Below are 56709 nucleotides of genomic sequence, written 5' to 3'. Positions count from 1 at the left end.
CATGGCGGGCGGGGGGGTAGTTGGTGGGTAAAGGTGCCCCATTCAAATAAAGCGTCATGGCCTCGAGCAGGTTAGCCAGGTCAGAAAGCAGGGCGCCAGCCCAGGTTGTGCAGCTCCGAGCGCCGCCGGCTCCCCCACCCCCTCCACCCACGCTGTGGGGCCTGTAGGGGGCGGATGGGTGCCGCACCCCACCTTACCCCGCGTGGCCAACTACAGCCTTGCTGTGCAAAGCCATGGGGGGCACCAGCCAGAAATATTCATACATCTTGCAGCAGTTCAGGGGGGGGGGGGGGGCAGGGCAGAATGATGCTCCCTCCACGCGGCTCATCCCCGTGTCCAGCGCACGTGTGCAGCCAGGCAATTCCCCCAGCCGCTGGGCTCTGCCAGGCACGAACCAGCCCCCCCCTTTGCACCCCAGCGCCTGGCGGGGGATTGGGGGGGGGGAGCTCTGCTCTCCAGCGCGCAACCAGCAGCAATCCTGTCCCACGAAACCCTCCACCACTCGGCTACGCACCTAACGATTCGGGGGGGATTTAGGTACATCTTAAATGTTATTTTTCTTGCCCCCTCCCCCCCCCCCCCCCCGTTGGGGCATGCCCCTGGACGGGCAATATTTGAAGCCTCTAGCCTGGGCACACTGGAGGTGGATTTATTCAGCCAGACAATCAGAGGAAGGTGCCAGCCTGTTAGAAGCGGGCACAGCCTGCCGCTCCGAGCTGCCCCCCATTGCGGGCATGGGCCAGCACCAGCCCTGCGTCGCTTGCCTAACCTGTTTACACTCTGCCAAGTGTGGGTGGCGAAATGTGCGGGTCTGTGCTGGGGGGGGAAGCGGGGTGGGGGGTGGTTTGTTTGTTTTTTAAGAAAAAAATCTTTACTTTTGAACATATTTATTGAAACATGTACAGGTTCTCCATGGGGTTTTTTTTTTTTTTTTTTTTTTGGCTTAAGAATTTCTTTAAATAAACTGTAAAGCTGTGGCTACCGCACTGTGTGTGTGTGTGTGTGTGTGAGAGAGAGAGAGAGCGCAGCAGGGACACAGACACACCTTGCGCTCAGGAGGGGGCCCGTGTACAGAGGCCGGGGGGGCGCACCTGGATGGATGGGACCAGGTGCCACGCCAGCCGTAAGTCTGCTGAGTACCTGACTGCATACAGAGGCTCTGTGTGTGTGTGCACGCACACGTGTGTGCAATGCATGTAGTTCACCGTGCAGCTGATGTGCAGGGAGCATGTGAGAGAGCGACACACACAGCCATCTCTGTGTGTGTGTGTGTGTGCAAGGGGGAGGGGGGGGTGCAACTGCCTGGCTGGCTGTGACCATGTGCAACCCCAGCCGTGCTTGAGATGGGCACATGGATGCCTAGAGATGCACTGAGCAGGCTGGGGGGGGTGTGGGGGTGGGTGTGTGTGTCACTGAGCACCTGTGGGTGGGGCTGGCTGTTCAGGGCCTGCTGCTGAGCGGGTGCGAGCGTGCGATGCGCCGGTGAGCGAGAGCCAGCGGGCGGTGACTCGAGAGATGTGACGGCGGGACGGGGAGAGAGCCCAGCGCTTTGGGGGGCACCTAGCCAGGCAGGGAGCCTGCACCCCCTCCCAGGACGGATGGGCTCCATTGCGGTTGCAGGCAGCCGCCTTGGGGGGTGGCCACACCCCACACAGCACCAAGTTGTTCATCAGGCCTGGCCCCATAGTTGGGGTGGCAGCAGCTCGCCGCTCCCCAAGCCCTTGTGCTCATTCACTGACGGGGGCCGTGCAACACGCCATCCCCTGCTGGGCATGCACCAGGAGCCCTGCCTGGCTCCAGCACCTTCCAGCTGGGGCTTCCCAAGCACGTTACACCCGTGAATTAGCTCTAGCCAGCCTGGTGAGGAAACTGAGGCAGAGACAAGTGACTTGCATCCAAAGGCAAAATGGGGAACAGAACCCAGGAGACCTCACTTTGACAACCACCCCCGCCCACAACTAACCCCTGGCCCCCACTCGCCTCGCACAGCTGGGACCAGAACCCAGGAGTCCTGGCTGTCGGCTCTAACCCCTAGGCCACATGAATGAATGAAGCCTCCTGCCCTAGATAAGGAGTGTCTGAAACCACTGTGTTGCAGGAAGGAAAGAAGCCCATGGGTGGGCTGGAGGGGACCTGGTTTGCAGAGAGGAAGACCCTCCCCCAACAGGTTGGGAGGGGGGAGAGAGGAAAGGTGGGGGAGTGATGGTGAAGGAGACACTGCATTCAGGCTCTTCGGGATCCTTTATTAGAGGCGTGGAAGGTTTGATCCAACAAAAGGCCAAACCCAGCAGGACCGGGCCTGGAGGGAGGGGGCGGGGTCTGCCCGCCTGCAGGCGGACCCCAAGCCACGCGGGGAATCCCTGCCCCCCATGCTGGCGGGTGAGGGTGTGGGAAGGTGGCGCTCCACGGTGCCTCCTGCGGGTAACTGACCGGAGCGCTCCAGCCCAGGACCGCCTCCCCGCAAGCATTGGTGCTCACGGGGTGCTTTCTGACCCTGCATCCCCTGGCCCCCCAAAAAAGGGAGAGAAAAGGGCTGGCTCAGGCCCTGAGCAGATTTGGGGGCCCCAAGGGGAACAACTCCCAGCTCCCCTGCGGCGAACACGCCATCCCCGGAATAGAGGGGGCTCCGAGGGCTCTACAGACAGTCAGTCATTAACGCCCGCATCCCGCCTCGCTCCCAGCTGGGGACGCCCCTCACCCATCCGTACAGGCCCTGGGCGAGCCAGGAACTGAACCCAGGAGTCCTGGCTCCCAAAGCTCCTCTGCTCTAACCACTAGACTCCACTCCCATCCTGGAGCTGGGAATGGAACCCAGGAGTCCTGAGGCCAACCATTAGGTAACACAGCTGGCTCTGCTCCTCTCCGGGATTCTCCCATCTCCCGTGCAGACCCTCCCATCTGCCGCTGTTCACCCTGCCCCGGGGCTGAGTTGGGATCCCAATTCAGGCCCCTCTGTGTACAGGTTTGTTTAAATTAATACAAAGAATTTGAAAAATAAAAGCTTCCCCCCCCGCCCCCACATTGTGGTGCCCCCCGTGGGGAGGGAAGGCAGAACTAAGTGCATCGGGTTGGCACCCCCCACGGTCCATGAGGTGCCGGCGGGGTGCGGGCTGTCCGCCAGCAGACAGCAGCGACGGGGATGGGCTGGGAGCTGGGCGGACCCGGGAAGGGCCAGGACACCTTTCGCACGCGGCATCTTCACCCTGTCCACTGGGGGGCACTGCCGAGGCACCCGGGCGAATGTCCCAGCGGACCCCAGAGGGGGCAGCCGGGATCCAGTGCCCTGCCCTCCTTGTATTTGTCCAGCGCGGGGGGGGCCCACCCCTGCCCACTAATCCATCTGTGCTTGGGAGGCAGGGGCACAGAGCGCTGGGCAGGGCGGCCCCCGGGACGCCCGCAGCTACCACAGCACGGCTCTGTCCAGGCTGGCGTAGCCGGGCTCCATCCGCAGCTTCCAGTAGGTGTCGTTGCTGGCCCAGGACTCCTTGCCGCCGGGGTCCGTCTGCCGCCTGCCGAGGAGAGGGGAGGGGGAAGGACGTGGTCAGGCGCAGGGGGTCCTGGCCGTGCCGGGGCAGGACTCAGCCCCCCGGGGGGCGCCCCAGAGAGCCGGGCAGACAACGGCGGACCGGGCCTTGCGACTAACCTGGGCCCAGCGTCCAGGCCCGAACCCCACCTCGCTCCCCGCTCCCCCCCCAGCAAATATCCCAAAATATCCCAGGGGCTCCCCCCATTTCTGAGTCCCAAGGCCCCTCCCAGACCGGAGCCCCCTCTCCTGCTCCAGTTTCCTGCGACCACAGTGTGGCTTTGGCATGAGCCAGGACCCGGGGGTGGGGGGGTCCCACAACACCCCGGAGCGGCGCCCAGCCCCCTGGGGACCCGCACGCGGGCCCTGGGGTCCCCTCCTCCGAGCGGGGCAGGGAGGTGGCTCGCAGGCGCGGCCGGGCAGGGGGCCGGTACCTGAAGAAGCGGGCCTGGTGGGAGATGCTGTTCTCCTCCATCACCCTGCGCCGGTCTCTCTGCAGCTGCTCGATCCGGCGCTTCTGGGACTCTGCCGCCTGCACGTTGCCTTCCTCCAGGTACCTGTGTGTGGGCGGGGGAATCACAGCTGCAATGAGCTGTGGGGTCTCAGCTGCACCCCCTCTACCACGTCCCCCCTCCCCTAGGAGATGCGCAAGGACTCAGCCAGCCCGAGCCTGCGAGACCCCACCGGATCAGAAGATGGGGCTGCCTTAGGGAGGGGGGGGACCCCACCCCCGGCACACTCACCGCTGGTCGGGGCGCAGCCGCGTGTCCGTGGAGGGCAGGAAGCGTTTGAGCTCCGGCGTCAGCTCGTTCAGCTCCAGGGCGAACTGCGTGAAGCCGTAGTTCTTCTCGTGCTCTCGGGGCATGGGATCTGCGCGGGGGATGATACAGAGCCGGCCTCTGAGCACCCCTCCCACTCCAACCCCCCACCCTTGGAGAGCACCCCTCTCCCCGCCGAGGACAGGCCGGGGCGTGAGGCTGGGAGCCGGGACGCTTCCCTCACAGCCCAGACTGGGGTTCCTGCCTGGGCCCCCCAAACCTCATGTGCAACGAGGGTAATGGGGTGCAGGGCTATTGCCCACAAGTCCCCTTGGAGGTGCTGTCCCTGCAGGGGCCAGCACACCCCCCCCCGTCCCCCAAAGGAGGCCAAAGCTATAGGTGTGATGTCCCAATCCCCTAGAGAAGGCCGATCCCTAAGGGGTGGGGGGCGACTCTCCCTGCAGGGGGCGATTTCCCAGTCCCCTATGGAGGGCCGATCCCTATGGGATGGGAGGTTTGTCCCTGCAGGGGGCGGTTATCCAGTCCTCTATGGAGGGCCGATCCCTATGGGATGGGAGGTCTGTCCCTGCAGGGGGCGGTTATCCAGTCCCCTATGGAGGGCCGAACCCTATGGGATGGGAGGTCTGTCCCTGCAGGGGGCGGTTATCCAGTCCCCTATGGAGGGATGGCCCCTATGGGGTGGGAGGTCTGTGGGGGGCGGTTATCCAGTCCCCTATGGAGGGCCGGACCCTATGGGATGGGAGGTCTGTCCCTGCAGGGGGTGGTTTCCCAGTCCCCTTTGGAGGGCCGGACCCCATGGGATGGGAGGTCTGTCGCTGCAGGGGGCGGTTATCCAGTCCCCTATGGAGGGCCGATCCCTATGGGATGGGAGATCTGTCCCTGCAGGGGGCGGTTATCCAGTCCCCTATGGAGGGATGGCCCCTATGGGGTGGGAGGTCTGTGGGGGGCGGTTATCCAGTCCCCTATGGAGGGCCGGACCCTATGGGATGGGAGGTCTGTCCCTGCAGGGGGTGGTTTCCCAGTCCCCTATGGAGGGCCGGACCCCATGGGATGGGAGGTCTGTCGCTGCAGGGGGCGGTTATCCAGTCCCCTATGGAGGGCCGATCCCTATGGGATGGGAGATCTGTCCCTGCAGGGGGCGGTTATCCAGTCCCCTATGGAGGGATGGCCCCTATGGGGTGGGAGGTCTGTCCCTGCAGGGGGCGGTTATCCCGTCCCCTATAGAAGGCCGATCCCCCCAGGAAGAAGCCCCCGGTTCTTACTGGGTTTCCAGAGGCACTGGCCAGCCGGGGGCGCGCCGCGGTACAGCCCCTCGTGCCACTTGCCGAAGAGCCGGTGGATCACCTGCCCCCCGCGGCTCAGGACCACTCCCTGCACCTCGTTGACGCTGGAGCCCCAGTAGCGGGCCTGCCGGAGGAGGGGAGGGGTTAGGGGGGGAGAGACATGGGGGGGGAGAGAGAAGGGGGAAGAGGGGAAGAAATGCCAGGCGGGGAGAAAGGAGGAGTGAACGGGGGGGGGGAAGGAAACGGGGAGGCTGGGAGCAAAGAGAAGATGGGGCAGAAGCTAAAAGGGGGTGAGTGGGAGAGGGAAGGGGGGTCTGACCCACCCCTAAAGGTGTGGGGGCCGAGGGAGGCTGTGGGGCCCAGCCCCGCTCTATGGGGTGGGAGGTATGGGGGCCGAGGGAGGCTGTGGGGCCCAGCCCTGCTCCGTGGGGTGGGAGGTTGGAGGGAAGGAGGGGGGCCGAGGGAGGATGTGGGGCCTGGCCCCGCTCTGTGTGGTGGGAGGCTGGAGGGAAGGCAGGGGGCCGAGGGAGGCTGTGGGGGCTGAGGGAGGATGTGGGGGCCGGCCCTGCTCTGTGGAGCAGGAGGCTGGAAGGAAGGCAAGGGGTCGAGGGAGGATGTGGGGCCCGGCCCCGCTCTATGGGGTGGGAAGCTGGAGGGAAGACGGGGGGCCGAGGGAGGATGTGGGGGCCGAGGGAGGATGTGGGGGCCGGCCCTGCTCTGTGGAGCAGGAGTCTGGAAGGACGGCAAGGGGCCAAGGGAGGATGTGGGGGCGGAGGGAGGATGTGGAGCCCAGCCCCGCTCTATGGGGCAGGAGGCTGGAGGCAAGGCAGGGGGCCAAGGGGGCAGAGGGGGCTGAAGGAGGATGTGGGGGCCGAGGAAGGATGTGGGGCCCAGCCCTGTTCTGTGGAGCGGGAGGCTGGAGGGAAGGCCGGAGACCGAGGGAGGATGTGGGGCCCAGCCCCGCTCTATGGGACGGGAGGCTGGAGGCAAGGCTGGGGGCCGAGGGGGGCTGTGGGGGTTGAAGGAGGATGTGGGGCCCAGCCTCGCTCTATGGGGCAGGAGGCTGGAGGGAAGGCAGGGGGCTGAGGGAGGATGTGGGGCCCGGCCCCGCTCTATGGGGTGGGAGGCTGGAGGGAAGGTGGGGGCAGAGGGAGGACGTGGGGCCTGGCCCTGCTCTGTGGAGCAGGAGGCTGGAGGGAAGGCCGGGGGCCGAGGGGGCCGGCCCCGCTCTACGGGGCGGGGGGGCTGGGGGCCGAGGGGCCGGCCCCCCACCTTGCCGAAGGTGATCTTGCAGTGGCAGGTGCTGTCCCTGGTGTTGCGGATCAGGACCTCGCCGTAGTGCTCGATCCAGCGCTGGCCACTCAGGATGTTGTGGATACAGGACGTCACCTTGTTCCACTCGAAGTGGTCCCCGAACCTTGGCCAGCAAGAGAGACAGTTACCGGGCGCTGGGGGGCAGGGGCCCGGCACCGTGGGGGTGGGCAGGGGCTCGCCAGCCCCGGGAGTCACTCACCTGGGCAGCTTGACATTGACGGTCCCCACGGGGATGATCTCCAGGGACTTGCCCCAGAATTTATTTTTCCACTTCATGTCTGGAGGGAGCAGAGAGAGACGGGCGCGCGCTCAGGGCGGTGCTGACCCAAACCCGCGCTCCTGAGCACAGAGGAGCACTCCTCCCACCTGGCTCTGACCCACCCCCAGCCCCTGGTCCCACGTCCCTATGCGCAGAGGGCAGGGAATCCCGCTGCCGGGGCGGTTCTGACCCAGCCCTGATCCCCTGGTTCTCACCTTGCCAGAAGATGAAGTTGTCTGACTCTGCGTGGCAGGCGGAGATGGGCGGGTGGTGGCAAACCTGCAGGCAGTGGGGAGAGAAAGGAAGAGCCATGACTCACCCAGGCCAGCGTCACGCATCTGTGTCCTCTGCTGGAGAGCTGAGGCTGGGGGAAGGTGCAATCCCCCCACCGACTGCACGAGAGCTTTCTCTCCTCTGCAGCCCCCACCCCACCCCCCATCTCCGTTCTCAGCTATGGACACCTCTCCTCTGTGCCCCGGGTGTTCTTCTTGTGGGAGAGAGACAAACTAACGCCCAGCGAATCCCCACCAGCTGCGAGCAGTACGGTGCTCATGACACATGCAGCAGGCAGTTTGGATTCCGCCCAGGAGAGGGCAGGGGGGTCACATCCACTGTCAGTTTGTTACAGTGGCTGACTCCTGTCCTTGTGTCCCGCCCGCCTCAGCCTGGCCAGCCGGCTTAGTACCTGCTCGCTGATGAAGCGGAAGCCTTTGTCCGGCCGAACGCACTCATACGTCTCACCCAGGACAGGGTTAAAGGGTTTGCTGCCCGCACGGTAATAGGTGGAGGCGTAGGCAGAGACAGCAAAGGCAGCGACGCAGACCTGGGGTGGGGGGAAGAGAGTCACTGGGGCCTGGTCCATATCTGGCAGTAACGCCCATGCTCCAGGGGAGGTGGCGCTGTGGGCAGGGCTAAGAGGGTGGAGGGGCAGCTACGGGGAGAGACGTGTTCCACTCATGTAGTGGAGGTGGGACGATGCGGAAAGGGCTATGAATGGGTGGAACTCCCTGCTGCAGGGCGAATGGATTAGACATTTCTAGGAATGAGGACAAATGGCTGCGGAAGGAGCTGCCCGGGCCTTCGACCCTCATGCTTCAGGGCCCGAGCCGGAGGGGTCAGGAAGGAACGTGGCCAGCCGAGGAACCCCCCGCAGCGACGGGCTAGGCGGAAGAAGGGCCCCCCCCCCCCCCGAGAACTGGTCTGTTCCGGTGAGAGCGGGGCAGAGGGCTTGGGGGAGGGGCCGTACCAGGCGCTCGCAGGGGTCGGCGCAGCGGCTGGCGGCGTCCAGCAGGCCGCTGTACTCCAGCTCCTCGCAGAGCCGCTGCAGGGTGTTGAGCGGCTCGTTGAGCTGCACCGGCATGGACACCTTGGACAGGTCCTTGCCCACGTTGTTGCGCAGGATGTTCCAGAAGCTGATGTCACCGGCGGGGAGGCCGGGGGCCGGCAGGCGGCTCCGGCGCGGGAGCCGCGCGGGCTCCGGCACGGGCAGGGGCGGGGGAGCCGGCAGCGCCCCCCCGCCCGTCTCGGACGCGCAGGGGGCCGGCCCGCCGTCCGCCCCGCCTCGGCCTGCTGGGGGCGGGCGGGGGCAGTCAACTGGGCCCTCCCCTCAGCCATCGGCCGCCCCCCCCCCAGCCTGTCCCCTTCCCCTCCCCCCAGCCACCACCCCCGGCTTCTCCCCCTACCCGTCGGCCCCCCTAGCCCGGCCCCCTCCCTCAGCTATTGCCCCCCAGCTTCTCCCCCTCCCCCGAACCTTCCCCCAGCCGACACCCCCCAACCTTCCCCCAGGCATCTGCCCCCCCCAGCTTGTCCCCCTCCCCACAGCCATCACTCCCTAACCTGCCCCCAGCCATCAGCCCCCAAGCCTGTCCCCCTCCCCCCAGCCATCACCCCCTAACCTCCCCGCAGCCATCAGCCACTCCAGCCATCGGCCCCCAACCTCTCCCCCTCCCCCCAGCCATCACCCCCTAACCTCCCCGCAGCCATCAGCCACTCCAGCCATCGGCCCCCAACCTCTCCCCCTCCCCACAGCCATCACCCCCTAACCTCCCCCCAGCTGTCAGCCCCCAAGGCTGTCCCCTGCCCCTCCCCCCAGCCATCACCCCCTAACCATCCCCCAGCCACCAGCCCCCCCAACATCTCCCTCTCCCCAATGCCCCCCACATCATCCAGCACCTCTCCCAACCCCTGGTGATCCACCCCCACGCCCGATACCTCTCTGGAGGCGCCCGTCCCCCCCAGCCTCGTCGGAGAGGCTGTTGGTGGCCTCGCTGAGGCAGGACTCGTCGTCCGAGGCCTGGAGGGGCAGAAAGGTCAGAGGCCGGGTTGGCAACAACGGGACTGGAACTGGCGCAGGGCGCCGGGAGCTGGGGAGCCGGGGAGGGGGGGTGTGGGGAGGCCGAAGGCTGCGTGGATGGGAGGGAGGGTTAAAGCACAAACACCCCCGCTCCCCCTAGAGCCGGTGGGGCAAAATCCCCCACCCTCGGAGCCGGCTGGGGAGCAGCCCCCAGGCTCCAGAGAATTGGGGCGGGGGGGGGAGGAGAGGGCCGTGTACTGGCCCCCGGGTGCATTTGGCTGCTACCCCACTCCAAATTTGGGAGCCTGGTTCAACCTAAGCTCCTGGGAGCCAGAATCCCCCTGCCCCAAAGCACAGACAGGGCAGGAGGGGGCTGTCTAGGCTCCGGTCCCTGCGCCCCCGCACTAGACGCAGGCAGGGAGGTGGCTAGAATCTAGGAAGGGGGGTCATCTGGGAGCTGGGGGTTCAGTCGCGGAAGACCCAGGATCGGGGTGGGGGTTTCAGGGGGGTAGCGGAGAGGGGGTTTCAAGGGGGAGAAGTGGGGGGTGGGGGAGAGGCAGAGAGCGGGAGCTGGAGCGTGGTTTCTACGGATAATGGTTCTAATGCACCAAGGTCGCGTCTACACGAAACACAAATAAAAGCTCATGAGGATGATTTGGGGGGCTGGGGGGGAAGGGGCTTCTCGGCCAGCGGCTGGGCCAGGGCGGAGAGGAGGACGGAAGAGAGAGAACAGAGAGAGGCCAAATGAGTGCAACAAAACCCAAACCCAGCCAAGGAAAGGAAAGCAGCAAACAAAGCCGGCCCAGGGCTTTTGCATGGGATGGCTTCCTCTAGCCCCACCCACTTTCCTTAGTCCCTCCCCCTTCTCTTAGCCCCGCCCTCAGGGTCCTTCGGGATGTCTAAACTTTGTGACCCTGACGGCCACGCCGGCACCTTGTGTGCGCGCGTGTGTGTGTGGACGTGTGTCCTTGTGTGGCTGTTGTGAGGAGACACCTATGCACATGTGGGGACAGCTGTGTGTGCCCGCGTACAGGACCACCGCTGTCAGCCGGCCCCCACGTCAGCGTTGGTGTGTCGACCCCGCTGAGACCCCTGGAGCTACTGACAGGACCCCCCGAGGGAACCGATAAGACACCTGACGCAGCCTGGGCAGCAGGGCCTGGGATCAGGTGCAGGACAGCCCTGCAGCGGGGATCCCCCCCCAGCCCGGCCCCTCACCTCGTTCTCGGAGGAGCTGGCGGACAGGAAGACCTCGCAGGCGTCGAAGAACTCGGTGTGCGAGTCGGAGAGCGAGACGATGCTGCGGTTGGACAGCTGCTGCTCCCGCCCCTTGGCCAGGTGGGCCCCAGGCTGCGAGGGGGCAGAAGGGGACGGTCACCGTAACCCTTCGCTGACAGTGCACGGGCTATGCCAGGTGGCACCCGGGGGACCTCGGCCCCCCATGGCAGGGGCAGGTTTGACCGCCCCCCCCAGGGAACCAGGAGCAGCAGGACTGGCTAGAAGGGGCAGAGCTGGACCCAGGCCCGACTGGGAGAGACACCCCACCCGCCCCCCAGGGGACTGGACAGCCATCTGCAGGTCGATTCAGTGCTGCACGCCTCCATCGATGGCCCCCAGCAGCGACCCACAGGCACGGCCCCACCCCCCCCACCCCTTGTTCACTCCCCTCCCTCCCCGTCCCCGAGGGCGCCTGACCTCGTCTGGGTGGAGCGAGGTGAACGAGTCCAGCGTGGCGTCGGAGGAGATGGAGAGGGAGTGGAAACGCTGCAGATACTCCACATGGTCCGGGTTCTGCGAGGGAGCCTGGGCCGGGAGGAGACAAGGGAACGCTTAAGGGGGGGGCCGCTCCCGGGAGCATGTCCCTTCCTTCCTTCCTCCCTCCCACCCCCCCATTCGCGATGGCCTGGCCCAGCACCCCCTCCGGGGCGCCTCCTGCACGCCCTGGGGCGCGGGGCCGCCTGGCACCTGCCGGGCTCTGCTGATCACGGGTGGCACAGTGTAGCCTTCCCCCCCAGGGCCGCCCTGCCGACGCTCCATAACCACAGAGCCACCCAATGGTCCATATTTCCAGTCGCTACAGCCCCGTGCAGGATTTGAACCCAGGACCCGGAGCTTCTCCGTCTCGTTAGCTAGCAGGACCTCCATGCTGGCGGGTGCCTGGGGGAGGTGGAGCAGGAGCGCAGGATCTCCCCCCCCCGGGTACCCCCGCTCCAGTCTGGAGCCCGGCAAACTGCAGCCGAACTGGGACGATGACCGCCAGTGCCAGGGTCTTTGTCTCCCTCTAGCGGCTGCAGTGGGCAAGGCGAGGCTGCTGCTTCCCCGGGCCTCGTCCGTCAGCTCAAGCAGAGCGGCCGGGTTCAGTTCCCCGCTCATGACCCATCCAGGGGGCCGGGACACCGGCAGCCCGCGGGCAAAGCTGGGATCGGCCCGCGGCTCCCTGGCCACGCGCACCTGGGGCCTTACCCCAGCCACGGCTGCGTTCCTGGCGCTGCCCGCCCGGCGTTGCAAATCCAGCGCCCGCCGCATCTCCTGGAGGCGATTCCTCTCCATGGTCAGCACGGCCAGCACGCTGCTGAGGGACCCGTGCACTAGAGACAGGGGCGGGGGGGACAAGGTCAGGCTGTCCCCCACATTCACCTGGTGCTAAGCTTTCATAGAATCATAGAATCTCAGGGTTGGAAGGGACCTCAGGAGGTCATCTAGTCCAACCCCCTGCTCAAAGCAGGACCAATCCCCAATTTTTGCCCCAGATCCCTAAATGGCCCCCTCAAGGATTGAACTCACAACCCTGGGTTTAGCAGGCCAGTGCTCAAACCACTGAGCTATCCTCGTGGAGGGAGCTTTGTCTCCCCCCAGTGGCTGGACCAGGTAAAGCGCTTTGCGCGTCTCCCCGGACGGCGGCAATCCGACGGGGGGGGGTCCTTTCGCTCAAAGCAAAGCAGCTTGTGCCCTCAGAGCAGCAGGCCCCATGTCCTGTCCCCACGGCTGACCCTGCCCCCCACTCCCAACCCATCCCACCTTTCTGGGCCAGGATCCAGAAGCTCCGCGGCAGCTGGCTGTACTCCGGGGGGAGGCTGAAGGCTGGCTGGCTCTGGCTCGACTCCAGGTAGCGCGAGAGGTTGGGGACGGAGCCGTGCAGGCGGCCCACCTGTGGGGGCGCGGAGCAGGGGAGGGAAGGGTTAGATCCCCACGGAGCACCCCCTTTCAGCCTGATTTCTGACCCCCCGCAAGGGGCTTCGTGCCGTTCTCAGAGACACCCCCCCCAACACTCCAGCCCCTAGGCCGCACTTCTGCGGGGAATCTGGCTTGCGTGGGGATCTCCCTGGAAGCCCTGACTCTGCTCTGCATGGGATCTGGGCTCTCGAGGCCACACCTTGGGGGTCTCATGCTGTGGCCTCCTCCAGCCCCCTCATTTGCCAAGGGCCTCCCTCTCCTATGGTCAGCTCCAGCCTCCCTCTACCCTTCGAACCCAGCACGGCATGGGTCTGGGGAAAGTCGAATCAGCAAGGCCCTCCCCCCCACAAAGCACAGCCCCGCTCACCCTGCCGATGGTGTCGTCTTTGGCAAAGCTCTGGGTGCACCAGATCCTGGTGGTTCGCTTCCCCTTTTTGGGTCTCTCTGCAGCTGCTGAGGTCTGTAACCAAGAGAGAGCGTGAGACCCCCCTGGCAAGAGGGGAAGGAACCATGGATGGGGGGGGCCGAGGGGCAGACTCAGGTGACAGGGCTGTGATGCCATAGCCAGTGGTGCACTGAGATCGCTCGCTGAGCGTGAAATGCAGCCACCTCTGGGGTGAAGCACGGGGCCCAGTTAACAGCCAGTGGCACACAGGGATCGCTCGCTGAGTGTGAAATGCAGCCACCTCTAGGGTGAAGCACAGGGCCCAATTAACAACCATGCTGCACCTGGCTAGTGAATCGGCATCCCCACTGCCCTGCCCCACCCGCTGCCAACAGCCCATGGGAAGCTCAGACTCATGCCACCCATGTGGATGGCTTTGCACCTAGGACCCTGCGTAGAGCCCATCACCATGGATTCAGGGCACGATCCCTCCCCTGGGCTCCCCTTTGTGATCTGGGGTCTTCTCCGCTCTCAGCAGTACGGACACTGATCTCAGCACTGCCCCCGGCTGCCCTGCAGGGTATCCCTAGAGAGCCAGCACTGCCCTACAGGAAGGATCCATCCCCCCTGTTCCAGCCCTCACACCACCCCCAGTCACCTGGCTGTTGGAGATGAGGGGCGCGGACGGGATGCGGTGCAAGGTCTCCAGGCTCTGGAGCATCTTGTTCAGCTCCTGCAGCTTCCCCTGGCACTCGGAGAGCTCTGAGATGGGCGGGCAGACGGGGGCCAGGTACAGAGAGAAACAGGGAAGCAGTCACAGTGAACGAGAGCAAGTGGGTGCCACACTCCCCACCCCCATCGCTTGGGGAGGGGGACGGGGCACCTAAAGAGCCCTTCAGGTCGGGTGCCACAGCCCCCGAATTCCACACCCCAGCCCCAGCCTTCCCACTCCTCTCACCTGCCGAGCACTGATCCAGCCCCTCGCTGTCCTTCAGCCAGGCGTTCACCTTGTCCCGGGGGCTGCTCAGCGCGGACAGGGCTGGGGCGCCATCCAACGGCAGGACGCGGTTCCAGGAGCCATAGCCCTGGGGGAGACAGGGGTAGGGGTTAGGGGAGCCCCCAGGGGAAGACTCTGTCCATAGGGGGAGGGCGAGGCCCGGACGCCTGGGTTCCATCTCCCAAAGGGGCAGAGTCTCCCATGACCACCCCACCCTCACACGCACCCCACAGATGGAAGCCCCCAGTCCCATCCCATGTTCCCAAAGCAGATGGGCAGCGCTCACCTGGGCGGGGGGCAGGACTCGCCCGGCCGGGGCCCCCATGGGCGCAGGGCACTTGGGCTTCTCCGCCCGGCGGTGGGAACACAGCTTGTCCACCCAGCTGTTAAAGAGCTCTTGGGATTTGATCTGCAGGAGGGGGAGATCCCAGAGAGTTGGGGGGGAGGGCAGATGGGACGGTGTGACCCACCCCCCATAGACATCCCCACTCCACAGCCCCGGCCTCTCCCCACCCACCACCCACTCCCGCTCTCCCCATCCCGTCTCCTCCCTCCCCCACCCGCTCTCCCCGTGCCCAGGCCGAGCTCCGGGACCTTGAGGTGGTAAATGTTCTCCTCCGTGTCCAGGTCCACGCGCTGCGCTTTCCTGTTGATGGACATGACGGACAGACAGACGTCGATGGAGCCGTGCAGCTTGCCCTTGAGGACCTGGAAGGGGCGGGGTTGCAGGCCCAGGTCAGCTGGGGTGCGAGCGGGCACCGGGCAGTGCCCGGGCACATGGGATTCCACCCCTGCATCTCAGTTTGCCACTCACCCACCTCACCCCACCTGGATCGGGGGAAGAAAGGTCCCCAGTGAGAGACCCCTTCCTAACCATTCCCACTTGGGGCAGGGGGATGGTGGTGAAATGGGGGTGCGATCCATAGGATCCTTGCAAGCCGGCTCCAGCACCCCTCCCCCAGGCAGACTGATCCTGGCCCCCGGCCAGCCCCGTGATTGCCCAGAGGCCAGGACAGGCACCCAGCCCTGTGCCATACTCACATCCTGGCGTGTGGTGGCGTATTTCAGGATCCCCTCCTCCAGCACGAAGTATCTCTGCGGGAGGAAGAGGAGAAGGAAACGAGGCTGAAGGAGGGAGGAGAGGGTGGGGACGCCGGGGGCAGAGGGCAGCATGATCTGCCCCCAGAAGCCCTGCTCACGCGCTGGATTCTAGGCACCTAGAGGATGCAAAACACCTTCCAAACGACATCCAGGAATCGCTTCCACCAGCACTGAAATGCAGCCGCCTCTGGGGTGGAGTGTAGGACCCAATTAACAGCCACACTGCCCACGGATGGCTCACAGAGCCGCGAAATGCAGCCAGGCCTGGGCTGGAAGCTATTTAACAACGCGTGGCAGTTTAGGACAGGAAGTGAAGGACGACCATGAAGCTGCAGAGGGAAATCCCCTGGAGGCAGAACGTAACCACCCAAGCTGGGAGCTGACCAAGGAAACCAGGGTCAACAAACGCCCCAGCATTAGCCAGATACCCCCCATCCCTGGGCTCTGTAATGATGCAGGCAGGGCCTTGCTGGGGCATTCGATCAGCGCCGGCGTGGGGAAGAGCGCCCCCTGCTGGGACAATGCCCCGAGTTTCCCTTCGCAGTCCCCCAGCTGCACTGCAAGGAGACAGTGATGTGACAGCGGGGTGCCGGGTTGTGGAAGGGGGGTGGTTTTCTATCCCCCCCCTTCGCCTTCTCACCTTGTGCCAGCCCTTCAGGGGCCACTTCCTCTTCTTCAGCAGGTAGCCCTCGTGCCGCTCCAGCTCCTGGCCGGGCCCAATCCTGCCCTGGGGCTCGTCCACCACCTCCCAGCACTCGGAGCCCTGCAGCACACGGGTGGGGGGTCTGATTGGGAACGGACAGGCCGCAACGCTGCCCACCCCCGGGCGCCGAGGGAGATAAGTCTTATAGCAACCCCTGCGCTGCTCCCTAGTGCCCCGGGACGCGCGTTCCTTGGCGTGATGGACCATGATCTCTCTCTGTCTCGCACACACACCACCCAGGGCTGTGGGGGCACCAGCGCCGTTCGGCACTAGGAAACGGCCGTGCCGTACTGCGGGTGGGGACAGCAGGGGGCTGGGTTCCCCGTCGGACCTCTTCCCAGTCCCTGCCTTTGCTCCAGCTTAATGCAACACGGGCCCAGGAGAACATCCCTGGCTCCCAAGTCACTGATGGGTGGCGTCAGACCCCTGGTGCAAACAGGCCTCCTCTCTGGCTGGCCCCGCTTTTTGGGGGCTGGGCAGCCGGTTCTGGGGCGAGGTCTCCAGCCCTCCTCTTGCCCGTCCCCCCTGCCAGGGATCTCTGGAGAGGAGGCTCCCTGGCCTAGCTCTGGTCCCGGGGGCAGGGGAGGGTCTGGTGGGAGCATTGGCGAGAGGGAGGGGAGATGCCGGACCTGGTGGGCACTGCTGTGCTTGGAAGACACGATGCTGTTGGACCTGGATGGCGCCGGTGCCCTCCGGGGGGAGGCCGGCTCCTTCTCGTGGCTGCCCATGGCCGGGGGCTCCCTCTCATCAACAGGACGGCCCTCGGTGTCAGGCCAACACCTTCATCGCCAGCTCGGAGCCCTCCTGCGGGGAGAGAAACCAAACCCCGGCTTGTTACGGCCTGGGAGCGGTGGCGCCGCGGCGACATTGTGACCCGCTTCCTGGAGCTGCCGCTCCCATGAGAATGACAGGCAGGTTCCGAGGGGGGGGCAGACATCTTGATCCCGACCTGCAGCCCCCCTGCTATTCCAGCCCTCGAACCCGGCCCAGCTCTACCGATGCGCCTCGCTCCCAGCCCGCAGCCCCCTTCTGTTCCGGTCCAGTTCTGGAATTTGGCCTGGACGCTGGCGCGAACACCCTGGCACTTACAAGAAGGGCCACGGGATCTCTAACACCTCCACGGACAAGGGGCTATTTGCAAATTTCTCATCCCGCTCGCATAGGGCTCCGCAGAGTGGACGCTAAACCAGATGCAGGATCTCGCCTTCAGAGTTTAGCCAGTCAGGGGCAGACCCCGGCGCCTTCCCTTCTGCCTCAGTCTCATCTTGCTAAGAAGTGGGAACTCTGGACCTCTGGCCAGGGAAGCACGTACCCCACTGTACACAGACCTTTACCTCGCACGTCCCGCACGAACAACGATCGCCCCTGCAGCCCCCCCAGGACTTTTATTTTGCAAGCAGGAGCCTTACCAAGGCTGGCTTTGGGCTAAAAGCCAGCTTATTCCCATGGAGACCACCAGATCCAGACAGTACTGTGTGGCCAAGCCAGCTCTGATCCGCTCAGCTCAGGGGTACGTGCAGTGTCACCTGACTGCATTCGTGGGGCCAGATCCCCAGCTGGGGTAAATCAAAACAGTGCCACAGAGGCACATTTACAGCCGCTGAGGATCCGGCCCTTTGGCTTGTCTTTTTTGCTCAGAAATGCAAGCGAGAGCTCCGGGGGGCTTCGCTCTCCGTTGGAACGTCGGATCACAGGAGCTGGACACAGAAGAGACCTTTTCGGTCCTGGCAGGCTTGTTCCTGACAACACATTTTCCTGCGCCTCTGTCCTGTCTAGCTTTAAGGGTCCCCGGGGACAAAGCTTCCCCCACTTCCCTTGGCAGACTCTTCCACAGCCCTAAGAGATCTCACCGCGATACAGAAGGCTCTTGAGAAGCTGCATCTGCTTGGCACACCGTCTGTAAGCTGCAGCATAGCAAAGGAGCACCAGGGCTAGGGGTAGCTGCCTCAGGGAGATGCCGTTAGCTTATGGAAGTGTCTCCATGGTAGGAGGCATGGAGCGGAAGGCTCTTCTAACTAGCGGAGACCACTGTGGAGAATACCCGGCAGGCCCCGGGGTGCACAAAGCTCTGCAAATATCCTGGTGCAAAGGAAAGAGAGCCAGAATAGTGAGGGGCCAGTAGGGATCCATCCGGAACTCTTTAATGACCTGAAAATCAAAAAGGGAATCCCACAAAGAGTAGGATCAGCTTCTACCCTCTCCTCTTTAGTAGGATCTACAGCCTAGTGGGATGTGGACACATTGCTAAGGATGAATATAAACGAATGGCCCAGGTGCAAAGGCACAAGGTGAGTTACACTTAGCTAGAAGCATAAAAGAGGTTCTATAAATACATTAGGAGCAAGAGAAAGACAAAGGAAAGTGAAGGTCCTCTCCTTAGCAGGGAAGGGAAGCTAATAATGGATGTTGACATCAAGAAGGCAGAGGTGTTTAATACCTATTTTGCTTCAGTCTTCACTACAAAGATTAATTCTGACCAGATGCTTAACACAATTAACATTAACAAGGGGGCAGGAACTGAAGCCAGAAGAAGGAAAGAACGGGTTAAAGAACATTTAGGTAAGTTAGATGTATTCAAGTCAGCAGGGCCTGATGAAATTCACACCATGCTACTTAAGGAACTAGCTGAATCAAGCTTGGAAATGTGAGAAAATATCTTTGCGAACTCGAGGAGGACAGGTCAGGTGCCAGAGGATTAGCGAGGGCAAACACAGGACCTATCCTGAAAAGGGGTAATAAAGAGGACCTGGGGAATTATTGACCCATCAGTCCAACTTGATACTGGAGCAAACAAGTCAGTTTGTAAGCATCTTGAGGATAACAGGGTAATAAGGACTAGCCAGCATGGATTTGACAAGAACAAATCATGCCAAACCAATCTAATTTCCTTCTTTCACAAGGTTACTGGCCTAGGCATGGGCGAAACAGTAGAAGTGATCTAGCCTGGTTTTAATAGGGCTTTTGACACAGTCCCATAGCACATTCTCATAAGCAAACTAGGTGCCCTCACCCACTGCTGGGGATGCTAAGCAGGCAAACTCCAATCCCAGGCCCTAGGGATTGGCCAGACTGGGGAGAGACGTGGATTCTATCATCCCCCGTCCCGACCTGCCCGTGGCAGGAGGGACTCTGCACCGCTTGCAAAGCATCCACTCGTCCCAGCTCATCCACAGCCCGTCAGGAGTCGTCAGCTGGTAGAGGGACCAAGGATCACGTAACAATATATGGCCACCTTGGAGAGCCAGGATTTGAACCCTGGACGTCCCCTTGCACTAGCCCGCCATTGGGAGAGCAGTCGCAGGTTCCTTCCCCCCAGCCGTGGGCCCGGTCACTAGAGGGCGAACTCTCTCCCACACACACACACTTCAGGGCTGAACAGGAGAGGGACTTGTGCAGATGATGGGCGAGCCCGGGGAGCAAGCAGAAGACGAGAGGGGTTTGTGGGCGAGCGGGAGAGGACGCCCCAGTGAGGGTCCGATCTGGGTGTTGTCTCTCTCCCCTCCCACCCCCCTTTTCAGGCCAGGAGCTTTCGTCTCCTCTGCCTCTCCCCTCCCCACGAGGCAGGACACAAGTGTCTAGAGCAGCGATACTCAGACCTCAGGGGTTCAGGAGCCAAATTAACATTACCCAAAAGAGCCACGGCCGTGGGAATTCATGGCTTCATTTCCTACTTCGATACATAATTCTCACAGCAAGATAGACTGACCAGGTGGTCTACAATGGGTTAACAACAGAGGAAAAGCATCTGGATTGGTTAAGAGCCTGCCTCTGAAGGAGGATCAGAGGTGGCCGGTGACCCTGTCTTCGATGCCCGGCTGGCGTGTCCCGCTGACTTGCTCAGGGTCAGACTGGTTGCCAGATTTGGGGTTTGTACGGGATTTCCCGCCCCCCCAGCCCGAGTAGATTGGCAGGGACCTCATGGGCTGGATTCTCCTTCCTCCACAGCACGGGGCACCGGGCTCCTGCTGGGATCACCTGGGCATATCACACCTGATCAACTCCCTGCCACGGCAGGGGCCTTGGGCACAGCCGGCACGAACCCTGCGACCAACCCTGCAGAGGCCCCGCAGTCTCTGCCGAGGCAGGTTAGTCTCCTGAGGATTGAAATGCTTTCGTCGAGCTGAAGTCTTTGGATTTAACACAGGAGGAACATTAATGGCCTGTAGCTATACGGAGGGCCAGACTAGACGATGGAATAGCCCCTTCTGTCCGTATAAAATGACAGGGTGCGATGCCGCGCACGAGCGTACAGGTCCATAGGAACGGCCACGCCGGGTCACACCAACGGGCCATCGAGCCCACTTCCGACAGTGGCCAATGCCAGGTGCATCAGAGGGAGCACACAGAACAGGGCCATTATCGAGTGATCCACCCCCTGTCGTCCAGTTCCAGCTTCTGGCAGTCAGAGGCTATGGGACACCCAGAGCATGGGGTTGCGTCCCCTACCCATCTTGGCTAATGGCCACGGATGGACCTGTCCTCCATGAACAGATCTCATTCTTTTTGGAGCCCCGTTCTAGTTTTGGCCTTCACAACATCCCCTGGCAGTGAGTTCCACAGGTTGACTGTCCATCCATCACTGACATCCCCCGTTCCCCATGTCTCTGCCTCCTCACCCCTCATCCTCAGAAGAGGACGGCAGGTGTCTCCACTCACCGGAGAGCTAGGAATCTCCCATCTGCTACTCCCCATCACCCTCCTGCTCCCCAGGAAGCCATGACCCAGGGCCCCCGGCAGCTGGCAGGATCCCTGCTAACAACCCCGGGGAGGCCAAGCGGGGACCTGGGGAGGAAGCAGGTGTGGTGACATTGAGGGAACATGGTGGGGGAGGGGAATCTTAGCACCTGGCCCTCCCTGTCCTTCTCCTTTGCACCCTCCCTTCGCAAACAAAACTTTGTATTTCTGCAGAGGGGGGTTGCGTGGGTGGGAGTTTAACAGAGTTCTACACCTTGCCTGTCCCTGATGCTATGACAACAGGGTCATTCACAAGCCTCAGGAAGGTTTAACTCCTTCGGCACTGGGCCTTTCCCAGCTTCCCCATCAGCTCATAGGCCTCTGTGTTTATACCGTTTGCATGCAGAGATCTGGGGAATATACTATAGATGGGGGGGAGGGGGAAGGGGAACCGAGGCACAGAGCGGGGAAGCGACCTGCCCAAGATCACACAGCAAGTGGGCGGTGGGGGAGTTAGAAACAGAATCCAGGGTCCTGAGTCTTGTCCCCCAGCATGAGCCCCTACACACAGTACGTCCTTCCCAGAGCTGAAACAGAACCCAGGTGTCCTGACTCCCAGCTCTACAGCCGCCCCTCCCAAAGTCGGGAAAGGAACCCAGGAGTCCTAACTCAAAGTCCCCTGCTGCGACCCCGGCAGCGCGCGCTGCCCCCGAGGAAAGCTGAAGACAGTGTTCCAAATCCCCCCAGAATAAGCCCACAACGGGGAGTAGGAAGGAAACAAAGGCAGCAAATGTGTGCCCTGGACCACACTGTGGGTGCCACAAACGCCCCCTTGGGAAGGATGGGGACGGGGACTTGCTGGAGGGACTGAACAGGTCCCTCCAACACTTCTGAGGACCTAGGGCCAAACTCTCCACCCACCCTGGGATCCTGCCTCCTCCAGCAGCTCCAAGCCCAGGCCAGGGCCTCTCAGCCATCTCTCCAGGACACTGCGTTCTGCCCCCTCTGATCATCCCTGACACCCACATCAGCCGACTCCCTCCACCTCCCAGCCCCGGGAAGCACCAGCTGGAATGCCAGGCACAGCCCAGCCCCCCACGATTGCCTGCTGCCCCCTCCGCCCCACACAGAGAGCTGCCATGACCCCAGACCTGCACCCCTCCTCGCCATCTCTCCTGGCCCACCACTCTTCACTCCTCCACCCCGCTCCCTTCCCACAACCTCCTCTCGCCACTTTCAGTTCAATACTGGGAAGCAGCCTGAGACATGGGTCAGGGTCTGTTTGCATGATAGCAGCACCTGCACATAATAAGAAGCAGTCCCTGCCCCACAGAGCTCACTGGCTGAATAGACCAGGGTGGGAGGGGAAACTGAGGCACGGAGCAGGGCTGTGACTTCCCCAGGGTCCCATAGCAAGTCAGTGGCAGAGCTGGGAACAGAGCCCAGCAGTCCCTGACTCCCACTGAAGTCAACAGCTGAGTCTCCTAACCAGAGGGTATGGGCATCAGGGGGGCCAACACCTACCTTCCCCCCCACACACACCCCAAAATATCTCCTGACAACATTCACATTTTCTCCAGCTTTTATGCCAACTGAAATCTCAGTCACCCAGACCCAGCACACGCTGATCACAAACCCAGATGCAACTCAAACTGGAGGGAAACTGACATTTTCCGAGCAAATTTCTGTTCACTAAATTATTTTAATGTGATCTACCACGTGAAACATAAAAAGGAGAGTAAATACATATATAGCACAGCGACTGGCTCAGCACGGTCCTGGTCCCTGACTAGGGCTCTTTGGTGCTTTGATAATGCAAATAATAATTATATATACAAACACCCACCCATGGTCTACATTCAGATGACAGGCTAAAAAGTACAGAAGTTTCAGGCAGTGAGTCTAATGGTTAGAGCAGGAGACTGGGACCCAAGACTCCTGGGTGCCAGTCCTGGCTCTGGGAAGCAGTGGGGTCTAGTGCTTAGAGCAGAGGGCCCAAGGAACTCCTGAGTTCTAATCCCAACTCTGTTTAGTGATTAGAGCAGGGGTGTCTTGGAACCAGGACTATTAGGTGCTACTCCCAGCTTTGCCACTAACCCACTGTCTCACTCCAGGCAAGTCACACCCATCCCCCCGTGCCTCAGTTTCCCCCATCTGAAATGGGGATAACGATACTGACCCACCTCAGATGGGATTTTGAGTCTTAACTCCCCAACACACATGAAGCACTTTGAGATCCCCAAGTAGAAAATGCTGGAGAAGGGCCCAGCGTCACTCCTACTCCGGGTGGAGAAAAACCCGCTAAGAGTTATTTTGGCTTCTCTTCCAACGACAAGTGCAACTTCCCCTCGACAGCTAATTACCTGGGAGCTGCCAGGCAGCTGGGTTCAGAGTGCAAACTCCATCCTCCCAACTACCCTGCCCCATTCTGCTTCCTCAGCATTTCCTGCACGTGGCCAGCGGTGACTCAGTACCTATGCAGGCAGCTCATGAGGGCAGATCCCCTTCTTTACCCTCCTACCTTGGGTGACCTGCTGATAATCTGTGAATGAAGCTCTAGAAACTGGCACAGCTACGGTGTGCGAAGCTAGCACCCCAGCGATAGCCTTAAGGCCTGTCCAGCCATGGTGCCACCTGATCTGACAGCCACCCCCAAACTCCATCCTGAACCCAACTGCCCTCCCCCATTGAAGATGTGCCCCATTGATTTTACTGCCTCTCGGTTTATGGGGGAGCGGTCACCACAGGCCACAAAGCCCGGAGTGCCTGGCTCCGTACAGGCAGAGGGAAGGGGTGTTGGAGTCAGGAAACAGGTGCTGTGTTGGGGGTGTGCAAAGATGAGGGGAGGAGGTGGAAAGGGTTTAAGGGCAGCGGGGGCATGGAAAGGTCCCTTTGGAGTTGCAAAACGAGGCTGAACCTGAAAACGCGAGACTAGACCTAGGGCTTTGGTTCCGGGACTAGGCACAGACCAGGTTTGCCAAGTGGGTGCTGAAGGCCCGGATTGCGAGTGCCGAGCGCTGGCCCGGAGCTGCTCTGAAAATCTGGCCCCCCCCTCACTGCCTTGTCGTTCCAATCTATCAGCCCCTCAGGGCCAGCACCATCTCTTAGCCTGGGTTTGGACAGCGCCCGGCACTGGGCGCTGCTGTCGCACAAACAGCCACAAGGCACGTGTGAATGAACCGAACGAGGCGTGCTCCACGGGGAGGCCCCATCTCCCTCCGCTCACTGTAAATTTCCGCCATGCCTGCCGCCTCAATCTGCGTACCCACTCGGGTGTCACTCACCGCCGCTGCTAAAAATACCCAAGATGCCTACGGTGCTTTTCACCCCAGAGGGCTTTGCCAATGTGCCCAAAGGAAGCGTCTGAGCGTCGCGTCACCCAGGCCCTCTGAAATGCAGCCGCTTCTGGGGTGGAACGCAGCGGCTGCTCTACAGCCACGCTGAGCCCCAGGTTTAGGACAGGAAGGGAAGGAGACGGCTGTACCCGAGTGAAACTGGGGGAGGAATTTAAGGAGGCAGAATGCAATCACAGTTACACTTGGGCTGGACAGCAGGGCAACAGCCCGGCCCAATCAAACGGCTAAGAATTGGCCCTTTGCATTTTCAGAACACTGTCTAATCCTCCTTTAGGGCACTTCAGCCAGTGTTGCTACCCCAGTTTACAGATGGGGGAAACTGAGGCAGGAGGGGGGGAAAAAGTGACTTTCCCACGGCCATTCAGCAAGTAAGTGGCAGAACCAGGAACAGAACCCGAGGCGTCCTGGCTGCCGGTCCCCCGCGCTAACCCCGAAGCCGGCCCTGCCTTCCCGGAGCTGAGAATAGAACCCAGGCGTCCTGACTGCCGGTCCCCGGCTGCCCTCACCGGGGACAGCGCCCAGCACACCGGGGTCCCTGCTCCGGGACGGGGGCGGCCAGGCGCTACCACCCCCGCAGCTAGCCTATTGCACCCCCAGAGCCGGGAGCAGACCCCCCCAGAGCCCCTCCCTGGAGCGGCCAGGAGGTGGGACGGACGGACCGACGGACGGACGGACGGACAGACAGGACCCCCCCCCCGTGTCCAGCCCCCCAACCCCGAGCCTGGGCAGCTGCTGAACCCCAGCCGAGGGGGTTGGGGGGGGGCGGATCCCAGCCCTCCCCCGCCCAGGCCCGGAGCCAGGGGGGGCGCGGCCGGCCCCTTACCTAGACGTGCGGGGCCATCCCCAGCCCCGCAGCGGCCCCGCCGCCGGCGCCCGGCCGCATCCCTGCCCCGCGCCGCCGCGGCTGGCGGCAGGAAGCCGGAACACGGAAGAAAGCGGCCGCGGGTCCCTCGCCCCTAATCCCCGATGGCTCCTGCCGCGGCTCGGCTCGGCTCTGCCCCCCTGCTCCGTGGAGGACTCGGGAGAGAGGCGTTGGACCGGAACGGGCTCGGTCCACACCCCGCCCGGTCCAGCCTCCCCGGGCAGGGTCCTGTTCTCCGAGCGGGCGCTGCCCGGGCCGGCCGGGGAGGTCTCTCGGGCTGAGCGCCCCTGCCGGAGCGGGGACGGCCGCAGAGGCTCCGCCAGAACCGGCCCAAACCCGCCCCTGGGGCAACGTGGCGTCAAGGGGGAACCCACCCCAACCCTGTCCCCTCTGGGCCAGGACCCGCTCACCAGGGCGGACCCCCACACCCCGCCGCTCGGGGCAGTACCAGCTCAACAGGCTGGACCCAAAACCAGGGTGTCACCTGGGGTAACAACTGGTTTCAGAGGGGCAGCCGTGTTAGTCTGTATCAGCAAAAACAAAGAGGCGTCCTTGTGGCACCTTAGAGACGAACACATTTATTTGGGCATCTGGTGGAGTGGGTTTTAGCCCACGATAGCTTATGCCCAAATAAATGCGTTCGTCTCTCAGGAGCCACAAGGGATGAACAGAACGACTTGTCGGTTGCTCCATATTGATTGGCAGGACAAGATCAGCAAAGAGGATCGTTGTGGCTGACCCCACCAACCACCTCCATCAACACTGGTTCAGTTTGAGTGGCTGTCTTGATAGAGACATGTTATTAGCATGCAGGAACAAAGGGCATTTGCCCAGGACGGCCCCTGCAGGGCCGGTGACCACATGGGCACCACAAGCTTCAGTGGCCTAAGATCACCAGCAAGAGACATAGCCACAGAAGAGTTGGCCAGATCATGTGAAGGACCTTGCTAGAGCTGAGCTGGGCTGGCACTCTATCTGCACAGAGGCTGCGTCCCTTTTGGACTTGTCATGCTGGTCACCCTCATCATGGTTTCAGATTGTCCCACGATTAACATAGCCTCCTAACACCCCTGTGAGGTAGGAATTGGGAAGGATAACACACACACACTCAAACCTCTGCCAATTTTACACAGTGGGAATGGAGGCTCAGATGTCAAGTGACTTCCCCAAGGCCACTGAAAACCATGGCAGAGACAGGAATCGACTTCCACTTTAGTGCTTTAACCACATAGTCCTCCACCTTCTTTCTTCTCCCACTGGCACAATAGCTCCAGAGTCAAAGTCTTGCACGCTGACAATGCTCAGCTGTTTAGCTCTCGGGACTCTTGGCTGGAGAGCCCCCGGCTGACCTCAAAGACGGCCGATAATTTCAAGTTTTGGGCCAAAAATCAAACTGACAGAGGTTGGCCAAAAACCAAAATGTTTCTATTTTGAAATGGTGCTGCAGTGCCTCATGGGAGTTGTAGTTTGGGTGCCTCGTATTCCCATTCACCTCTATAGGCTAGGTCTCCCATGATGCATCACTATCTCCCCTGTTGGGAGTGCATCATGGGAGGTGCAATCCAGCCAGGAAGCTCAACTGACAGAGAATGGGAGTGTGAAGCACTTAAACTACAACTCCCATGAGGCATGGCGGCAGCATTTTGTAACTTAAATATTTTGGATTTTGCCCAAAATATTTCGGATTTCAATCTTGTGCCAAAAACCAAACTTTTCCATGGGAAGAAAAAAACACTTTTTATGTAGCTGAAACCCCAATTTTCTGCCAAAAAGCTCAGAAAATGTTCACCCTTATCTCGACTGCTACAGCAGCACAAAGTAAAGTGGAGAGAAGATTGGTTCCTCCAGGGAGACAGGACCCAAGCCCCTTGCATCTCGGAGATCAGAGTTAATATCGTCAGCTATCTCTGGAAGGGAGTAGGAAAGCACAGCAGGGACACAGCTGCAAGTGTAGAGATACAGAGTCCAAGAAGCCACTAGAAGGAACTAAATTGCAGTGGCATCAAGGAGGATGGAGAATGAGGAATGTTGCTGATCCAATGGCTAAAACCAACCCCTGCTTCCAGCAGCTCTCTCTGGTCACCTGTTTTCATCAAAACAAACATAAAATGACTTTTTTTTTTTAAACACACAAAACCCCCTTTTAAAAACAAAACCTTCCTCTCCCCTCCCCCCCCCCCCCCACCTACCTCAGTGCAGATTTCAGAGCTGTTATCACTCAGGTATTGCGGAGGGAGAAATCCAGTCAATTTGCAATGGGAGCACCAGCAGAAAATGCCACGTGCCAAGCCTAATGGCGGAAGAATTTCCACTTCGGTGCCTTGTGACAAGTATTTTCTCTCTCTCCCCCACACACAGTTGTAGCAGTGGGGCACCCATTGAACAATCTGAAAATGCAGTGCCACTGTTGATGTTTACAGATCACGTGCCATCGAGCAGGGTCTTTCACGGCTGTATCAGATCAGCGGGAGAGGGGGTGGGAAATGGTCTACAGTCAACCAAAAGGCTATTAGCAGCACATACTGTTCTTTCCTGGCTGCCAAGCAGAGCAAAGGCATGAAGTAAACATTCGCCCACCTTGAGAAGGGGACCGGGCTGCCTCGTGAGTTCACTGTGTTTGGGACAGAGCTGTCACAGCCAGCCCCCTTTGATCTCCTGTCCCTAGCAGCCAAGGTCGCCAGGGGCAATCAGGCTCCCTATTGCTAATCAGGAGAGCACCACACTTGCTTGGACTTGGGTCCTGTATCCGGGAACAAGAGCCGTGAGTAGCGAAGGGATCGGCCCTCCCAGACTCCTATAGCAATGCCGAGGCTCAGGGATATCAAGTGATTTATGCTACAAGTGATAACAAAGGGAGCGAGCCTGAAGCAGCCTGGGAGACGCAGAGGTCTACAGGTCCCAGGGAGCATATCCAGGTACCCCTGTGAGAAGATGCAGCAGCTCCCTCTCAGGCAAAAGGATGGCCGTGCGGTTGTCAGGCAGGAAGTGGAGGCAGAGAGCTGGGTTCTGTTTCAGGCTCTGCCACATCCTGTTACCCTGAGCTAAGTATAACTCTGACATCAGTGTTGGTGGGAAGCAGAAAGACACAACACTCCACACACACAGGCCACTGCTGAGTAGAAATCCCCCGTGTCTGGGAGCAGGCCACATCCCAGCTGTGCCTCTGTTTCCCCAGCAGACAACAATCTCCTGCCATCTTTCATATTGGTAAAGGGGTTTGAGATCCTTGGATGGAAGGTGCTGGAGAAGTCCAAAGACTACTACCCTCCTTCACTCACTAAAGCGAAGACTGAACCCATTTACTGTACAGATTGCAAGAGGCACTGGTGCATGTAATCGCCGAGATCACCACCTGACATCCAGAGAGTTTAGTACATCTCGGAGTGCAGGAGAAGCTCAGGTTAACACCAGACTTTGCTCTTTAATCTCCCAGGAGACCTGTGAGATGCTCTGCCACCCAGGCTTCATCTGCCAGGAGAAGGATTCCCTGTGCCTGGAGACTCAGCAGAGGCTGACTGAGTTGGTAAAGAAACTTGACCTCCTCCTCCCTCCCTGCCTGTGCTGGGCTGGGCTGAGGATCAGGGAGGTCTCTGTGCTCTGCCTAAAGAAGGCTTCAGGCCAGCGCCCTGTGGCACCAACACCAAGTGGGTCATACTGCAGCTGGAAGGGAAGCCAGCAAAGGAGTCAAAGGGAGGGGAAGGGGAACAGCTTTGTAAAAATCCTAAGAGCAAAGCCTCAGACAAAGACTCCCGCAGCCCAGACATTCTAGAAAACAGTGTTTATTAACTAGTCCTCCCATTTCACCCCGACAGCCAGGCTGGGGCCAGGCCTCGATGCTTTGCAAAGCTCAGTTCAAAGCACAGACGAAGGAGCTGTCCACAGGCGCCTGTTAACACTCAAGCCGGAACCCGCTTTCAGATTTTTTCCATCTTTGGAGGCGGCAGGCAGTATTGTCACTGCTACTGCCTGGCTCCAGTCCATGCAACTTTGCGGCCAAAGCTATCAGGGGGGGAAAAAAAAAATCGGGGGCCTACGCCAATAACAATTTAACTGGCGGCGTTGACAATGTTAGGACAAAGCCTTTTCCACAGCAGGCCTGTCGATTTATGCCATCCGCAGCCCTGCTTCAGCTAGGCACAAGTCCACTCACGTCAGTGGTGTTAGTCCCATTTACATCAGGGCTAAAATCTGCCTCCACATCTTCAATTCCCCATTGCTACCCAGACCCTGCAAACAGCAGCGAAGAGGACAGATTGGCTGCCACTTGACTATACTATGAATGCTATTTTGCTAACGTCCCGCTGGCCCGTGGGGCAGGGTGCCTGCCATTGCTCTTAGGAAGGCACTGGGCTGTAGCACTTCTGTGCCGGACTGAAGCACAGATGAGAGAGAAGCAGGAGGTTCACCCCGGGGGAGGACAGGCAGGGGCAGCCCATCTGAGAAAAATAAGCAGGATAGTCAAGCTCTCTACCGTTGGGCCCCATCTGAAAGAACAGAGCTGTTAGCTAAAGCTGAGCACCTTTCCTTTCCCTTCCCTTTTTTTCCTCCTCGGTAAAATGTTTCCAACACAAAAAAGATTGGTCTTAAAATATTTGCAGGATATAATTGAAGACTCCAAAATCTTTCACAGTTTAACAAGAACAGATGCCCCGTTCCTCCCCCGAGAAATTCTGTTTTACAAAAAAAATAAATAAAAGCCATTTTCCGTCCGCAAAGATGTCTCCATAGAAAATGTCCATCCTGCTCTAGGGTTAACCACGAAGGGGACGTCGACAGAGCAGCTGGGAGATATAATACCCTGCTGGGGCAGACGTACGTGCACTAGCTCTGCTCAAGCTAGCACCTAAAAATAGCAGTGTGGTCACAGCCGCACGGACTAGCCACTTGAGTACAACCAAGGGGGTTGGGTGAGACTATATACAGGCGGCTAACTCGAACCACGGTGGACCCAGTGCTATATTTAGGGGGGAGCTTAAGCAGAGCTAACGTGTGTACATCTGCCCGCACTGGGAATTACACTTTCCAGCTGCCGTGAAGGCATATCCCTCCGTTCTGTGTCCCGAGCATAGCCTGCTGTTTCAGTGTCTTCTTCACTTCCTGTCTTAAAACTGTAGAGGAGTGTTACTGTGTGTTGTTAAACAGTTGGTGCCTTCCACCCTAGAGGTGGCTGCCTTTCTGTTCCCCTAATTGAGAGAGGTACTCTGAATTTCCCCATGTGCTTTCTGGCCCCCCAGAGCAAGTGATTCTCACAGCTGAATTGGTGGTGGTTGGAAAGCATGCGCTACTACAAACAGCGTCCGCTCCACTCCCCACATCACAGAACAATCCTTCCCACTGAGGAAGGCTCGGGATGATCCATCAGTGGCATTACCAACTGACGAGAGGGGGTATTACAGAAAGTGGAGGGAGGAACAGGTTCGCATGTCCAGGCTGAGAAACGGGGGGACTGGACCCACCTTGCAGACTCCACCCCCAAACAGTAGCACATTGCATTAGCACCAGTCTGACAGGTTAGTCCTCTAGGATCTTTTTCCTGCTAATTCTGTTGTTGGCTTAGACAGGCAATTGGCCTCTCCCACTAATCCCCACCCACCTGAGATGAAACTGACAGGAACAAGCTCCCTGCTATAAGCCTCTATGTACAGGATGTGGTTAATACACAGGGTGCCAGGGACCTGGCATCAAAGGCCCACAGAACTCTTGGCAGGCCCCAACTCAGCCTGGCCTTCCCCTGCCTTCCCATCAGTCTCCCCAGCTCCACCACTTTGCTCTTTGATGTACTGGTCCAGCAAAGCCGTGAGGTGCACAGGGCTGTGATGCAGGAGAGCACATGTCTGGGATGCCAAGAGAGAAAGAGTGCCCACCACTTGCCCCTGGATGATTTCCATAGCGGGCAGCTTGGAGTAGTTTACGACCCCCTGGTTGCTTAGGATGGTGTTGTCAATACAGGCACCTGAAAGACAAGAGAGGAGCAGACACGGCTGAGTGCAAGATACTGGCTACAATGCAAAAGCTGGAAAGAGAGCCAGGGATCTCTTATTTTCCATGGGTGTGTTATGAAGGTGCTTGGTTATGCGAGTTTAATGCTGGTGACAGCTGCTGGATTTACAACCCTGGAGACCGTGTTGCCTTCTTTGCAGAGGGGGAAGGGAAAAGGTGATATGATTTGCTCGAAGTCTGGCAGCAAATCAGTGACAAAGTCAGGAAAAGAACCAGGGAGTTCCTGGCTCCTAGCCCTGCGCTCAGTTCAGTAGACAGGACCTAGAAAGCAGGTAGCAGCAGTGCGAGCTTCCCTGCCAAAGTGACTCAGACCTGACTTGAAGGGGGTCACTTCAAGGGGAGCGTGATCCTGGTCTCCAACTCTGCCAACAAAGGCGGGAGGGGGCATGCTAATGTGATGTGAGCACCTGCACTCAGACCAATTCATCCCCCTAGCAGTCATGAGGTGGTCAGGGCTTTGGATCGCTCCCATCCTGGACTGAATTTCAACCAGTGACCTAAAGAGCTCCAGCCTCTTCAGCCGTCCAGTAAACCGCCCCACATGCCCAGTTAAACATATTTCAGTGTCACTGTTTGCAAGCCTGGTTCAAAGTTGTTCTCTTCTGCAGAGACCTCTTTGTACAGTCACGGGTCCATGAGACCCAAGGAGCAATTCCCTCCAGCCTTCTGCCATCAGGGAGCTGCACCAGCCGGGCTGCCACTGGACTGAGTTAACACAAACTCCTCTTGCACCTGCTGGGGACAGAGGGCAAAGCAGCTGTGCCAAAGATACCCAGGCCAACCACCTAGAGACAGAAACTTTCCCCTTGCAGATGCATCGAGAGGTCATGTGGGCCACCAGACAGGGCACTGAACTACCAGGCGGGACACAGCTTCTATTGCCAACCCTGGCAGTAGTAGTTTACTCAGAGCGATGCCATGGTTTTCCCTCGGCCTGTTTACTCCACCCACCCTTTCTCTTTTGATCATAAACTCTTTGAGGCAGGGGCTGCCTCTCACTAAGTGTATGTACAGCACCTGCCGCAAAAGGGCCCTAACATCAGTTAGCACCTTGAGACACCCCTGTAATATAAATAACAGTATCTGATGCTCTCCAAGGAGGTTGATCCAACAGATTGGCCTGATTGAGGGAGACTCCTTACCTAGGAGGCTTATCTGTGGCACGTTCTTCAGGATTCGCAACATTTCCTTCGCCTTGATTTCTGGGCTCACTAACATGAGACTGCAGCCCACAAAGAGAGGAAGGAGGTTCTTGTATTTGGATACTGAAAGGTAGGGTCTCACGATCTGAAAGAGGGAGGCAAACAGTATGTGAGGTAATAAGGAGAGAGAGATCTCAGTTAATTTATCACAAAAAGGCTGAAGCCATCTTCAAAGCACCACAGGGACATTCGTTTCAGGAGCTCCATATTCAAATTAAGCCCTTTATCTGCCCAGATGAGAACAGACCTGGGCCCTCTTCGAGATCTGAGACCAGCAGATTCCAGACACCCATTAACCAGAATTTTCAGCACAAAACCACCTTGAAATTGGATTCATTTAGACCAAGTGGCCAGCACCATCAGTTCCCCAGTAGCCAGATGTTTTTCTGACATTCCCTCTGCAGTGCTCATAGTCACATGGCATGGCAGTGTGTTTAACACGCTTGGTGTTCCAGAAAGAGGCAGAGGAGGGAAAGCTTACATCCTCCAGTAAATGAATGAAGAGATCGTGTGCTGACAGCTGCTTAGAAGCCTCACCTAGCGCTGAAATGCAGAAGACTATTTAGTGGGAAAGGCCAGAATGAGCATGTTATACTTGTGTGCAGTGCACTGCACTTGAAAACAACTGCATTCAGGAGCAGGTGGGAACCAGTCCGAAGCCCTCCATGGTTTGGGACCCAGCTGCCTCAGATCTCCCCACTCCCTAGGAAACATCAAGAGAGCCAAGCTAGATGTTGAGCTGTGGGCAAGGCATTCTGGTGCAAGGTCCCGGTGGAACACGCTCCTTCTCATGGTGTGCCAGAGCACACCGATCGTCAGGACAATGCAAGGTTCATCTTTTTTTGGCCAACCATTTGTTTGCCCTAGAAGCCAACCTCCACTATCTTAGCCCATCTGGTGCTTTGATGTAGACGGCACTTAACTCCAGATGAGGGTCTTTTTTTAAATACACATAACAAATCCAGAAAACACAACAAAGGGCGCACAATAACCTCCACTCCCCCCTTTTTTTGGCAGTCTAGGGGCACAGTCACGCACTGGCTTTGCCACAAGCCCTTAAGAACTAAACCTCGCTCCAATAGGAGCAGCCTGCTGCGTTGGATTTAGCTGCCAGGCAGCTCTGGCTGTACCTCATTAGGGAAGAACTTGACATGGATGTTGTGCTTCCTGAGGCGGTGTTTCATGAGCAGCATTTCCTCGCTGGGCATAAAGTTGTGCTGACACACGGCGATCATTTTACTGTCCCGGAACGTCTCCGTCACTTGCCGGCGTAACAGCTTTGCATAGCCATTCTCCTGGGAGAGGGAGAAGGAGAGCCATATTTTTTACCCACAACTGTCAAAGCCTAGATCTGGGGGAAACCGGGGGGCCACCCCGAAGCCTGTGCAGAGAGAGCCGTTAAGCAAAAGAACTCCGCCTTTAGAGAGCTCCAGTCATCCAAAAACCTCAAAGTGCTTCGCAGATGTGGGCACCATCCCCAGTTTACAAACGGGAGAACTGAGAGACAGAGATTCAGTGACTGCCCCATGGTCATACACAGAGCGAGTGGCAGGGCCAGGAATAGAACCAAGGAATCCTGACTCCCTGTTCCCCATTTTAGCTACTAGCCCATAGTATCATGTGAACTAGGGGTCTGATCCTGCACCCACTGACATCAACAGGCTGTTAACTTAGCGAGGAGCTGGATTGGGTCCTTCACAAACGAAGAGCCAAGACGGGAAAGAGCAGAATGCAAAGGTTGAAGAGGCCAGCTCCAGAGAGACAGCATGGGCATAAGGCCTGATCTGAGAGATGCCAAACATCTCCAGCTCATAAATGCTTCAGCAGGCGTGATTGGGATACCCACCACCACTGATGAATCAGGCATGCAGCGAGCGGAAGGGCCGATCAGACCTTAAAGCCGAAGGGATGTAGAAATGCTGAGAAATATGGGAGATAGAGGCTTTGAGGGAGACCTATCACTCAAGAGGCTGGTAGAAAAAACAACAACAGAGCAACAAAAGGAAAGTCCAGACCCAACAGCAGCAAGGACAAGAAAGGGAAATCCAACTATAACATGAGAAGGTTTCCTAGAGCCACGAATCCCCAGCGCCCATAAGGGTGTGTCTACCCTGCATCTGGAAGCGAGCCTCCCAGCCCTGGGCCAGAGATTTGGGCTAGCAGGGCTCAAACTAGGATGCTAAAAGGCTACGTAGGCTGGGGCTTGGGGTCTCAAGCCTGGGGGCACTGGGGGCTTGAGACGCAACGTCAAAGCATCATCTACGCAGCTACTTTTAGCACGCCCAGGTGGGCCCCAAAGACCAAGCATCTAAACCCGGGCCTAGAGACTTGCTCCCAGGCGCAGGGTAGACACAGGCTAAATCTACAAGGTTTCTGTGCAAGACCAGAGCTGCTCGCTGTACAAGTGCTTCAGCCCCTTGCTCAGCGCTTACCTCCTTGATTGCTCTGATGTAGGGAGTGACGCACTTCTCTGGGATGGCCGGTTTGGGGGCGATGTATTCCGTCACCGCCATCAGTTTCTGCCGCTCAAAGTGCATCGCTTTCCAGTGACGAGTGACTGACTTGGCATGGCGGACGATCTGCAGGGTGGGCAGCCAGCCTGGTGCAGGAAAGAAAAAAGAACGATGTAGTTCATAGAATCATAGAATATCAGGGTTGGAAGGGACCTCAGGAGGTCATCTAGTCCAACCCCCTGCTCAAAGCAGGACCGATCCCCAATTAAATCATCCCAGCCAGGGCTTTGTCAAGCCTGACCTTTAAAATATCTAAGGAAGGAGATTCCACCACCTCCCTAGGTAACGCATTTCACCCTCCTAGTGAAAAAGATTTTCCTAATATCCGACCTAAACCTCCCCCACTGCAACTTGAGACCATTACTCCTTGTTCTGTCATCAGCTACCATCAAGAACAGTCTAGATCCATCCTCTTTGGAACCCCCTTTCAGGTAGTTGAAAGCAGCTATCAAATCCCCCCTCATTCTTCTCTTCCGCAGACTAAACAATCCCAGTTCCCTCAGCCTCTCCTCATAAGTCATGTGTTCCAGTCCCCTAATCATTTTTGTTGCCCTCCGCTGGACGCTTTCCAATTTTTCCACATCCTTCTTGTAGTGTGGGGCCCAAAACTGGACACAGTACTCCAGATGAGGCCTCACCAATGTCGAATAGAGGGGAACGATCACGTCCCTCGATCTGCTGGCAATGCCCCTACTTATACATCCCAAAATGCCATTGACTTCTTGGCAACAAGGGCACACTGTTGACTCATATCCAGCTTCTCGTCCACTGTAACCCCTAGGTCCTTTTCTGCCGAAATTCTGCCGTAGTTAAATGCACCTCAGCTCCTGGGCCTTTGATCCCAAGTTGGACTGTGACCTGGGATGTTTAACAGGACCCCCATAAGGGATAAGTTCAGCCTGGCCCTGCCATTACAGACTGCAGAGGCGTTTCAGTAACTGACCAGCCCAAGATGCAAAGTTCTGACCCAGATCTGAAATTTGGGGGCAGGGGAGTGAGCAGGGGTCATATGAGGTTTGGAAGATCAGGACCCACTGCAGCAATAACTGTGAAATGCCAAGTTTGGATTTACAGGGGGGAGGAAAAGAGGAGGGGGGCGGGCAAAGAGATCAGCTCAGACTCATCTCTATCCCAGACCCAGCAACTCATCAGGTGCAGGCTCTCCCCAGATCTATAAGGCTGTAACTGCATGGGGGCTACTGGGATACAGGGAGTCCCCCATGGGTGGGGACAGTCACTGGAGCTTGCGGGGAGGGAGTTGTCAGAGGAGTGAGGGGAGTTACTGGGGCAATGCTGGGGGTGGGGGTTCAGAAAGATAGAGGTGATGCTGGGGGTCTCTGGCGGTGTCAGAAGGGTGAGGAGCAATGCTGGGGGGGATCCAGAGAGAAGGGGGAATCTCTTGGGGGGGAGGGGCTGTTCAGCAGGGTGTGGGGGGGCAATACTAGGGATAGGGCTTCAGAGAGGTGGGGTGATGCTAGGGGTCTCTGTGGGTGTCAAGGGGTGGGGATCTCTGGAGGGTTCAGAGGGGAGGGGGGCCCTACTGTGGGGTCTCTGGGGGCGTCAGGGGGGATCTCTGGGGGGAGGTTCAGAGGGGCCCTGCTGGGGGTGTCAGGGTGGGAGATCTCTGGGGGGGGTTCAGAGGGGAGGGGGGCCCTCTTAGGGGGTCTCTGGGGGTGTCAGTGGTGGGGGATCTCTGGGGAGTTCAGAGGGGAAGGGGGCCTTGCTGAGGGTCTTCAGGGGTGGAGGAATCTCTGGAGGGGTTCAGAGGGGGAAGGGGAGCCCTGCTGTGGGGTCTCTGGGGGTGTCAGGGTGGGAGAAATTCTGGGAGGGTTCAGAGGGGGGAGGGGGCCCTGCTGGGGGATCTCTGAGGGGTTCAGAGGGGGGAGGGGGCCCTGCTGTAGGGTCTCTGGGGGTGTCAGGGGTGGGGGATCTCTGGGGGGAGATTCAGAGGGGGAGGGGGGTCCTGCTGGGGGTCTCCGGGGGTGGGGGAATCTCTGGGGGGTTCAGAGGGGGGAGGGGGGTCTCTGGGGGAGGGTTCAGAAGGGGGGGACCCTCCTGGGACAGGGGCTGTCAGAGGGGTGGGCAAGTCTCTGTGGCCGGGGGCAGTTGCTGGGGTCGGCGGGCCCGGGGGGGAGGGTCCTTACCCGTCCTGCAAGGCCCCCGGCAGCACAAAGCCGCGGCCGCCATCTTAGCCGGGAAGAAGCCGAGGGGGGTTGTGGGAAGCTGGAGGACCGCCTGCCGCGCGGGGCTGGGCGGGGGGAGTTCAAGGGGCCGGGCGCGCGAGGCTGCCAGCGCCCCCCAGGCCGGCAGGGGGAGCCTGCCCGCCCCGGGAGCCCCCGGAAGCGCCTGTCTCCTAGCAACGGGCACGCGCTGCGCGTATCCCCCGCCGCCTGCCCGGCCCTTCCCGGGGAGCCCCCGACTCTGCCCCCCCCGCCCAGGCTCTGCCCCCCCCGCCCCTTCCCTGGGATCCCCCCCAGCCCCGTCCCGGGATCCCCCCCCGGCCCAGCTCTGCCCGCCCCCCCCGCAACTTCCCGGGGATCCCCCCCCGGCCCCGGCTCTGCCCCCCCCGCCCCCTCCCGGGGATCCCCCCCCCGGCCCCGGCTCTGCCCCCCCCGGCCTCCTCCCTAGGATCCCCCCCCGGCCCAGCTCTGCCCGCCCCCCCCGCAACTTCCCGGGGATCCCCCCCCGGCCCAGGCTCTGCCCCCCCACCCCCTCCCGGGGATCCCCCCCGGCCCAGCTCTGCCCCCCCCGCCCCCTCCCGGGGATCCCCCCCGGCCCCGGCTCTGCCCCCCCGGCCTCCTCCCTAGGATCCCCCCCCGGCCCCGGCTCTGCCCCCCCCGCCCTCTCCCGGGGATCCCCCCCCGGCCCCGGCTCTGCCCCCCCGCCCCTTCCTGGTGGCTCCTGTCTCGGGCCCTGTCCTCACTGCCCTGCCGTCACACAGAGCGGCAGAGTGACCCTGAGCAGCGCCTCCCCCCCATCCCCATTTCTATGACTGTGGCCTGCTGAGGTGGGGACTGGGGTACAGGGGCCACGTGTCCCCTCCCTCTTCAGGCTGGCGAACTCACCAGAGGCCAGGCCCAGGGGTGAGTGGCCCGTGCAATGGGATCGCCCTCTGCAGCAGAGCACCGTTGCCCTGGAGGGGCTGTGGGTGAGAGGAGGTTGCATGCAGGGGTGCAGATGGGGGGGGTGTCCCCCCCGCCATATATAGCACGGTCAGGAGTTTTTCACCGTGTTTAACCAAGGGCTGCTCCCAATGCAGTCCAAGGCCAAACTCCAATTGACATTGCTGAGAGCAGGATCAGGGGCCCCAAGGAAATGTGGATCCCTGTGTTTGCTTCCAGACCTTCAGCAGAGCCCGGCAGGGGAAGGGAGGAGCATCACCAACTCTCTCATCGCCCGGAGGAACCTGTCCTGCCCCGCAGAAAAAGAGACCCCAGAGAGCATGTGAGTGTCTGATCGCTGCTGAAATGGGATGTGAGGGATCAAAGAAGGGGAGTCCCTTGAAATGGGGGATGGGTGGGCACCCTAGAACCTAGCAGATGGGAAGGGAGATGGAATGATACTCCCTAGCTTTTACATAGCACTTTTCATCAGTAGGTTGCAAAGGATTTTTCAAAGGATGGCAGCATTATTATCCCCATTTTACAGATGGGGAAACGGAGGCACGGAGGTAGTGACTTGAGACACACACAGTAATGGGAGATCACCCTAATTACTAAGCGCATCCGGTTGCTTTGCTCCTGCCACGACCCAGCAGGTTAAAATAAAGTTGTAGCTTTATTACAGGGAACTGACATTGCTCTCCCAGCAGCCTGCAATCCTTCATTGTGAAGGGGCTCTCGGAAGGATCGCCTTTGCTCTTGGAGTCCAGCAACACCCGCAATTTGGCTACACAGAATTGTTCTGAACGCCTTTCTCCATAGATCCAAGGCCTTGGCGTCTCTGCTCACCATCCGTTTGGACAGGGAGAACATTTGCGCTATCAGCAACCTGCAGGGTCTGAGAGAGGTCCGCAGTCTCTACCTGCAACAGGTAAAGCACTTAGCATGCTCTTTACCTGATCTGTCTCTCAGGCTGGGAGATAGCACCCCCTGGAAATCAGCTCTGGTTTTTCACAGCAGCCAAACTCTCTTTGCACATCACAGTAAATTCCACTGTAAGCAAGAACATAGTTTGGCTTTGAAATAAGATCAGACTCTTTCCTTTGGCAAGCAATTGCTCGAGAATGCTGTGTGTTGGGGAGGGACACCCCGAGGGTGAGAAACAGAGACAATGGCAGGTGTGTTAGGCCCAGATTTTATTTTTTTAAATATGTACTATTAATAGAAAAGTTTATGAAATATTAAAAAAAAATCACTGAACACAGTTTTGTGTTTTGATTTAAACATTTCCCTATAGCAATGGCCACCTAACCATCACAGCCTTGTGTCAGGGCTTGAAAGCCAGAAGTGAATATATCCAGACAGACACAATTAACAAAAGTCACAATGACTAGGGGCCTTCCACTCTGAGAGACAAGTGATCACAAAAAATAAACAAATGACTTAAAACCAAGGAAAAGCAAATCTGATCTTTAATTCTTTTGCTTTTGATGATCTAAACTATGGAAGAAGAATCAGGAATTTAACCATCTAAGTTACACCGATAATAAGAACATTTCAGGTTTTAACAATCTTACAGTCTTTGACCTTTAAAAGAGCTCCCTTTGGATTAATAAATAACAGAGTGGTGCTCTGCCTTCAGCCATCTGGCAAATCTGGCTAAGGTCATGTACATGTACAGGCCCCATGCCTGCAATGGGATCCCTGCGTGCTGCCCCGTTACAGAGCCCATTGATTTTGGGATCCATTTGTGCAGCTCTGATTGCAGGATTGGGGTCTTGGGACTGGTTTGCACTGGTAACTTACATCGCTATAGCTTCGTCTCTCAGAGGTGTGAGAAATCAACCCCTTGTGAGATGTAGCTATGCCAACCTAATCCCTGGTGTAGACAGTGCTAGGTCGACGGAAGAATTCTTCTATCAACCTAGCTTCCCTCATCTATAAAATAATACTTGCCCAGCTAACTGCCCGGGGAGCCCCGAGGGCTAGTTAATATTTGTTCAGCACTGTGAACACATGAAGTGCCGTTGTTTGTCTTCATTTAGTCAAGAAATCCTTTCATTTTTCAGAACCAAATTGAGACCATTGAGAATCTCAGCTGCCTTCCCAACCTCCGGTAAGTAGGGCTCTTAATGACATGATTAGCTGTACAGAGAGCGTGTGTAAACGCAGTTTTAGTGGGGGGTGAATTTCCCAAACGCAGGCACGGCAATCAGACGAAAACACCGGCTTTTCCTCAGGGAGGAGTGAGGATTGGGTGTAGTTAGTGACATCAGCAGCCTCATGGCAGTTTAACCCTAAGAACTTGGCCCCGGTTCTCTGTCACACAGGACTTTGCCCTTTGGTTGTAAATTTTCAGGCACGCATCCCAACTAAATGCTTCTGCTTTAGAGACATTACTATGTCTGCCCTTTGACCTCCTTTCATTCCCACCGAAGGCAATGGCGGTTTTGCCATTGACTTCAGTGGGAATTGGAGCAGGTCCTTTGAGATCAGTACAAGCTCCGTCTCGCTTCGCACAAGAGCACAATGCAGGTTTGATAGATATAGTTCCCGCTGTGGAAGTCCCCAGCCTCTGTGGTTCCCCTTTGCATTCACTGACACAGCTTCTTCCACCCCCACTCCTCCCGCCCTGCAGGTTCCTCTCGCTGGCTGGAAACCGCATCCGTGCAGTGGAGAACCTCCAAGACCTCCAGGACCTGCAGTTCCTGGACCTGTCGCAGAACCGGATCGAGACACTGGACCCTGGTAGGAGCGGTGCAGGCAGCAGCCTCCGTTGGACAGGCTCAGACGCACGCAATTGGCTGCTCTTCCGTGCCTCCTCCTGCTTATTCCTCATTGCTCTTAACACACTTTGAGGGTGGACCCCTCGTGGAATGTTGCCGTTATTGATAACTGGGCACGTCCCTACCCTTGTCCAGCCAAGGATGCCAAAGCAGGAATAAACTACGACTCTCACCCTGTGTGCTGGAATGGTCAGATCCTATCACCATGTACAAGGCACTGAAAGCCACTTGCTTGAGGTCACACAGTGAGTCCGTGGCAGATCTGGGTATCGGACCCAGGAGTGCTGATTACCGCTGCCCTGCTCTAACCACTAATACACTCTCCCTCCCAGACTTGGGAATAGGATCCAGGAGTTCTGCTTACCAGTGCCCTATGCTAACCACCAGACTACTGTCCTTCCCTGACTTGAGAATAGGACCCAGGAGTTCTGGTCTCAAGTGCTCTGCTTTAATCACCACACTCCCATTTCTTTCCCTAATGAGTCTCTTTTCCGTTTGACAAATATTTGCCTCCTCTGCGAGAGCAGCAGCCATTCTCTTGCCTTCGGTTAACTCCCTATTTTGTGCACCACACATAGCAACAACACGAGCAGTGATACCACACCGACATGGGAATAGCACATGCCGCACGTGTGTCTCCTGCCAAAAGAGCAGCTTCTTTAAAAAGCAAGAAGTGTGTGTTCGAGGGAAGGAATTCTTTATGCTGTTGTGAATCCAGCTAACATGCCACATCACGTTCCAACAGTCCTATGACATCGTCTAATCTTGGCCGGGTTTCTAAGCTACAGCCCAATAGGCCGTCACATTTTCCCATGAACTCCAGGGCCTCGTTTACATTTTGTGTCCTGTTAAAGCTCTGACTCAGCAGAGAACCAAAGCATGTGTTTTTCAGTCCCATTGACTTCAACGAACCTGAGCACGTACTTTGCTGAATCAGAGCGAGCTTAAAGTTTCTTTTCAGTTTCATTTGGGCAGGAAGCGGATAAGAGACGGCCATGGCCGGTAGTGTGTCTGTCTAACTCTTAGGCACAGTAGCCATTTCCCATGCGCTCTGCTTTTCAAAAACAAAGCTACACGCAGATTAATGACAAATCCATATTCCCAGGGAAAAGTGTGGAATGAAACACTCTCTGGGCAGAAATGCTCTCCTACAATGTATCTCTTCCGTCCAAAGCAGGCCTCTAGTAATATGCACCGATGTGCGAAAAGCACGTCCAGATTGGCCTCTAGTTTGTGGCAGGGAGAACTGAGCAAGGGAACCTGGGTTTTTTAAGCTTAACAATGTAGTAGCAGGATATTGGGAATCTGGACTCCTGGGTTCTATCACACAATGGCTGTGTGATTTTTGAGAAAGTCACCGCTGTGCCCCAGTTTCCTCCGTGGTGAAAGGGGATTGATACTCCCCTACCTCCAGGGGGTATTGTGAGGCTTCAGAGAGCTCCAGAGCAGAGAGGGGTGGAGGGTTTCATTGGACCTGCAACCTAACAGCTCATCCGCTTACTTAGCAGCCAGAGCTCAGATTTGCTACCTCATCTTCTTTCTTCCCTTTGGTCTGTGCAGATGAGCTGCCCTGGAGCCTCCGCATCCTGAACTTTTCAGGAAACAGATGCACCAGCCAAAATGGCTACAGGTGAGAGCGAGTGTGCGAAATCTCCCCTCCTTTGAGTCTCATGGGCGAGAACTAAAGCCCAGCTCCTCAAAGATAACCCCAGTGGGAGTTAGGCACCTAAATACCTTTGAGGATCTGGACCCAAGCACCTAATCCTGCTTCTCTTATACAACTGTCTCCAGTGCAAGCTGGGGATTGCTAAACAGGGTCAGGCTAGCTGTATACCTTCAACTGGAGACCCTCTAAGGATACACTTAAGCATTGCAAGGAGTGGGGTTATTTAGATAGGCCCAGATCCACTAAGCTATTTAGGGTCCAAACTGCCACTGAAATCAGTGGAAGTCTGGAGCCTAAATACCTTGGAGCATGTGGGCCACAATGCACCGAGTTGAGGGCAAGACTGTGCCCCCAAAGGGCTCCCCCTATACCGAGATGCAGGGGCAAGGGAGATAGTGAACAAGCCCAGGGATTGAGTGGTGACAGTTGGCGAGCGGCTCCTTCCTTCCATGAGTTGTTTTCTGTTGGCTTATTGTTGTGTGATTTTTGTGTTTCTATCAAAATGCAAATAGTCTCTTCCTGCCCTGGGCTCTGAGGTCGTTTGACCCTTGCCTCACCCTGCCCGGCATTTATATTTACAGCCCCAGGTTATGCTTGTCTGAGTTAACCCTCCTCTCTTTTGTTTGGTTTGCGCCACCTGCACTCGTCTGCTGCTCTGCCTTCCAGCAAGTTGAGATCTTTAAAGGCTCCCTGCACCCAGTGGTGGCCAGCTGGTGAGGCCTGCCCCCTATAGCAGCTCCCATGTCAGAGCTGGGGGTGGCACATTATTTCCCCTGTGAGTTCTGACCCAGTGCCTCATGGTGGTGCTGGGGGGGTGCGGGGGGCTATATCTCCATCTTACCCTCTCCAGGTCACTAAAGACCCCACGGCATATTTTGCAGGAGCCCAGGTTAAACGGGTGTCCTCCCTAAATGCCAACTTGAGTCATTCCCTTTGGCCTCCCTAAATTCTTCCCCGATCTGCAATTTCAACTGGATAGCAGAATTGTCACTTTCTGCCCAAACCTGTTATATGGAGTTATCCCTGTTCGCTGCTGTGTTCCACCCCAGAGGTAGCTGCATTGCAGCAACGCTTCACATGAGCCAGTGTGTGGGTGTGGTCAAAGCACTGTGGGATCCTCAGGGATGGAAGGGACAATATTGTTTTGGCCTTTCCAGAGAGTTGTTGCTCGGGGCCTTGCCCCATCTCATGAAGTTGGACACCCAGCTTATCCCCAGCTGGAGGGACCCTGGCCCAGCGGAGGAGGAGGAAGAGGAGGGAGCTTCTGATGACAGTGACTCTGAGGAAGATGATGATGTCCCTGAGCTGACTGGTCCTTTCTGTGCAGACAAAGGTGATCAAGCTGCTGCTGTCAGCCATGACCGGATCTGCTCTTGGTACACATGGGTAAATCCAGATGAAGTCACCTGCCCCTGGATTTGCACGGGCATGACAACAGGGTTGGGCTGTGTGCATGAATATCGGTGCTGGTGAAAGGGGCTGATCTGACAGTCCTCACCTTCCAAAGATGGGGAAAACCCCTCCGCTCTGCAGCACTTTGCAGGATCCTAGCTGAGGGCTAGACACACCATGGTCCCCTGTCACCACCAGGGGCACGCTGTGCCGTAACATACAGGAGCCAGTTTAATGAGCCTGCCCCACGTGCTGGTCTGCTGGCTGCAGAGGGGGATTTGCTCTAACTTTTCCCCCTCTCCTCTGCGCAGAGTTCTTTATGGGTCTCCACCAGGAGCTGGCTGGCCGCTCCCAGAGGAGGAGGCAGGAGGCGCTGAGCGAACACCAGGCCCGGCTGGAGGAGCTCACAGAGCGCCAGAGACTGATGCAGCTGCCAGGACATCTGTGCCCAGGAAGCCAGGAGGGCCGCCTGGCACCTAGCCCAGCGGAGGAGGGAGCTGCAGGAGGGAGATCGCCAGCCCCTGGGCTGCTTGAGCCCAAACCCAAGTCAGGAGGCTCTACGAGGTCTGGCACCCCACGCACTGGCGGGCAGAGCAAGCATGGGAGCAGGGCCCGCCTCAAGCCCCTGAAAGGGGAAGCTTCCACCACGGTTAAAACTGCAGCCAGAGCAACAAAGAAATGACTGATGCCAAGCCAGCCCCCGCTGCAAAGGCGCACGGGGGACTGACCGCGCCGGCCCCGACAAAACAGCACAGTGGCATTTGTGATTGAAACGTAAAACCTCTTTATTCCACCTCAGTCTGTCTGCCTGTGGGCTTCTGTCCTGCGCTCCCTGGCGGGGGTGGGGTTAGCCCTGCACAGCATCCCAGCTCTGTACGGGCCAGGTAGGTGGGGATCATCCCCCTGCTACGGAAGGGGAAAGTGACCCGAACGAGGTCCCTAGGTGAGTCTGAGAGAACCCAGCTGTCCTGTGCTCTAACCATTAGGCAGTGTTTCCTCTTAGGAAGAAGCAAGGTGGGCCCTGGTAACCCAGCCACCAAATTCAGCTCCATCTAGCTAGCTGAGGCTCTCCCCTTCCCAGTCCCACGGAGTCTGGCTCAGGACAGCTGGCCTGTTCAAGCTGCTGAAGCTCCGGACTCTTCATGGGAGTGACAACTCATGCAAATTGAAAGGAGTGGCAGGCGCCCATTCCAGGGGAGGGCTGTCCACAGCTACAGGCTGGGAAATGCCAGGCGGAGGGTCCAGAAAGGGCACCATGCCAGAGCAATAATCCCGGTGGTGCAAAGCCACTTCCAGTCCAGTTAACGCAGCCGGAGAGAATGGCAGCGATCGGATGTGAGGTTAAGAATCAGGATTGGAGCAGACGGGGCAGCAGCAGCAGGAATTAAGGTTCTCCTGTTCCTTTGAAATGCTCCATGCTGAAAGGAAAGCAGGGGAGAGAAGCAAGCAACTTCCAGACAGGGTAGGCCAGGCAAGGCTCTGAAACAAACCAAGAGGAAGGGTGTCTTTTCACCAGCAGCCGGGGCTGGCCACAAGGTGGACCATGGCTCAGCCACACCTATTCTCCTTTTTATGATGGTGGAGCATAAGAAGACCCCAAGTCCCAGAATGCAATGCTCTGCCTTGCTTTGAGCAACCCAGTTCTGTTGCATGGTGGACCCTGTAGTCTCTACTGGCCATATATCTCTGTTAAGGATGAAGGAGCTTCAGGTTCCCAAGAGGAGGCCATCGAGATCCCAGTGATTGATCAATGTAACCCCTCTGTGACGTGCTTCCCCGATCCCATAAATAAATGGAGCTGTTCCAGGCTGACACTCTCCCAGCCCGTGGCACACAGACCCTGCCCTTAGGGACAGGTATTAGACCACAACGTTGTGCCTTTCACGTGGATACTGGGCATGGGGCAATGCCACACTGTTTCCCATGAGCCTTTGCTCCATTTCATTCCAGGCCACAGCCCAGAGCGGCTCTGTCTAGGACAGGGATGTTAATGAGCACAGAGGCAAGGGGGGAGCCAGTGCGGACAATACCCCAAAATGGACCTGCAGTCAGGGAGCACCAGGCAAAATAGAGGGGTCCCCCCAATAGAGCCCAGAGGGGTGCAGCCCACAAACTATGAACTCTGCAGCATCTTTCTCCTTCCCCTACCCACCCACTCTGAAACCCACCTGCCTCGGGTTTATTTGTAGAACTTGATTTCCGTGTCCACACAGTCAAACAAGAGGTCAGCCAGCTCCTCCGGGTCAAGAGTGATACCACCGGCCAGGATTTCCTTCATGGCCTCCAGGCCCTGCCTCTCCAGATCCTGCATGGTTTGCTGGAGCTTCTGGCCTTGCTCCTGTTGCACAGGGTCAGTGGAGAAGAGAGAGATGTAAGAGACACATACAGCCTAAGCCACTGCTCATGGGGATGGTATAGATCCTGAGTGAGTCCAGAGTCTAATTCCATCCACTCCACCTCTCAGAAACACCCCGCTGATCTCAGACAGCCCAACCCCAGTCCTCCCACTGTACTGCTGGGAGCTCTGCAGCCCAACTGGCTCCCAAGAGAGAACCCTAGAGCCCCCGGGAAAGCTCCCAGGGCTGGGGTGATGGGCAGTTAGCGCCAGGCGAGGCCATCAGGAGCCTCGCTCAGCATTTGAGAGGGAAGCAGAACCCCAGGGTACGAGCCCAGGGCACTCAGTTACCTGGCTAGTCTCCATGAGACCCAGTGCTGCCTGATGTGCCTGGTAGAGCTCATGTCTCCGATCAACTCTGCTCTGGAATCGAGGGACCTTCTGGACAGGGTCCTTGTCACCAAAGCTCGGAGACATTGCCTTTAGGACTGGAGTCACGTTGGCGACGAAGATGAAGGGCTTGAATACGGACCTGCCCGGGCAGGAGACGGGAGCAGAGACTGTTAGGGGTGTCTCTGCAGCCCCACAACATCCTTGCTGAGACGTTCCCCGGCAAAGTGGGTTTCGGCCAGAGGTTGCCAGGGATCTGCGTCCTGAGCAGCTCATGCCCACAGGGGAAGCGAATAGCAGGACAGTAGCACTGCCAGGGTTGAGCCAAAAGTCTGCTCTGCAGCAGAGCTGGGGGCGCCCCGGGGCAATGGGGCCGGATGCTATTAGGGTAGCGTAGATGACTCGGCTGGGACGCTGTCGGGTTCCCCATTTAAATCTCGATCCCTGAGCTCCCAGTGACTTCCCATGCGCTGAGCACTCTCAGGGTGGAGCCCTGGCTTCTCACTGAAACAATCCCATGTCAGTCTCCGCCCGGGATCCCCCTCGGACATCTGCAACGGGCACTCAGCAGATGGTTTCGTTGCTGCCGGGCAAAGGGCTAAACAGGACGGAAAGGGCTCCTGGTTCAAAGGCTCTCATGATGTTAATGTGCAAACAGAGGGCCCAATCCTGCCCCGGGCCAAGCATCCTCGGGGAAGTTGCTGGTGGTTGAGGACCCTCCGCACCTTAGACACAACGGGTCTGTTTAATTTTCACACACTGTCTTCTCCCAGCCTCCTCCGACAGCCCGGAGCCAGGGCCCCTTGGGCAGCACTGGTACTAACCTGGAGGGGTCGGGCGTGGCTGTGAAGAAATGCACGCAGGGCAAGGCGGGGTCCTGGGGGAGGATGGACACCATGCTCCCCGTGGTGCGGAAGCCCTCCGAGTCCACGCAGATCCCACTGGCCTTGTCCCGCAGGATGTCCATGATGGTCTCCACCGTGATGCGGCCTAGCAACACCAGGGGGGAAGAGATGGAAGATCAATGGGCAAGTAACCACTGGGTGGGGGACCGGTTCATGCTTCCCATCGACCAGCAGCAGGTCAGGTCACCATATTTGTGGCCAATGAGATGAGACCAAGTGGTTGCTGGATGACCCAGGACCCTGCCTCTCCTGATTGCTAGGTGCTTCCGCTGCCAACCAACTGCTCCCATCCCATTGGCCAGGGAGACACTGTGCACCAGGAGACTGGCTTCGATCCTTCCCGTGGATGGTACCGGGATGAGGCACCACGTTGGCACAGCCCCACCCGCCGCACCCACCTGCATGCTGCTGCAGCAGCTCCTTGCCAGCGCAGAACCGGGCCTTGGCCGCCTCCATCCGCACGGGCTGGTGGGTCAGAGAGAAGACCTTGCTGAAGCTGAACTCCCCGTCCCCGCTCCACCAGCCCTGGCTCTGGGCGTGGCGCCTCAGCCCCGCGTGCTCGGCGGTGATATCCGTGCCGATGCTCAGCTGGTTGGAGATATTCCGGGTCCCTTCTGCAACAAGACGTGGCTTTGGTGAAGAGGGACTGTACTGGAGGGATAGTAGCCATAAGGGCTCCCAGCCCGGGGCCCTTCCCAAGACCTGACACCTCTATCCACCCATCAGCACAGGCAGGAGTAGGGCAAGCGTCCAGGAAACCGCCCGACCCAGAGAGACACCTCTTGAGGCGTGAGAATAAAACAAGAGTCACGTCGCCGCCGTGGCCTGCTCAATCCTTGGCCTTTTTGCTGGCATCACAAACAAGGGGGCTGGGGGTGGCTGTGAGACGAACTGGGTTGAGACCCACCAAACTCATCACACAGGCCGCCAAAGCAGCAGCAGATGGGAACAAAGTTTGGTAACCAGCAGCCTCGGCCGGACTAGGACTGGTCGGCAAGAGGTGAAAGGCCCCACATTTATCTGAGCTGTCCAGGCCCCTACACCCCAGATCGTCTCCCAGTGGAACTTTTCTTCCATCCATCCCTGTGCAGACACTATCCCTGCTGAGGCTGGACCAGCAGCTCCCCTACAGCACCTCCTTCTGGGACAAGCTGGGACTGCAGGAACAGAGCTCCCTGACGCCCCACTTCCAGTATATCCAGGACTTCTGCCGCCCCGGGTATTCACACTGCTCACCTCGGATCCTCTGGGCTGCCCAGTACCGGCCGGCTGTCTCCAGCACCCAGGCTTCGCTCCGGTCCGCCAGCAGAAAGGTGTTGTGATAAACGAAAGGGGTCGGCTCCTCCTTGCAGCTGCCGCCCTGGCCGTAGCGCTCCAGCAAAGCCGTGATGGCCTGCAGGGCTTCGTGAGCCGAGCTGCCCCGCTCCAAACCCAGCCTGCGGCAAACAGAGCAGCTTTGAAGAGGGGGTTTGGTGGGGGGGGGGGAGCCATGGATCTGCGCTCTGCCCTTCTCCAGGCACAAGCCCAGAGGATCGCCCCAGCACATCCACAGAACTGCGGGGGTGTGAGAGGGAGGCAAACAAGCGTGGGCAGCAGGCAGCTGCCCCAGGACTGAGCCGGGCAGCTCAGAATATCAGATCACAGCCCAACAGAGGGGGTTGGACTCAACACGTCCAGCTGATCAGGGGGGCGGTGACACGACATAGCACCCGTCTCCCACGCCCGCCCAGCAACTCTCACCTGACCAAGTCCATGCCCAGCAGGGCCTCCTCCTCCCTAACAGGCTCCTTGGTCCACACCCCTTCATTCCCAATGCAGACGCCGTGCTCATTGGCTCCCATCTCAGCGCCCCACAGCCAGGCGGGGCGGCTCAGGATCACCGCATGGGTCCTCTCTGCCTGCTCGACCTCTATGTACGTACACTAGAAGCAGGGCAGGGGGAAGAAAGCACAGACGACTGGGTTGTGGACCTTCAAGAAAGGGGACTCCCTCTCCTTAATACAGGGGCTCAGATCCCTGTCTTTTCCACCCAAAACTGGGTCCCAAGCTCTGCCCCCCACTCTGGCACATGGTCCTCTCACCTTGAGCTTTGCCCCCCTGGCATAGGTTGCAGCAGGGAGATAGACAACTTCCTGGACCTCATCTCTAGGCCGGTCTGAATTTTTGCCAAAGATCACGGCCCGGGAGGCGGTGGCGGGAGGGAGGGCGACGAAGCAGTCGCAGGAGGAGGGCACAGGGCGGTTCTGCTCGGCCATCCTAGCTAGGAAGAGGAAGAGACAAGGTGAGTCGGGGTCACCCCGTCTCAGCCATTTCTCAAGTGGGTTTCCCTGCCCCGCGCTGGAGCAGGCCAGCAGCTGGGAGCCATCAGCACCTGTCACAGAGGAGTCCCAGGGCATCCCCCTACCCTGTTCACCCACCCAGTCGCCTCGCACTGATTCCAAAGCCGCCCGCTGCGGCCGGCAATTACGCCGTGATGCGCTGGCCCAGGGCGGGTGAGCGCCCGTGAACAGGCCAGCCGCGCTCAGGGCGGCTGGGGACTTCTCCTGCCCCGGATGACGTCATGTCCCCATGAGCTGGGTCACCCCCTCCAGCCCCGCGGGCGCCACAACATCCGACTGTAGACACCCCCAGCTGCAGAACTCACTCGCAACTGGACACCGAGTCCGGCCAACACCCCCCTCCAGGACCTTGGGCCTGCGGGACCTGTGGTCAGAGGAGCTGAACCCAGCGGAGAGGCCTGGGCAGCTTATTCCTCCACAGCTCTGGAAAGGAAACACCGGCTGAGGATTAGAAGGAAGGTTCGGGGTCCCTGCTGCAGACCTAAGGGAGGCACAAAACATCCCAGCTCCCAGTGACGGGGGGGCCCAGGAGCTCAGCCCAACAGGCCTGTGGACAAGCGAGCTTGTCCCCCGCTCAGCTGCGAAAGGGGATTTGATCCCCTGCGTGGAGCTACCCCCATCACAGCCCTGCTGCCCCCCGGCCGCCCTTTGCCAACAGGGGCTGGAGGGGAGAGGCCCTCAGGCAGACGGGCTGAATCCAGGCCAGCCGGGACCAAAAAACAAAGGCTATTTTGACTGGGATTAAAGACATTTGAGATTAAACTGTCAGAGCAGAGATGCACTAGGGGCCACCCCCATCCACCCAGACCCAAGCCCAGGGACAGCAGGGCCCACTGGCCACAGCATGCCCATGGCTCAGCCGTATCTCCCTCTCTGCAGCCCTCCCCCCCTGCTTCTTTTCTCTCTTACTCCCGACCCCCAGCCCCGAATTGCACGGGCCTAGGGGTCGCCCCGCACCTCCCCCCAACATTGCACGGTGACTGGCCTAGAGGTCTCCCCCATGCCCGCATTGCACGGGCCTGGGGGGGGTCTCCTGCACCCCCTCCCCCACATTGCACGGCCTGGGGGGGTTCTCCCCGCACCCCCTCCCCCATGCCCGCATTGCACGGGCCTGGGGGGGGTCTCCCCGCACCCCCTCCCCTACATTGCACGGGCCTGGGGGGGGGGTCTCCGCACCTGTCCAGCCTGCCTCCGCTCCGGGCTCTGCGCCCCCCGCCGCCGGGACCTTCCGCGGCTCGGAGCTGGCAGCGGCGGCGCCCTGTGGCCGGAGGCTGCTAAGGCAGGAGCGGGGCGGAGCTGGGCTGAGCACCGGCCCGGGGAGCTGGGGGAGCAGCGCCGTTTCCTGCCTTCCGCGTGCGGGACTTGAACCGGGGACACACCAGGAGTCACCCCGGGCTGGGCCGGCCCGGAGCTGGAGCTAACCGCACCGCTAGGAGGCGCCCTTGCACCCGAGCCAGCCCTGCTCCTCCTGGACCGGATCAGCCGCTACCGCCGCTCCGGAGGAACCCAGGCTACGGACTGGCTGGGATTCCCCTAACGCCCCCCCCATGGACTGAATATGGGGTCCCCTAGCTAACACCCCCTTTGGGAAATGAATGGGGTCCCCTAGCTAACACCCTCATGGACTGAATGGGGGTCCCCGAGCTAACACCCCCTTTGGGAAATGAATGGGGTCCCCTAGCTAACACCTTCATGGACTGAATGGTGTCCCCCAGCTAATATCCCCATTTAGGACTGAATGCAGTCCCGTAGCTAACACCCTCATGGACTGAATGGGGGTCCCCCAGCTAATATCCCCATTTAGGACTGAATGGAGTCCCGTAGCTAACACCCTCATGGACTGAATGGGGGTCCCCAGCTAACAGGGCAGGGATGGTCCCTCTTAGCTTAAATCTATTTTCCAGCCAACTCCTTGTTTTGCCTTTGTGAGGTCAGGGCAGTTGCACCTGCCAGAGAGACCTGTTTTCTCTTACTCCCTTGTGTCATTTGCTTTTCCTGTCTCACCCCTTTCGCTCCCCCGCACACCTCTCCAGGGTCGGTCGCACGCGTCATGCATGCCCCAGATCAGTGCATGCAAGTTACACTCGCTTGTCACGCCCGCCTCCTAGCCAGCTGACACCTGCTTCGTAACACACACCCTGGGTGAAATCCCTGCCGGGTCCGCTTGGAGACCGGATGGGAACGGCGCCCTCCTACGGCAGGCCTGACCGGGGCCCAGGGAAGGCGGGAAAGTGGCCAGAGGATGACAAACAAGAGGGCGAGGAGGAGAGAGGGTGGAGAAAGTGAGAGAGACACTCCCCGGAGAGTTGGGAGTCACTCGCTCCTTGGCCGACTCCCTGCACGTGCTCCTGTTGCTTCATCCCAGGGTCCCCTGCTCGCGGACCAGTTCTGCCAGGCTCAGGTTCCCTCCGGCATCAGCTCCGCGTCCTAGGCCGGAAACGCCTGCCAGGGCTGCAGCGGGAGACAAAGCTGCTCCCTGATTGCTGGCCCTCTTTGAGGTCAATGCAGCAGGCCTAGCCCCACGCAGGGCCCAACTGTGGGATCCCCGAGTGGTTCTGCCTTGGGGAAGGGGTGTGTGGGGGAGAGATGGTGCAATCTCTGCTCAGGTCTCCTCCAGACCCATCTTGTGGGTAATGAGGGGAAGGGGGGCTGCAATCTACAATTCAGGGACAGGGCCCCAGGCTCCCACCTCCCCACTCTCTGGGGGTCATAACACGCTGGTCAGTCCTGATTCATCCAAAGCATCTTTAATGTTGCAATGGGCCGATAGAGAGATGTAGGAGTCAGCCAGATCTGGCCTGGGGGTCCATGACCTGCCAGGTCAAAGGGCATCTGGGGGTGGGTGACCTGCTTCCTGCTACCCCTCTCCCCAATCTTATGGGGACTAGGGGCACTCTGGGAGTCACCCAGGCTTTGGCTGGGCTGCGGTTGCTGGGGTTGGCGAGGCCAGCTGTCCTGGCCGGAGCCCCCATCTGAAGAGTCGAGGGGAAGAAGACTCAGCAGTAGAAAGAGTGGGATCTAGCAAGGAAATTCCTGAGCCATGCCCAGACAGGCCGTTCCAGGCACAGACGCCCCCTTCCTCCTCCCCGCTCGCATTTGGAAATCTTCGGCTAGGAGGGGGAAAAAAAAGTTTCCAAAATTACATTGTACAATAGCTTCTGTCTCTGGCTGCGCATGGAACTGTCTCTCTTGGAGCGGACGTAAAGCAAAGGACTTCACTAATCGTTGTCATTTTTACAGGAGGTGGGACATTGTAACCCCATTGTCCTTGCCAAATTACACCCAGGGTAATTACATTCTACCTCTTTAAATTCTCCCCTGCTATTTCAATTGGTTATTGCAGTATGGTGTTGCTGTGCGCTGTTAAACCAGCTGCAGCATTCCACCCCAGAAGTGGCTGCATTTCAGTGGCAGGTAAAGCGAGCCCTGTGTCTAAAGCACATTGAGATCCTTCAGGATGAAAATCAAGATGGTTACTAGGGCTCAGCAAGAATAATATTTATTCCAGGCTGGAAAAGCCATCACCAAAATTTGCCAGCCCATGCACAAAATTGTCTCAGCCCGAGAGTGCCAAAAGTGGGACTGGTCACTAAAGAGACTTTGTGTGGCTGTCAGACAGGACTTGCCCAAGGTAAACTGAACTTTGCCAGGATGACTTATTCTTCTAGAGACACGATGATTATCATTGATAGGAGGCCCCAATCCAGATTATTGAGAGAAAGGGTCATTCAGGGCTATGGGCCCAGGAAACCTTGGTTAAGTACTGGGCTCTGACACAGAATGGCCCAGCCACTTAGGCCCATCTCCTCAAAGGTATGTTAGGATCTTCAATACCTTTGAGGATCTGAGACTTACTCGTTCTGTGCCTCAGTTTCCTGCCTGTGAAACGGGGATAATAAAGCTTCTCACTTCTTGTCTATGTGGATTGTAAACTCTTTGGGGCAAGAACTGTCTCTACTACGTGTTTGTACAGTGCCTAGCACCATGGGGCCTTGAGCTCAGTTGGGGCCACTAGGTGTTACTGTAATAGAACTACTAAGATGACTGGGGTCCCATTGTGTGCGGTGCTGTACAAACCTATAGGGAAAAAACAGTCTCTGAACTTACTGTCTGAGGGAGGCAGAAACAGGAAGGGCAGGTGCCAGGGATAGAACATACCAAGAAGTGGTCACGGGTTTGACTGGGACTCCTTGGATGTATCTGAAAGCGAGTCTCTTACTATCAGCTAGGGCTAAAACCTAGTTGGTGATTGATTTTTTTTAAAGGGTTTTAGGAAACAGCCAAGGCAAACTGACCAGGTTGCTCTCTGCCAAAGTAAGGTGTAAAAGGGATAGGGCACAGAACCTGGGCTCTGTTCCCAGCTCTGCCACTGACTGCTGTATGACCTTGGGCTAGTCCCTTCCTTTGTGCCTCAGTTTCCCTCCCCCCCTTCCTCTGTCTGCTCTCTAGGGCAGAGACTGCATCTATGTGACGGCACAGGACCCAGCGCAGCGGGATCCCAATTTTGGTTAGTGCCTGGGGATGCTAAGGTAACATGGATAAGAACATCAGACAAAGGGCCGTAAGGCCTAGAAGCTGACCCACATGAATGGGAGCCCATCAAAGCCAATCAGCCTGCAGGGAGTAGCTTGAGTCAATTTGCCAGGCGTGGCTGATGGCAGCGAAGGAGTATTTCAGTGGCTGACATTTGGATGTGAAGCGTCCCCTTTCATCATGCTCGTCCCAGGCTATGAAGCCAGACCTGTTTGGCAATGGTGAGCAATCCCTCCTACCGCTGCCAGATGACAAACCGTGTGGAATAGCTGTGGGGAAAGGCTGAGTGCTCATCTGACGTGTCCCTTCTTGAAAGGGGATGAAGGGCGAGGGTGGGGCAGCCTGTGGCTACTACTGGGTGCGGACAGCACCGGAGACAGCGGGGCGGTTGGAGAAGACCCCCTGGCTTAGTGGCCCCAGTCCTGCTCCTCTGACAGCGGGCCCAAAGGATATGCAATAGAAGGGCTCCCCTTTTCCGCTCCTCCTGGAGCGTGTTGGCATTGTCACTGTAGTTTTGCAGATCGACACAGGAAGGCGCACTGAAGTCAATGATGTTCCTTGGGAGGAGCAGGGGGGACAAACCCACATGGCTCACAGCCTAAAAATACAATACGGGAGAGGGGATCAGAACAATAGTTACTTGGGGGGCAAGCGGTATTCGAGTGCTTGGAGCCCCGTCTTTGTTACAGGCGCTTTAAGCGGGACACGGCCAGCGTATCAAACTCAGCAGAGATAGAGACCACAGCTCAGCACGTGGAAAACACACAACTTTATTATGGTATGTCATAAACATTCAGCTAAGGGTAGCATAAAATCCCTCCTTTACCTGTAAAGGGTTAAGAAGCTCAAATAACCTGGTTGGCACCTGACCAAAAGGACCAATAAGGGGAGAAGATACTTTCAAATCTGTGGGGGGGAAGGTTTTTGCTTTGTCTCTTTGTGTGGGCTCTCTTGGAGCCAGAGAGGGACCAGGGGCAGGAAAAACCATCTCTTAAAACCCTGCCTGAAATAAGATCTAGGATTACAAAAATTGTAAGTAAAGCAAGGAAAGGCATTTGATTATCTTTTGTTTTAGCTTGTGAATTTTCCCTGTGCTAAGAGGGAGGTTTATCCCTGTTTCTTGTAACTTTAAAGTTTTGAATCGGATTACCCTGTAAAGTTACCTTCCATCCTGATTTTACAGAGGTGCTTCTTTTACTTTTTTCCCCTCTCTAATAAAGTTCTGTTTAAGAATCTGGTTTACTTATTTGGTTGGTATATTATTCTCAAGCCTCCCCAGGAAAGAGGGTGAAGGGACTTGGGGAATATTATAGGGAACCAGGAACTCCAAGGGGTCCTTTTCCTGAATCTTTGTCTAACTCACTTAGTGCTGGCAGCAGTACCCATCCAAGGACAAGGAAGGATTTGTGCCTTGGGGAAGTTTTTAACCTAAGCTGGTAGAAATAAACTTGGGGGGGGGGGGTCTTTCATGTGGGTCCCGACATCTGTCCCCTGGAGTTCAGAGTGGGGAGGGAACCCTGACATGGTACAAAACACAAACCCACAAGCCATCACCCCAGGTCGATTCATAGCAGCGAAGGATCCTACTTGGTTTCCTCTGTGGGGCTCCTACGGTAACAGCTTGGGGCGGGGGGGGGGGGGGGATGACAGGAAAGCAGCCCAGTACCCAGGGTCACTAGCAGCCAACTGCTCCCCTAGCCAAACTGACCATGGGGGGGCTGGGCAGCAGCCTCTCCTGTCTCCCATGCCCCACATCAGACATTGGAAGTCAGCAAAACCTTTCTGCCACTTCCCAGGAGCAGGTACATGGCAGCGGAGTGTCATTTGTTGCCAATTCCATCCTTGTATCCTATGTGTGGACCTCCACATGGGAATGAACCAATGAGCCAGCTGGTCTGGTGTCTCATCTCCTCCCACACAGGACCTGGCTAATGGCCTATCTAGCCCAGGGGCCCCACCTTCCCGATCAGACCAATGGAACCAGCTAGTACAGCATCCCCATCTTTCGACCACATCACATCTAGCCAATAGCTCATCTATCCCGGTATCCCTGCCACACCGGATCTCCTAGCCAACTCCATCCGCAACAGCCCATCTATCTGTGTCTCCCTGCCTCACTGATCAGACCAATGGACCCATCCAATAAGAAAGGGGTAGTCAATTCTTTTTTGTCAAGGTCCAAATTTCTTGGTCAAGGTCTAGTCAAGGTCCAGACTCCAGAGAGACAATAACCAAACAAAACAACAGTAATGATAACGATAAGTAAACAACAGGGGTCCATTCAAAAAGCATCTGGACGGAGGCTGGATTTGACCTGCGGTCCACCTATTGACTATCCCTGCAATACAGTATCCCCACCTCATTACCACTTCAGATCTAACTAGTGGCCCATCTAGCCTGGTATCCCCACTCCCTGAATCAAGCCAAATAGTCTCTGTAGCCTGCTATCTCCTGGATCAAAGAAACACGCTCATCTAGTTTGGTATCCCCTGGATCAAACCAACATGCTCACCCAGCCCAGCATCCTGCCCCCAGTGGTTCAGATCAGCAGACCCTTCTATTCTGCTACCCCACCTCAAGCAGTGTCTGCCGTCAGATGCTCCTGTGCTGTATCTATGTACGTGATACTCTTCCCCCGGGGAGCGGAAATTCCCCTCGACCACCCAGCTGGGGATCAGCTTATGCCCTGATGCACAAGGTTCAAGGGCACCACCCCAGCTGGCTTGGTATTTCAGGCCTGTATGTTCCTCACCTGGGCAGCCCCCTTGCAGGGAGACAGTGGGCTAGGAGACGCTTGGACTAGCCAATTTTGGAGCACAGCACAGGCAAGCCCCTCCTGAAATC

General features: G+C 58.3%; 4 protein-coding genes across 9 annotated transcripts; 1 reads left to right on the top strand and 3 right to left on the bottom strand.

Moving 5' to 3' along the window:
- Window positions 1-2215: 2215 nt before the first annotated feature.
- Window positions 2216-17062, bottom strand: OSBPL7 (oxysterol binding protein like 7). Its single transcript, XM_074941014.1, has 23 exons — window positions 16901-17062; window positions 16441-16615; window positions 15749-15871; window positions 15049-15102; window positions 14602-14715; window positions 14294-14416; window positions 13969-14095; window positions 13669-13772; window positions 12993-13085; window positions 12470-12599; window positions 11915-12039; window positions 11147-11254; window positions 10670-10801; window positions 9370-9451; window positions 8405-8727; window positions 7844-7981; window positions 7374-7437; window positions 7099-7177; window positions 6858-7002; window positions 5565-5709; window positions 4267-4393; window positions 3958-4080; window positions 2216-3509 (listed from the first exon to the last, which is right to left on the bottom strand). Exons 2-23 carry the CDS (start codon window positions 16537-16539, stop codon window positions 3401-3403), a joined length of 2667 nt encoding a protein of 888 aa, XP_074797115.1. The 5' UTR covers window positions 16540-16615; window positions 16901-17062; the 3' UTR covers window positions 2216-3400.
- A 12702-nt stretch (window positions 17063-29764) lies between these two features.
- On the bottom strand, window positions 29765-36652 carry MRPL10 (mitochondrial ribosomal protein L10). Its single transcript, XM_074940999.1, has 5 exons — window positions 36563-36652; window positions 34338-34504; window positions 33036-33200; window positions 31846-31990; window positions 29765-30656 (listed from the first exon to the last, which is right to left on the bottom strand). Exons 1-5 carry the CDS (start codon window positions 36603-36605, stop codon window positions 30385-30387), a joined length of 792 nt encoding a protein of 263 aa, XP_074797100.1. The 5' UTR covers window positions 36606-36652; the 3' UTR covers window positions 29765-30384.
- A 754-nt stretch (window positions 36653-37406) lies between these two features.
- On the top strand, window positions 37407-44166 carry LRRC46 (leucine rich repeat containing 46). Its single transcript, XM_074940394.1, has 9 exons — window positions 37407-37412; window positions 37444-37501; window positions 37760-37862; window positions 38342-38450; window positions 39589-39635; window positions 40158-40267; window positions 41866-41935; window positions 43129-43304; window positions 43675-44166. The coding sequence occupies exons 1-9, from the start codon at window positions 37407-37409 to the stop codon at window positions 44043-44045; spliced, it is 1050 nt and encodes a 349-aa protein (XP_074796495.1). The 3' UTR covers window positions 44046-44166.
- On the bottom strand, window positions 44124-50641 carry SCRN2 (secernin 2). 6 transcript variants are annotated; one of them, XM_074940440.1, is made up of 10 exons: window positions 50509-50641; window positions 49638-49755; window positions 49075-49249; window positions 48734-48915; window positions 48230-48429; window positions 47392-47607; window positions 46913-47078; window positions 46050-46230; window positions 45532-45701; window positions 44124-44842 (listed from the first exon to the last, which is right to left on the bottom strand). In XM_074940440.1, exons 3-9 carry the CDS (start codon window positions 49246-49248, stop codon window positions 45543-45545), a joined length of 1278 nt encoding a protein of 425 aa, XP_074796541.1. In that variant the 5' UTR covers window position 49249; window positions 49638-49755; window positions 50509-50641; the 3' UTR covers window positions 44124-44842; window positions 45532-45542. The 6 variants fall into 6 exon arrangements, with proteins under 6 accessions (XP_074796541.1, XP_074796537.1, XP_074796539.1 ...); XM_074940436.1 differs by having other exon boundaries at window positions 49075-49253; window positions 50509-50635; XM_074940438.1 differs by having other exon boundaries at window positions 44124-44781; window positions 49075-49253; window positions 50509-50635.
- Window positions 50642-56709: the final 6068 nt, after the last annotated feature.

This window comes from Natator depressus, chromosome 27, assembly GCF_965152275.1.
Source record: "Natator depressus isolate rNatDep1 chromosome 27, rNatDep2.hap1, whole genome shotgun sequence".
Classification (NCBI taxonomy): Eukaryota; Metazoa; Chordata; order Testudines; family Cheloniidae; genus Natator; species Natator depressus.
The sequence above is the reverse complement of the archived record's forward strand: the minus strand, read 5'-3'. Positions and strand labels throughout refer to the sequence as shown.

What these genes read in the sequence shown, in the direction of transcription:
- LRRC46 (XM_074940394.1), top strand. An exon ending in ACCAGAGGCCAGGCCCAGGG is followed by an intron (nt 37,502 to 37,759) that starts GTGAGTGGCCCG and finishes GTTTGCTTCCAG; the next exon opens with ACCTTCAGCAGAGCCCGGCA. An exon ending in AGCTGCCTTCCCAACCTCCG is followed by an intron (nt 39,636 to 40,157) that starts GTAAGTAGGGCT and finishes CCCGCCCTGCAG; the next exon opens with GTTCCTCTCGCTGGCTGGAA.
- MRPL10 (XM_074940999.1), bottom strand. Translation starts at nt 36,605, where the DNA reads ATGGCGGCCGCGGCTTTGTGCTGCCGGGGGCCTTGCAGGACGG. An exon ending in CCGGGGGCCTTGCAGGACGG is followed by an intron (nt 34,505 to 36,562) that starts GTAAGGACCCTC and finishes TTCCTGCACCAG; the next exon opens with GCTGGCTGCCCACCCTGCAG. An exon ending in GCCACAGATAAGCCTCCTAG is followed by an intron (nt 30,657 to 31,845) that starts GTAAGGAGTCTC and finishes CTTGTCTTTCAG; the next exon opens with GTGCCTGTATTGACAACACC.
- OSBPL7 (XM_074941014.1), bottom strand. Translation starts at nt 16,539, where the DNA reads ATGGGCAGCCACGAGAAGGAGCCGGCCTCCCCCCGGAGGGCACCGGCG. An exon ending in GCTGGATCAGTGCTCGGCAG is followed by an intron (nt 13,773 to 13,968) that starts GTGAGAGGAGTG and finishes CGCCCATCTCAG; the next exon opens with AGCTCTCCGAGTGCCAGGGG. An exon ending in CCAGCTCCTCCGAGAACGAG is followed by an intron (nt 9,452 to 10,669) that starts GTGAGGGGCCGG and finishes CTGCCCCTCCAG; the next exon opens with GCCTCGGACGACGAGTCCTG.
- SCRN2 (XM_074940440.1), bottom strand. Translation starts at nt 49,248, where the DNA reads ATGGCCGAGCAGAACCGCCCTGTGCCCTCCTCCTGCGACTGCTTCGTC. An exon ending in GGCAGCCCAGAGGATCCGAG is followed by an intron (nt 47,608 to 48,229) that starts GTGAGCAGTGTG and finishes GTCTTGTTGCAG; the next exon opens with AAGGGACCCGGAATATCTCC. An exon ending in GTCTCATGGAGACTAGCCAG is followed by an intron (nt 45,702 to 46,049) that starts GTAACTGAGTGC and finishes CCTGTGCAACAG; the next exon opens with GAGCAAGGCCAGAAGCTCCA.